This window comes from Homarus americanus, unplaced genomic scaffold (assembly GCF_018991925.1).
Source record: "Homarus americanus isolate GMGI-L3 unplaced genomic scaffold, GMGI_Hamer_2.0 scaffold43070, whole genome shotgun sequence".
Taxonomy (NCBI): domain Eukaryota; kingdom Metazoa; phylum Arthropoda; class Malacostraca; order Decapoda; family Nephropidae; genus Homarus; species Homarus americanus.
The window spans coordinates 23,140-95,228 of record NW_024731472.1 but is presented as its reverse complement, the minus strand read 5'-3'; positions in this window follow the sequence as shown (position 1 = coordinate 95,228).

The following is a 72,089-nucleotide window of genomic DNA, read 5'->3' as shown; positions in this document are numbered from 1 at the left end:
AGTATATAAACACCGTAAACATCACAGACTAATGTTTATCTATCTACATTAGTCACCCTTCAAAATGGTCAACAACCTAAAATATTTTATAACAACATTAATTAACATTAATCTTCCACTTATATATAATAAATATTTAACATAAAATAACATAAAAATTACGTTATACAGTAGTTAGAATAAACATTTAGTAAGCGGTGGAGAAAATTCTTATTTACATATAAACTCATACGTGTTCCTTTATGCGGAGAGACAATAACTCATTACAGTGTTAATATATAAGTAACTTCTAATAATTTCCTGTTTTGTTTGAATTCTGGATGTCCACTTGGGCACTAAACTCTTCCATCTACAGTATAATAGTGTTTATGTTAGCTAGAGCCTGGTGTATGACCAACACTGTGTATACCATTACTGTGTACACCAACACCGTGTTTACCAACACCGTGTATGCCATTACTGTGTACACCAACACTGTGTATACCATTATTGTGTACACCAACACCGTGTATGCCATTACTGTGTACACCAACACTGTGTATACCATTACTGTGTACACCAACACTGTGTTATGGTATACTAGTTGTGTTCTGACCTCACTAGGGGAAAGGTCACGGCAGGGTTAGCTCCGGAGGGATAATTATCAGATATGGCCAGTGCTATGTGCGGTCTTGGGTATGAGAGTTTGTTGACCAAACTGGAGTGGTCCACTGAAGAATTGGCGAGGGCCAAGTTAGAAATTGAGAGGGCCACGTTGGAGAACTTGAAATTAAGGAAAGAGCTGGCGAAGTTAAAAGGAGAGGCTGGACGAGTAAAGCCAGTGTCTGACGAAAAATCAAGAGAGTGGAAAATTGTGAGTAGTGTGAAGACAAAGCTGGTGGTGAAGAAGCACACGATGGATCCGACAACAACAGCTAAGTGTACCAACCCGTTCAGTCCCTTGATAGACGAATTGGACGTTAGGACAGTCAGGGGCGGGGATGACAAGGAAGGTATAAAAACTTTAATTGTTGGTGACTCACAGGTAAGGTACATGGACAGGGCCTTTTGTGGTAAAAACAAAAATAGGATGAGGGTGTGTTTGCCAGGGAGCTGGGGTGGGGGATATAGTTGACAGGATGGACAATATCTTGTCTGGTAATGAGAACAAACCCATTATCTGCCTCAGTGCAGGAGGCAATGACATTGGCCGGTGTAGGAGAGAGGAACTTCTTGATAAGTTCAAGGCAGCCATAGATCGTATTAGGACTAAGGGAGGGATCCCTATCATATGCGGTGTCCTGCCTAGAAGGGGAGTTGGCAGTGAATGGTTGTCAAGGGCAGTTGGTGTTAACGACCGTCTTGACAGATATTGCAAGTCAATATCAGTCCCATTCATTGACAATTGGGACAACTTCTATGGCAGAAGGGACCTTTATGCTAGGGATGGGGTGCACCTGTCTAGGGATGGAGTAGCAACCCTGGCTGGGGCTCTCGAGGGGGCAGTTCAAAAGATATCGAAGTCTTTAAACTGCTATGAGAACATATGGGCACGGGGGTGGAGGAGACTGCAGTGGGAGTGGGTAAACAAGGCGAAAGATTACAGGGAAATAGTGTTAGGAATGATGACAAAACTAAATTAGACAGGGAGTTTAAAACTAAACGCGGTAAGGGAAGGACTCAGAACACGACTAACTTAAATGTATACTACACGAACAGTAGAAGTATGAGAAACAAAATGGATGATATTAAGGCCTTGGTATGTACCGAAGAAATCGATATAATTGCATTCACTGAAACATGGATCAACCTAGACACACGTGAATTACCAGTCGAATACCAAATTGCGGGTTACAAACTGTTCCATACCGATAGGCAGACCAGGAAAGGAGGCTGAGTAGCAATCTATGTTAGGGATAATCTGAAGTGTGAAATAAATAAGGAAATAAAAACTGAGAGGAATACAGAAACAATTTGGATAGAATTAAGCGACGGTCAGGAAAAATTAATCACAGGACGCCACTATTGGTGGAGAAAGACGAGAAATCGATCCCTCGACAACAACTGCCATGGATCGATTCCAAGGAAGCTAGAGATGAGAGAACAAAGTGAGAGAGAAACCAAAGAGGGAAGTTTAGATAGCAAAGACTTGTGCCATACCCTCAAATGCTTGGAGATGTCGAGGGCCACGACGAAAGTTTCCATAATCCCTAAGAGAGGATGACCAAAGATGGGTGCAATAGGAGAGCAGATCACCAGTAGATCTTGCCTGGCGAAAGCCATACTGGTGATCCGACAAAAGTGAAAGGCGTTCAAGGTGACGGAGAAAATGGGAGTTCAAGATAGTTTACATATGAGTTTATATGTAAATAAGAACTTTCCACCACTTAATAATATGTTTATTCAGTAATGTTTAACGTTATTTTTATTTTATTGTATAAAATGTTGGGCCATTTATTATATATAAGTAGAAGATTAATGTTAATTAATGTTATTATATAAAATATTTTAGGTTGTTGACTACTATAAGGGTGACTAATGTAGATAGATAAACATTAGTCTGTGATGTTTACGGTGTTTATATACTCACTGTAGCTATATAAACAATGTATGTACACAAACAATGTATATAGACAGTAGGTATAAGAATATAGGTATACAATGTACATACATAAACAGAGTTGTTATTTATTATTATACATAAATAATTAAGTTTACATGTTTAGTACAACACTGTACACAATTGTATAGTACATCCTATATACACTGGTTATAGTTGACTCACACACTATGTACAGCTGTAGGTATACAAACAGTTTACATAGTGTATATGTACATTGTATTCCTTATATTGTTTATGCAAGTAAATCACTGTAGGTGCGCGTGATCCAGGTATATGCTGATAACCACAAGGAAAAGAAGAAACACCAAGTTCCCAAGCGCTTTGGTGTAATTCACATCTTCAGGGGTGAGTACGACTAGAGAGAGTAATACAAACCAAGGTGTATATATACAGAGGAGGGTGAGACCAGGTTCACAATGGTCAGGTATTAGGTAATAACCCAACTAATCTTTAAATAGCACACAATTGGTGGTCAGTGACCCGGCCTTCTCACCTGGTTACATATATATTGTTTATATTTATTGTTATAGATCCTTCTCTTATCTATATACATTGTTTATATAGTTGTTAGTGAGAAGAGGGAATATCGTAACATCATTAGTATTCATCGTTATTCCAGTCTGTTATTAAAGTCGTTTACAGTGAAGTCAATAACTCAAAATATATGGGTCAACATTCATTAAATATTACCTTCACTTATATATACAAATATTTAACATATATTAATATGTACCATGTTGAGTACAAATGTTGAATAAACATTTATTACGCGGAGGAGAAAAGTCGTATTTACATATAAAGCCTGCAAGTGTCACTTTATGCGGGAGACAATAACAACTCATTACAGTGTTAATATATACAACTTTGAATACGTTCCATGTTTTGTTTGAATTCTGATGTCCACTTGGGCACTAAACTCTTCCATCTACAGTATAATAGTGTTTATGTTAGCTAAGTAGAGCCTGGTGTATGACCAACACTGTGTATACCATTACTGTGTACACCAACACTGTGTATACCAACACCGTATGCCATTACTGTGTACACCAACACCGTGTATACCATTACTGTGTACACCAACACCGGGTATACCAACACCGTGTATGCCATTACTGTGTATACCATTACTGTGTGTACACCAACACCGTGTATGTGCCATTACTGTGTACACCAACACTCGTGTATACCATTACTGTGTACACCAACACCGTGCATGTTATTACTGTGTACACCAACACCGTAAGTTATGGTATACTAGTACAACTCTTATATCTACTTTAATTACATAAAGACAAACAGTTATAGAGAACGAGTGCCCATCTGACATCCAAAATATATAAATTTACCTACAGTACATTATTCTGTTAATGTTAAGTTGTTAACAATTTACCTGAGTTATTGTAACTCGTCATAAAGGGACACATATGAGTTTATATGTAAATAAGAACTTTCTCCACCACTTAATAAATGTTTATTCGTAAGTAATGTTTAACGTTATTTTTATTTTATTGTATGTTAAATATTTATTATATATAAGTAGAAGATTAATGTTAATTAATGTTATTATAAGATATTTTAGGTTGTTGACCATTGTGAAGGGTGACTAATGTAGATAGATAAACATTAGTCTGTGATGTTTACGGTGTTTATATACTCACTGTAGCTATATAAACAGTGTATGTACACAAACAATGTATATAGACAGTAGGTATGTAAGAATATAGGTATACAATGTACATACATAAACAGAGTTGTTATTTATTATTATACATAAATAATTAAGTTTACATGTTTAGTACAACACTGTACATTGTATAAGTACATCCTATATACACTGGTTATATTACCTACACACTATGTACAGCTGTAGGTATACAAACAGTTTACATAGTGTATATGTACATTGTATTCTTATATTGCTTATGCAAGTAAATCACTGCAGGTGCGCGTGATCCAGGTATATGCTGATAACCACAAGGAAAGAAGAAAACACCAAGTTCCCAAGCGCTTTGGTGTAATTCACATCTTCAGGGGTGAGTACAGACTAGAGAGAGAAATACAAACCAAGGTGTATATATACAGAGGAGGGTGAGACCAGGTCCACAATGGTCAGGTATTAGGTAATAACCCAACTAATCTTTAAATAGCACACAACGGTTGGTGGTCAGGTGACCCGGCCTTCTCACCTGGTTACATATATTGTTTATATTTATTGTTATAGAGCTTCTCTATCTATATACATTGTTTATATAGCTACAGTGAGTATATAAACACCGTAAACATCACAGACTAATGTTTATCTATCTACATTAGTCACCCTTACCAGTGGTCAACAACCCAAAATATTTTATAACAACATTAATTAACCTTAATATTCCACTTATATATAATAAATATTTATCATATATTAATATAAAAATAATGTTAAACATTCTTTAAAAATATACATTTATTAAGCGGTGAAAAAAGTTATTTTTTACATATAAACTCATACTTGTTACTTTATGCCGAGTTACAATAACTCATTACATTGTTAATATATACGTTCTTTTTTATTATTTCCTGTTTGGATTTTATTTTGGATGTCCACTTGGGCACTAAACTCTGCCATCTACACTACATTAGTCTTTATGTTAGCTAGATTCTGGTGTGTGACCAAGACTGTGTTCTGACCTCACGGCAGGGTTTAGCTCCTGAGGGATAATTATCAAATATGGCCAGTGCTATGTGTGGTCTGGTGTGGGCGAGTTTGTTGGCCAAGCTGGAGAGGGCCACGTTGGAGAACATGAAATTAAAGGAAGAGATGGCGAGGATGAAGGAAGAGGCAGGACAAGGAAAGCCAGTGCCTGACGAAAACTCAAGTGAGTGGAAGGTTGTGAGAAGAGGGAAGACCAAACTGATGATGAAAAAACACACCAAGGATACGTCAACAACGACAACAACAGCTAAGTGTACCAACTCGTTCAGCCCCTTGATAGACGAATTGGACGTTAGTACACTCAGGGACAAGGCTGACAAGGAAGGTATAAAAACTTTAAATGTTGGTGACTCACAGGTAAGGTACTTGGACAGGGCTTTTCGTAGTAAAAACAAAAATAGGATGAGGGTGTGTTTGCCAGGGGCTGGGGTGGGGGATATAGTTGAGAGGATGGACAATATCTTGTCTGGTAATGAGAACAAACCCATTATCTGCCTCAGTGCAGGAGGCAATGACATTGGCCGGTGTAGGAGAGAGGAACTTCTTGATAAGTTCAAGGCAGCCATAGATCGTATTAGGACTAAGGGAGGGATCCCTATCATATGCCGTGTCCTGCCTAGAAGGAGAGTTGGCAGTGAATGGTCGTCAAGGGCAGTTGGTGTCAACGACCATCTTGACAGATATTGCAAGTCAATATCAGTCCCATTCATTGACAACTGGGACAACTTCTACGGCAGAAGGGATCTTTATGCTAGGGATGGGGTGCACCTGTCTCGGGATGGGGTGGCAACCCTGGCTGGGTCTCTAGAGGGGGGGGGGGCAGTTCAAAAGATATCGAAGGGTTTAAACTACTAGGGGAACATATGGGCACGAGGATGGAGGAGACTGCAGTGGGAGGGGGTAAACAAAGTAAAGGTTTACAGGGAAATAGTGTTAGGAATGATGACAAAGCTAAATTTTACAGTGAGTTAAGACCTAAACGCAGTAAAGGGAGGACTCAGAACACAACTAACCTAAATGTCTACTATGCAAACAGTAGAAGTATGAGAAACAAAATGGATGATATTAGGGCCTTGGTATGTACCGAAAAAATCGATATAATAGCATTCACTGAAACATGGATCAACCTAGACTCACATGAGTTACCTTTCGAATACCAAATTGAGGATTACAAATTGTTCCATACCGATAGGCAAACCAGGAAAGGAGGCGGAGTAGCAATCTATGTCATGGATAATCTGAAGTGTGAAATAAATAAGGAAATATAAACTGAGCGGAATACAGAAACAATTTGAATAGAATTAATCGACGGTAGGGAAAAATTAATCATAGGAGTAATATATAGACCTCCCAATCTTGATAGCGTCAATGAGCGACTTATCTGGGATGAAATGCGCAGGGCTTCCATACACAACAAAGTCTGTATAGTAGGCGACTTTAACCTTGGCCAAATAGATTGGACTGACCTTACGGGTAACTCGGTATCAGAGGATTTCCTCAAAACGATCCAGGACTGTTTCCTAAGTCAACATATAACCGAACCCACCCGGGGTAATAATATAGTCGATTTAGTTCTGCTGAACAGAGAAAACTTCATTAGCAATGTCGAGGTAGGGAACGAACTTGCAAACAGCGATCACAAAGAAATTAGATTCCAGTTAGATTTTCAGGTCAGACGTAAGGAAAATTCCATTAAAGTCCCATTTCAGAAGGGCAAACTTTGATAGTTTAAAGAGGCAGCTGAGAGAGGGGGTGTCACGCTTGGACGTGAACCTGACAGATGACACCGACCTGATAACGAGATCTGAGATTGCTGAGTTCCACGACAATTTAAATAACGAGTTACTTAATGCACAAAGGCAGAACATACCATACAAAAAACTCAGATCAGCCAACAATGACCCTAAATGGATGAATAATTATTTAAAGAACATTATTTGCCAAAGGAAGGCTATAGGTAGAAGGATAAATCATGGCGAAATTTACCTCCTGGAGTATTATAAGGTATTGGTTGGTAGGGTTAAGACCGAGATAAGAAAAGCAAAGAAAAATAATGAACTGAAGATAGCAAGGGAGGCGAAGGCAAACCCCCAAAGGATTCTACCAAATGTATCAAACTAAAACACGAGATAAGATTGGACCAATACGTTTAGATACCGGCGAGCTAACTGATAACGACGGAGAAATGAGCAATAATCTGAATAAATATTTTTCAACAGTTTTCACCACCGAAAATTTAAACATGATACCCGAGGCACCGACTCTTTTCAGGGATAATGAAGAAAACAAATTAAGCGAGATAGTAGTGACTAGTAACGATGTTAATAAGCAAATAGACAAACTGAAGCCTAATAAGTCACCAAGTCCGGATGAGTTATTTGCCAGAGTATTAAAGGAATGTAAGGAAGAGCTTAGTATGCCCTTAGCAAAGTTGTTTAACATGTCATTAAAAACAGGAGTAGTACCAGAATCCTGGAGGATAACGAATGTAATACTGATTTTCAAGAAGGGGGATAGATCACTATCCTCTATCTACCGCCCAATCAGTCTAACATCAATAGTAGGCAAATTACTAGAATCAATCATTTCAAACTTTATTCGAAACCACCTGGAGAAGCACAAATTGATCAATGATTCCCAACATGGCTTCACAAGTGGGCGTTCATGTCTAACTAATCTATTAACATTCTTTTCATCAGTTTTCGAACCGGTGGACGAGGGGCACAATTATGATGTGGTATATCTCGACTTTAGCAAAGCCTTCGACAGAGTCCCCCACGAAAGACTAATTAGAAAGGTAGAAGCGCATGGCATCAAAGGTAATATCCTTAAATGGATTAGGGCGTGGTTACAGGACAGGAAACAGCGTGTGAGCATTAACGGCACTAAGTCCCTTTGGAGCAACGTCACTAGTGGAGTTCCCCAAGGCTTAGTACTAGGACCATTATTATTTATTATATACATAAACGACATAGATATCGGCATAGACAGTAACTTAAGCAAATTTGCTGATGACACTAAAATAGGCCGTGTTATTAAATCTGACGAGGACTCCGCAAAACTACAGGAAGATCTAAACAAATTTTTCGAATGGTCGGAAAAATGACAAATGAAATTCAATGTGGACAAATGTAAAGTACTCAGTATAGGAGATGTAAACAGGGAAACCAGTTACCAGATGAACAACGATGCCTTTGTAGAATCCGACTGCGAGAGAGATTTAGGAGTAATGATAAGTAGGAATCTTAAGCCAAGTAAACATTGTGTTTTTGCTTGTAACAAGGCTAATAAAGTACTTCGGTTCATACAAAGGCGTGTTTGTTACAAGACTAGCGAGGTCATCCTAAAATTATATCTACAGCTTGTGAGACCTCACCTGCATTACGCAGTTCAGTTCTGGTCACCGTATTACAGAATTGATATAGAATCCTTTGAAAGAATCCAGAAGAGAATGACAAGACTAATCCCGGGCATCAGTAACCTTGAGTACAGAGACAGGTTAAAGTATCTTAATTTGCACTCCCTCGAGAGATGTAGAGTGAGGGGCGACATGATAGAGGTGTATAAATGAAAGTCAGGGTTAAACAAAGGGGACATTACAAAGGTACTCAAACTATCCAACCAGGAGCGAACTCGTAACAAGGGTTTTAAATTAGACAAATTTAGATTTAGGCGTGAAATAGGTAAACACTGGTTTGGAAACAGAGTAGTGGATGAATGGAACAAGTTACCAAATATCATCATTAACTCGAATACGCTGAATTGCTTCAAACATAGGTTGGATGCTTATATGAGCAATAAGGGTTGGGTGTAAACGGGCTCTGCCCAGTATGGGTCAATAGGCCCGCTGCAGTTTCCTCCATTCTTATGTTCTTATACCATTACTGTGTACACCAACACCGTGTATACCATTACTGTGTACACCAACACTGTGTATACCATTACTGTGTACACCAACACCGTGTATACCATTACTGTGTTCACCAACACTGTGTACACCAACACTATGTATACCATTACTGTGTACACCAACACTCTGTATACCATTACTGTGCACACCAACACTGTGTACACCAACACTGTGTATACCATTACTGTGTACACCATTACTGTGTACACCAACACCGTGTATACCATTACTGTGTACACCAACACCGTGTATACCATTACTGTGTACACCAACACCGTGTATACCATTACTGTGTACACCAACACCGTGTATACCATTACTGTGTACACCAACACCGTGTTATGGTATACTAGTACAACTCTTTATATCTACTTTAATAACATAAAGACAAACAGTTATAGAGAACGTGTGCCCATCTGGACATCCAAAATTTTTATATTCATGCATACTTTGGTTCACAGTTAGTTTGTTAACAACTTACCTGAGTTATTGTAACTCGTCATAAAGAAACACATGTGAGCTTATATGTAAAATAGAATCTTTTTCACCACTTGATAAATGGTTTTTGTAAGAAATGTTTAATATTATTTTTATTTCATTTTATGGTAAAGACTTTTTATATATAAGTGGAGATAAATGTTAATTAATGTTATTATAAAATATTTTAGGTTGTTGACCATTGTGAACGGTGACTAATGTAGATAGATAAACATTAGTCTGTGATGTTTACGGTGTTTATATACTCACTGTAGCTATATAAACAGTGTATGTACACAAACAATGTATATAGACAGTAGGTATGTAAGAATATAGGTATACAATGTACATACATAAACAGAGTTGTTAATTATTATTATACATAAATAATTAAGTTTACATGTTTAGTACAACACTGTACATTGTACAAGTACATCCTATATACACTGGTTATATTACCTACATACTATGTACAGCTGTAGGTATACAAACAGTTTACATAGTGTATATGCGGGCCACGTATACCTATATTGCTTATATATTTATTGTTTTAGACCTTCTTTATCTATATACATTGTTTATATAGCTACAGTGAGTATATAAACACTGTAAACATCACAGACTAATGTTTATCTATCTACATTAGTCACCCTTACCAGTGGTCAACAACCCAAAAAATATTTTATAACAACATTAATTAACATTAATTTTCCTTAATTTATATATAATAAATATTTAACATAAAAAGAACATAAAAATAAAATTAAACAATTCTTAAGAATAAACATTTATTAACGGTAAAAAGTTCTTATTTACATATATAAACTCATAAGTATACTTTATGATGAGTTACAATAAATCAGGTAAATTAAGCTAACAAAAATAACGTGCTGAACAAATCAATGCATGATTTGAAATTTTGGATGTCCAGATGGACAATAACTCTCATTACATTGTTAATATATAAGCAACTCTCTACTCACCTCCCTGTTTAGCTTGAATTCTGATGTCCACTCTGGGCACTAAACCTTCCCATCTACAGTATAATAGTGTTTATGTTAGCTAGAGCCTGGTGTATGACCAACACCGTGTATACCATTACTGTGTACACCAACACCGTGTATACCAACACCGTGTATGCCATTACTGTGTACACCAACACTGTGTACACCATTACTGTGTACACCATTGCTGTGTACACCAACACCGTGTATACCATTACTGTGTACACCAACACCGTGTATACCATTACTGTGTACACCAACACCGTGTATACCAACACCGTGTATGCCATTACTGTGTACACCAACACTGCGTACACCATTACTGTGTACACCATTGCTGTGTACACCAACACCGTGTATACCATTACTGTGTACACCAACACCGTGTATACCATTACTGTGTACACCAACACCGTGTATACCAACACCGTGTATGCCATTACTGTGTACACCAACACTGCGTACACCATTACTGTGTACACCAACACTGTGTACACCAACACCGTGTATACCATTACTGTGTACACCAACACTGTGTTATGGTATACTAGTACAACTCTTTATATCTACTTTAATAACATAAAGACAAACAGTTATAGAGAACGTGAGTGCCCATCTGGACATCGAAAATTATAGTTGGATACAAGAAGAGCCACCCCAGATATGAGAGCAGTACTCCAAGTTAGGACGAATGAATCCCTTATATACTTGGAGCAACTGCTCAGGAGTGAAGTAGCTACGGCATCTGTACAGCATTCCCAACTTTCGGGAGGCAGCTTTAGTTATACTAAGGATGTGTGATTTCCAGGACATATTGGAGGAAATGGTGAGGCCTAACATATTTATTTCAGAATTTGGGGGGATGATAGCGTCCTGAAATGTAATTGATGGGAGATCGTCTATTTTACAAAGTGTAATTGGTAAATATTGAGTTTTGTTACTATTGAACTTAACCAAGTTTGTATCTCCCCATTCAGAGATGCTGCACAGATCCGCGTTGATAGAAGTAATGATATCAGTTCTAGAAACAGATCTAGTTTGAGAGTTAGGAGGAAGGGGAAAATGTGAGGAAGAGTGAAGAGTAGAATCATCGGCGGAAGAATGGATAGAATTAGTTGTAGTGTGAAGTAAATCATTGATGAAAAGAAGGAAGAGAGTTGGTGAAAGAACAGAACCCTGTGGGACGCCACTACTGGTAGAGAGCGAGAGAGAAATCGATCCCTCGACAACAACTGCCATGGATCGGTTCTCAAGGAAGCTAGAGATGAGAGAACAAAGTGGGGGAGAGAAACCAAAGAGGGAAGTTTAGATAGCAAAGACTTGTGCCTTACCCTCTCAAATGCTTTGGAGATGTCGAGGCCATATTTATTATATATAAGTGGAATATTAATGTTAATTAATGTTATTATAAAATATTTTGGGTTGTTGACCACTGGTAAGGGTGACTAATGTAGATAGATAAACATTAGTCTGTGATGTTTACGGTGTTTATATACTCACTGTAGCTATATAAACAGTGTATGTACACAAACAATGTATATAGACAGTAGGTATGTAAGAATATAGGTATACAATGTACATACATAAACAGAGTTGTTATTTATTATTATACATAAATAATTAAGTTTACATGTTTAGTACAACACTGTACATTGTATAAGTACATCCTATATACACTGGTTATATTACCTACACACTATGTACAGCTGTAGGTATACAAACAGTTTACATAGTGTATATGTACATTGTATTCTTATATTGCTTATGCAAGTAAATCACTGCAGGTGCGCGTGATCCAGGTATATGCTGATAACCACAAGGAAAGAAGAAAACACCAAGTTCCCAAGCGCTTTGGTGTAATTCACATCTTCAGGGGTGAGTACAGACTAGAGAGAGAAATACAAACCAAGGTGTATATATACAGAGGAGGGTGAGACCAGGTCCACAATGGTCAGGTATTAGGTAATAACCCAACTAATCTTTAAATAGCACACAACGGTTGGTGGTCAGGTGACCCGGCCTTCTCACCTGGTTACATATATTGTTTATATTTATTGTTATAGAGCTTCTCTATCTATATACATTGTTTATATAGCTACAGTGAGTATATAAACACCGTAAACATCACAGACTAATGTTTATCTATCTACATTAGTCACCCTTACCAGTGGTCAACAACCCAAAATATTTTATAACAACATTAATTAACCTTAATATTCCACTTATATATAATAAATATTTATCATATATTAATATAAAAATAATGTTAAACATTCTTTAAAAATATACATTTATTAAGCGGTGAAAAAAGTTATTTTTTACATATAAACTCATACTTGTTACTTTATGCCGAGTTACAATAACTCATTACATTGTTAATATATACGTTCTTTTTTATTATTTCCTGTTTGGATTTTATTTTGGATGTCCACTTGGGCACTAAACTCTGCCATCTACACTACATTAGTCTTTATGTTAGCTAGATTCTGGTGTGTGACCAAGACTGTGTTCTGACCTCACGGCAGGGTTTAGCTCCTGAGGGATAATTATCAAATATGGCCAGTGCTATGTGTGGTCTGGTGTGGGCGAGTTTGTTGGCCAAGCTGGAGAGGGCCACGTTGGAGAACATGAAATTAAAGGAAGAGATGGCGAGGATGAAGGAAGAGGCAGGACAAGGAAAGCCAGTGCCTGACGAAAACTCAAGTGAGTGGAAGGTTGTGAGAAGAGGGAAGACCAAACTGATGATGAAAAAACACACCAAGGATACGTCAACAACGACAACAACAGCTAAGTGTACCAACTCGTTCAGCCCCTTGATAGACGAATTGGACGTTAGTACACTCAGGGACAAGGCTGACAAGGAAGGTATAAAAACTTTAAATGTTGGTGACTCACAGGTAAGGTACTTGGACAGGGCTTTTCGTAGTAAAAACAAAAATAGGATGAGGGTGTGTTTGCCAGGGGCTGGGGTGGGGGATATAGTTGAGAGGATGGACAATATCTTGTCTGGTAATGAGAACAAACCCATTATCTGCCTCAGTGCAGGAGGCAATGACATTGGCCGGTGTAGGAGAGAGGAACTTCTTGATAAGTTCAAGGCAGCCATAGATCGTATTAGGACTAAGGGAGGGATCCCTATCATATGCCGTGTCCTGCCTAGAAGGAGAGTTGGCAGTGAATGGTCGTCAAGGGCAGTTGGTGTCAACGACCATCTTGACAGATATTGCAAGTCAATATCAGTCCCATTCATTGACAACTGGGACAACTTCTACGGCAGAAGGGATCTTTATGCTAGGGATGGGGTGCACCTGTCTCGGGATGGGGTGGCAACCCTGGCTGGGTCTCTAGAGGGGGGGGGGGCAGTTCAAAAGATATCGAAGGGTTTAAACTACTAGGGGAACATATGGGCACGAGGATGGAGGAGACTGCAGTGGGAGGGGGTAAACAAAGTAAAGGTTTACAGGGAAATAGTGTTAGGAATGATGACAAAGCTAAATTTTACAGTGAGTTAAGACCTAAACGCAGTAAAGGGAGGACTCAGAACACAACTAACCTAAATGTCTACTATGCAAACAGTAGAAGTATGAGAAACAAAATGGATGATATTAGGGCCTTGGTATGTACCGAAAAAATCGATATAATAGCATTCACTGAAACATGGATCAACCTAGACTCACATGAGTTACCTTTCGAATACCAAATTGAGGATTACAAATTGTTCCATACCGATAGGCAAACCAGGAAAGGAGGCGGAGTAGCAATCTATGTCATGGATAATCTGAAGTGTGAAATAAATAAGGAAATATAAACTGAGCGGAATACAGAAACAATTTGAATAGAATTAATCGACGGTAGGGAAAAATTAATCATAGGAGTAATATATAGACCTCCCAATCTTGATAGCGTCAATGAGCGACTTATCTGGGATGAAATGCGCAGGGCTTCCATACACAACAAAGTCTGTATAGTAGGCGACTTTAACCTTGGCCAAATAGATTGGACTGACCTTACGGGTAACTCGGTATCAGAGGATTTCCTCAAAACGATCCAGGACTGTTTCCTAAGTCAACATATAACCGAACCCACCCGGGGTAATAATATAGTCGATTTAGTTCTGCTGAACAGAGAAAACTTCATTAGCAATGTCGAGGTAGGGAACGAACTTGCAAACAGCGATCACAAAGAAATTAGATTCCAGTTAGATTTTCAGGTCAGACGTAAGGAAAATTCCATTAAAGTCCCATTTCAGAAGGGCAAACTTTGATAGTTTAAAGAGGCAGCTGAGAGAGGGGGTGTCACGCTTGGACGTGAACCTGACAGATGACACCGACCTGATAACGAGATCTGAGATTGCTGAGTTCCACGACAATTTAAATAACGAGTTACTTAATGCACAAAGGCAGAACATACCATACAAAAAACTCAGATCAGCCAACAATGACCCTAAATGGATGAATAATTATTTAAAGAACATTATTTGCCAAAGGAAGGCTATAGGTAGAAGGATAAATCATGGCGAAATTTACCTCCTGGAGTATTATAAGGTATTGGTTGGTAGGGTTAAGACCGAGATAAGAAAAGCAAAGAAAAATAATGAACTGAAGATAGCAAGGGAGGCGAAGGCAAACCCCCAAAGGATTCTACCAAATGTATCAAACTAAAACACGAGATAAGATTGGACCAATACGTTTAGATACCGGCGAGCTAACTGATAACGACGGAGAAATGAGCAATAATCTGAATAAATATTTTTCAACAGTTTTCACCACCGAAAATTTAAACATGATACCCGAGGCACCGACTCTTTTCAGGGATAATGAAGAAAACAAATTAAGCGAGATAGTAGTGACTAGTAACGATGTTAATAAGCAAATAGACAAACTGAAGCCTAATAAGTCACCAAGTCCGGATGAGTTATTTGCCAGAGTATTAAAGGAATGTAAGGAAGAGCTTAGTATGCCCTTAGCAAAGTTGTTTAACATGTCATTAAAAACAGGAGTAGTACCAGAATCCTGGAGGATAACGAATGTAATACTGATTTTCAAGAAGGGGGATAGATCACTATCCTCTATCTACCGCCCAATCAGTCTAACATCAATAGTAGGCAAATTACTAGAATCAATCATTTCAAACTTTATTCGAAACCACCTGGAGAAGCACAAATTGATCAATGATTCCCAACATGGCTTCACAAGTGGGCGTTCATGTCTAACTAATCTATTAACATTCTTTTCATCAGTTTTCGAACCGGTGGACGAGGGGCACAATTATGATGTGGTACCCACCCTGCCTTCACCAGGCGCATCCCCAAAATTTGCCGTTTGCGATAAAGTCGTTGAAGTATTAACGTTAGCCTTTGCCAACGCCTGTGAAGTTCCCGGCCAGCAACAGTACTCATTATTTCACGGCCATAAACGGTATAAAGAGTCTTACATTGCAGCAACCAGTTATTTATTTCAAAATGTTGCCACCCACTATGACCCCAAAACAAACGAATCCAAACTCAAAAACCCTGACGAAACAACACCGTAAGAACCGACCAGCCAGAGATTTGTATAAACACAAGGAAACCCTGACGTGCCTTGCCTTTAAAACAATGCTACCGGTTCAAAAGTTTGTCAACGAAGCAGCCCATCCATACCTGCACAGGAAATCTCACCAAGTCAGTTTTGAAGCGTTCAGTTCTGGTCAACAGATACAGAATTATTATAGAATCCTTTGAAAGAATCCAGAAGAGAATGAGACAAGATTCAATCCCCATCAGTAACCTTGAGTACAGAGGACAGGTTAAAGTATCTTAATTTGCACTCCCTCGAGAGATGTAGAGGAAAAGACATGATAGAGGTGTATAAAATGAAAGTCAGGTTAAAACAAAGGGGACATACAAAAGGTACTCAAACTATCCAACCAGGAGCTAATCCCGTAACAAGGGTTTTGTAAATTAGACAAAATTTTAGATGAAAGTGAAACAGGTAAACACTGGTTTGGAAACAGAGTAGTGTATTGAATGGAAACAAGCCACCAACATCATCATTAACTCGAATACGCTGAATTGCTTCAAACATAGCAAGGTTGATGCTTATATATAATAAGTGTATTGGTAACGTGGGCTCCTGCCCAGTACAAATAATAGGCCCGCTGCAGTTTCCTCCATTCTTATGGGTGTTCTTATACCATTGGCTGTGTATGAATTCAAATACCGTGTATACCATTACCAGTACACCAACACAGTGTATACCATTACTGTGTACACCAACACCTCGTGTATACCATTACTGTGTTCACCAACACTGTGTACACCAACACTATGTATACCATTACTGTGTGTACACCAACACTCTGTATACCATATTACTGTGCACACCAACACTGTGTGTACAATTCAACACTGTGTATACCATTACTGTGTACAATTCAACACTGTGTATACCATTACTGTGTACACCAACACTGTGTATACCATTACAGTGTACACCAACACCGTGTATTCCATTACAGTGTACACCAACACTGTGTATACCATTACAGTGTACACCAACACTGTAAGTTGTAGTATACTAGTACAACTCTTTATATCTACTTTAATAACATAAAGACACAAATAGAGTAGAGAACGTGTGCCCATCTGGACATCCAAAATTTTTATATTCATGCATACTTTGGTTCACAGTTAGTTTGTTAACAACTTACCTGAGTTATTGTAACTCGTCATAAAGAAACACATGTGAGCTTATATGTAAAATTGAATCTTTTTCACCATTTGATAAATGGTTTTTGTAAGAAATGTTTAATATTATTTTTATTTCATTTTATGGTAAAGACTTTTTATATATAAGTGGAAGATAAATGTTAATTAATGTTATTATAAAATATTTTAGGTTGTTGACCATTGTGAACGGTGACTAATGTAGATAGATAAACATTAGTCTGTGATGTTTACGGTGTTTATATACTCACTGTAGCTATATAAACAGTGTATGTACACAAACAATGTATATAGACAGTAGGTATGTAAGAATATAGGTATACAATGTACATACATAAACAGAGTTGTTATTTATTATTATACATAAATAATTAAGTTTACATGTTTAGTACAACACTGTACATTGTATAAGTACATCCTATATACACTGGTTATATTACCTACACACTATGTACAGCTGTAGGTATACAAACAGTTTACATAGTGTATATGTACATTGTATTCTTATATTGCTTATGCAAGTAAATCACTGCAGGTGCGCGTGATCCAGGTATATGCTGATAACCACAAGGAAAGAAGAAAACACCAAGTTCCCAAGCGCTTTGGTGTAATTCACATCTTCAGGGGTGAGTACAGACTAGAGAGAGAAATACAAACCAAGGTGTATATATACAGAGGAGGGTGAGACCAGGTCCACAATGGTCAGGTATTAGGTAATAACCCAACTAATCTTTAAATAGCACACAACGGTTGGTGGTCAGGTGACCCGGCCTTCTCACCTGGTTACATATATTGTTTATATTTATTGTTATAGAGCTTCTCTATCTATATACATTGTTTATATAGCTACAGTGAGTATATAAACACCGTAAACATCACAGACTAATGTTTATCTATCTACATTAGTCACCCTTCACAATGGTCAACAACCTAAAATAATTTATAACAACATTAATTAACATTAATCTTATACTTATATTTAATAAATATTTTAAAGATAATAACATTAAAATAACGTTAAACATTATTTATGAATAAAAATTTATTAAGCGGTAGAAAAGGTTCTTATTTACATATAAACTCATAGGTGTTACTTTATGACGAGTTACAATAACTCAGGTAAATTGTTAACACCTTAACGTTGAACAAATCAATGCATGTAGATATGAAATTTTGGATGTCCAGATGGACAATAACTCATTACAGTGTTAATATATAAGCAACTTCTAATAATTTTCTGTTTAGTTTGAATTCTGGATGTCCACTTGGGCACTAAACTCTTCCATCTACAGTATAATAGTGTTTATGTTAGCTAGAGCCTGGTGTATGACCAACACTGTGTATACCATTACTGTGTACACCAACACCGTGTATACCAACACCGTGTATGCCATTACTGTGTACACCAACACTGTGTATACCATTACTGTGTACACCAACACCGTGTATACCATTACTGTGTACACCAACACCGTGTATACCAACACCGTGTATGCCATTACTGTGTACACCAACACTGTGTATACCATTACTGTGTACACAACACTGTGTATACCATTACTGTGTACACCAACACCGTGTATGCCATTACTGTGTACACCAACACTGTGTATACCATTACTGTGTATACCAACACCGTGTTTACCATTACTGTGACCAACACCGTGTATACCAACACCGTGTATGCCATTACTGTGTACACCAACACCGTGTATACCATTACTGTGTACACCAACACCGTGTATGCCATTACTGTGTACACTAACACCGTGTATACCAACACCGTGTATGCCATTACTGTGTACACCAACACCGTGTATGCCATTACTGTGTACACCAACACTGTGTACACCATTACTGTGTACACCAACACCGTGTATGCCATTACTGTGTACACCAACACTGTGTATACCATTACTGTGTACACCAATACCGTGTATACCAACACCGTGTATGCCATTACTGTGTACACCAACACTGTGTATACCATTACTGTGTACACCAACACCGTGTATGCCATTACTGTGTACACCAACACTGTGTATACCATTACTGTGTACACCAACACCGTGTACACCAACACCGTGTATGCCATTACTGTGTACACCAACACTGAGTATACCATTACTGTGTACACCAACACCGTGTATGCCATTACTGTGTACACCAACACTGTGTATACCATTACTGTGTACACCATTACTGTGTACACCAACACCGTGTTATGGTATACTAGTACAACTCTTTATATCTACTTTAATAACATAAAGACAAACAGTTATAGAGAACGTGAGTGCCCATCTGGACATCGAAAATTCGTATTTGTAATCTTGTATTTTCTGAACGTTAGGGTGTTAATAATTTACCCGAGTTATTGTAACTCGTCATAAAGAGACACATAAGAGTTTATATGTAAATAAGAACCTTTTCCACCTCTTAATAAATTTTTGTTCTTAAGTTATGTTTAACGTTATTTTAATGTTTTTATCTCTCAAATACTTATTATATATAAGTTGAAGATTAATGTTAATTAATGTTGTTATAAAATATTTTAGGTTGTTAACCATTGGTAAGGGTGACTAATGTAGATAGATAAACATTAGTCTGTGATGTTTACAGTGTTTATATACTCACTGTAGCTATATAAACAATGTATATAAGATAGAGAAGGTCTATAACAATGTATATAAACTTTTTTCTGGAGTTTGGCTCACGCCACACTCTGCCAGAGGTGTGGTAGCATAGTGAGCTCCTTCAAGACCAAGCCCGGCCAACACTGGCGCATCCACACCCTACCTCCAGCCACGCCTACCTCTGTCCACACACCCCTACCTCCATCCACACCCTTCCTCCCATCCCCTCTCCCTCCATCCACACCCTACCTCCAGCCACACACCCTTCCTCCCATCCACACCCTACCTCCAACCACACGCCCCTACCTCCCATCCACACACCTTCCCTCCCATCCACAGTCTCCCTCCCATCCACACACCCTACCTCCCAACCACACCTTCTCCCATCCACACACCCCTACCTCAACACCCTTCCTCCCATCCACACACCCTACCTCCAACCACACACCCTTCCTCCCATCCACATACCCTACCTCCAATCCACACACCCTTCCTCCCATCCACACACCCTACCTCCATCCACACACCCTACCTCCATCCACACACCCTTCCTCCCATCTACACACCCTAGAAAGAAAAATAAATTAATATTTGATGATTTTGATATTCTTCATGAGCAAAGAGCGAGTCATCAGTCGAACATTAACTCACGTCTCACGGCCTAAAACTCCAAATCATAATAATAATAATAGTAATAACAATAGTAATAATAATAAAAATAGTATTGGAAGTACAGTATTACGCTTATGCTAACCGTGGAAGCCAACTGCTTCTTTTGGTTGTGGACTAGTTTAGTGAGGTAAGAGCGGATCGTTGACGAAGCTTCGAAACTCGTGACTATGTTTCGTTCAATTCAATTTCAATTCAATTCAATTCAATTTCAATTGTTTATTCCTTGATAGAGGAAGCGGGATCCTAGTGCTGTCACTAGGTACCCCTGTACAATGACACCAGAGTCATCTGGCAAGTGTGAAAAGTATATACAGTATAAATATTATAAAGGGGCTTACTAAAGCCTAAGGAAGGAAGGATGTTCCTTTAACACATAATTAATATTATTTACAAAATATCTGGCCAGTATTGGGAGGATCATCGTGTCTCCGTCAGGGGGTCGTGGAGTGGTGGTCCAGCAGGCATCACGGAAGCGTTGTGTGTGGGGACATCTTAGGAGGTAGTGAATAAGGGTGCGGCTGTCGGGTCTTCTGCATAACGCACAAGAGCGTTGCTCAGGGGATGTGGGGATACCAATCTCCCAAGCAAAGTCATACCCAATGATGATACAGGCAGCAATCACGTCCCCCTTCCGCGACCCTTTCCCGTAGACGTATGAGAAGTCAGGAAGTTTACGGAGGACATCGTACCATGTGGGCGGGGAGTCCAGGGGGATGGCTGCTTCCCGAGCTTCTCTCTGTTTGCGGCGGATTTGGGTCCTAATCTGTAAGAGTGTTCGAGGAACAACGTAGTCAGGTGTGGCCTTGTTGCAGCCAGTCTTGGCAAGGTCATCTGCTGCCTCATTCCCAAAGATACCGACATGACTAGGTATCCATAGGAATGTCACAGGACGGCCTTCATCCTGAAGTGTGGATGTTAACCCTCGTATTCGGAGGATGAGGTCCTTATTTTCCCCAGATCCAAATGCGATCCCGTCGAGAGCAGACCTGGAATCGCAGCAGACAAGCAAGGGGCAGAAACCATCTGCTTCTTCCTCAGCGAGAAGGGCAGCAAGGAGGGCTATTAGTTCAGCCTGAGTGGAGGATGCCCCGTCAGAAACTCTGAGAGACAGTTTGATAGGCTCAGGGGCATCAGGACGGAAGATGTAGACACCAGCCCCGGCCCTATCTGTAGCGGGGTCAACAGAACCATCAGTGTAGAGGACGACCCTACCTGGGGACCAGTGGGCGATCCTGGAGAGGTGGTATTTGCAGAGAATAACAGGGTTCACCTGGGATTTCGGGAGCGGTCCACCGAGGGCAATCACTTCAGGTTGAAATCCAGCCAGGGAGAAGGAGACGAACCAACAGCAGGGGTGACAACAATATCAGGCAGGAGGTCGTGTTCCTGAAGGGCTCGGATGAGTGACCCTCGCCACTGTCTTCTAGATGGAGGTCGGTCTCGGACAGCAGTAGTCAAGTTGGTTTGGACATAGTTGCCCCTAGGATCCCGTAGAATGGAAACGGCAGTTTTTAGGTAAAACTCCTGGACACGATCCTGTAAGGGGGAAAGACCAAGTTCGGTATATAGAGAAGTAGAGCGCGTCCACTGAGGAGCCCCAAGGATGATACGAGCAGCTTTCCTCTGGATAACTTCGAGACGGTTGACAGCAGTCCGACTAATGTTGACGAGGGCAGGGGCGGCGTAGTCGACACAGGAACGAACAAAAGACTTGTACATGGTGAGAAGTACAGGGATGCTGGCACCAAGGGAACCCCTGCACATGGTAGAGAGGGGAGCGAGACGCCGAAAACATATGTTCCCGGAAGATAGCGGACTTCAGGGATCTGACAATGTGTAGTGAGTTAGCATACACACTCCAGGTATTTTTGTCTCATTAACCCAGTCCAAGGGCGTTCCTGGATAAGAAAAGGGGTGGAGGTACACACGACCGTGCCACATGGCTTTGTTTTCGCAGTTGAAAGAAGGAAACCAAGTGAATCACACTCTGGAGACCAGATCAAGGGCTTCCCTGCATGCTGAGGTAGTCAGCTTGGAGGAGGACATCACGGCATATCCTGAGTGGACAACTTCTGTCGGCCACGGGAGTGATGCAATGGAGTGCATGAGAGTGTTAAACAAGGTGGGACTCAGGACTCCACCTTGAGGGTGCCGAGGTTCATTTTGAACAGGAGACATAGAGCCTTCTAACGCGAACCCGGGCCTGACGTCCAGTGAGGTAAGAGGCGATCCATTGTAGAAGTCTCCCTTTAACCCCTAACCGCAAGTTCAGCTAAAATGAGGCAGGCTGGAGCTGTATCAAAGGCTCCCTTTGATATCAAGGAAGACGGAGACGCTGGGCAGTCTGATTGCAATAAAGTGTAAAGGAAGCAATGGAGGCTGTGCTGCGATGTTGAATGAAAACATTGAGGGAGTTGTGAAGCCGCCTATGGTGTGAAGAAGGCGAGATGGAGCACCCTCTCCATCATCTTGCAAACACAGGAGGTAAGACTAATGGGTCGATATTTCCCAGGACTTCCCGGCTTAGGGATGGGGATAATAGTGGCATTTTCCAGTTGGGACGGGAGAACCCCATGTTCATACATTTACATTGTAGAGAGTGTGCTGGCAAATGTTAGGAATATTAGTACAGGCGTTGAGGACGGAGTAGGGCACTGATCATCCCCAGGAGAGGCCAAGTCTTTCAGAGCGACGAGCACTGGGTCAAGCCTCGAACTGTGTGATGGGATGATCAGTGGGGCAGGGAGGTAAGAGCGTTAATGAACAACAGGCTCAGACGCACGATGCGGCCCGCACCGCCTCCTGCATTGGACCTGAAGCCTCAGGGAGGAAGCTCAGCCCAGTCCTCCAATAAAGAGCAGGCAAGGGAGGCAAGGCCAGGGTGGGAGGAGGCCTCCGTCGAGTAACTCAGATAGCATTAATCCGATTCCATACATAAGAGAGGGTGACGACTGAACGATAGAGATCCCAGTGGAAGGATAGCCAGTCCGGCCATCTTATCCGACGGCGCCCTGAGCGTAAAGGAGCACCAATTTTGAAGTCTCCAGTCTGAGACCGAGACTTCCCATGGCAGTAGATGGAGATCACGGTTACCTGCCGGAGATGTCTCATGGCAGGGATAATGATACCAGTAGTTGGTGGCACCCCCAAGACGGGAGGAAGTGGAGGGTAGCGATTGACAGAGTCATACACAGCATCAACAAAATCAGCGCTGTAAGCATTGGCGGGACTGAGGGACAAATATAGAATCCGCCCAGGTAGAAAGGTATTGCAAAAGGGAGAACAGCATCTGTGTGTGAGACGAAGGCGAGGGGATCGTTATGAGTTGATGTCGGGCAGAGAAAGAGAGCCTGAGATGGTAGTAACGGCAAGATGGTCACTATACAGAGCAGGCTCGGTGCAGACGGTAGGATGAAAGGAAGTATGACCGTTCAGTAAGCCAACATCAAGGAACTATGGGGAGGCGAGTAGGATCGTCAGGACAAAGAAAGCGAACATCATCATCCCCATTAAGAAACTGTGAGAGATGTGATCCATTAAGGGTACATGGAGCGGAAGACCGAGTAAGAGAGGATGGCGTGGGCTTAAAGTCGCCAAGAACAATAGTGGAACCCCATCATGGAGGTCGTGAAGAACCTGGGCCCGGTATAGAATCACTTTAAAATGAACATTGACTACACGAAGCGTCCTAGGTCACCAAGAGTAAGGAGACAGCAATCAGACGGGGGGTCCATGTGAGTCAGGTGAAGGGAGACGAACAGATGGAATGGTGTTACGCACAAGGGTGAGGAGGCTACGAGCCCGCCCACGGTACTGAGGCAGGGTGTAAAACAGAATAGCCAGAGAGGCGGAGGGAGTAACATCGTCTGTGATGGTTTCCTGAAGTAGAGCAACATCTACTTGATGGGAGAGCACAAACTGGGCGAGGTCTGTCCGGCGAGTCCCTGGCTGCTCCATTGTGGCAAAGAGGGAGGGAACGGCCTCCGGTGTGAGATGAGTCGGGAGGGGCTAGATTAGCTCCAGAGGAGGCACCAAATTTGCTGGAGAGAAATGGAGAGGAGGAGGGAGAGCGAGGGATGGATCCTCCATCTCGGGAGATGGAAGGAGTAGTGGGTCATCAGGGTTTGCAAAGCGCGCCCTGTTGGGTCAGGGTGTCCAGAATGAGTTGTTGTTGCTTCTGGGTAATGTCGCAATTGTTTCACAAACAAGTCGAGTTGGGCTGGAGAGAAGGTTGATTTGCTTGGCGGCGATCCAGACGGAGAGTGATTGTTTCCAGAACCAACTCTGGTGTACCTGCATGAGCTGAGGTGGCGGCGAGGATTGCCGAGGCCCGACTGGGCATGTGGGGTGGGTGGTGAAGCGACGGAGAGGGACGGGGTGAGGGTTCAGCTGAGTAAGAGGTGGTGGTGCTGGTGAGAGACAGCGGGTCCGGTGTGGGCAGGAGATGGTGGTGACTGTGTGGCAGGGTCGGCAACGACCTTGAAACAAGAACGGTAGGGAGAGGGAGGAGGGGAGAAAGGATGGGTGGTAGGGGTGATGGAGGGGTGGTGGTAGAGGAGAGGAGATCAATGGGAAATCCTTGCAGGATGGAAGAGGCGGTGGTGGATAGGATTGAGGTTTGCTGATAGGGGCTTCGCCAGAGACGCAGGGCGGTGGTACAAGGTAAGTTTTCCTCGGCGAGTGCCAGGACGCTGTGTGGGCAATTGGCATTCCAGGCGTGGTGATCGCCATGGCAATTGACGAATCGTGAATAATCCGGGATTTTGTTCTGAATTTTCGATTTGCATTCCACTGTGTCGAGGACTCACAGAAACCGCAGGCTACCATCTTCGCAGCACTCCCAGGTGCGGTGTTTCCACGCATTGGCAACGCCTACAGATTTCGGGTTCCGGAGCAAATCGGTCGAGAGGACAGTTGTGAATTGGTCCTACATTCACCTTCGGGGAGGAGCCCACCCACCAGCCGATGAGTTCGTTGGATGGACGTTTGGAGACCGGGCTATGGCGTTCTATGTCCAGTGTGCAAAGGGAGAAGAGGGCTAAGATCGTCGATAGGATCTCCCCAGGTACGTGGCCAACCATTACCTTTGTTACGACGAGTTTCTGGGGTGATGATGGTGAACTTCAGCATCACCTCCCCTGGGAGCAGGAAAGCCCACCTGAGTGAGCAGGCGTACTACTGGCCCCATTTGTGTGGTGACCATCACGGCTGTGGACCTCGGCGGAGGCGTAAGTGTTGAGTCCTGAAGTGGAGAGAGCAGTGACGGAAGAACCAGGTCGTCCGCAGTGCTCAGAGGCAAGTCCCGAGGGAAGGCAAGACGACGAAGGCGCGACGGGCAGGGAGACAAAGGGAATCCCCATGTCCATCGGCCGGGCGGAGGGTCGGCCATTGAGCCACATGTAGGCTCACTTGGGGACCCCGGCGACAGGAGTCCACTTCTCTACAGCCCCAGAAGGGGTGCAAGGGGAGCCGTGGGCCCCCGCTGGAGACCCTGACTTCTGAGGTTTCTCAGTTTCTTCGACGGTCTTCAAGAAGAAAGTCGTCAGTATCACTGTCACCTACTGCCGCCGTTTCTAACGAACGGGAGCGTTTAACGGCGTGGGCATAGGGCAAGCACGCTAAGCAACACTGCAGTCAGGTGAGTGGTAATGACGTCACACTATCACACTGGCGCATGCGCAAACTTGAAAACTTTGCTCAGAGGGATCGCGGTAGGACCAGATGCTTTATCCCCAAAAAATGACAAAGTCCAAAAGCAATGTAACAAAAAATATATGCCACTGTGTTGATATTCGTCTTACTATATTGTCTGCACAGGCTGGGATGGTAGATCCTGAACGTCAGAAATACGAATTTTAAGGAGCAGTCTCTTACAGCCTTTGTTGACACACTACGCACGCACGCATGCCGTTTCCTATCTTTCGTTAATAATTATCAGTTTTATTTTAGCTAATGGTGGATAGAAATGATTTAAGAAAATTAATGAGATTATAGATGACAGACCAGTCGTGTATGGTGTTCTTTCCGCCGTCCAGTCGATAATTTTCATATGAATCAGTAAAGCGAACCAATGAATTAAGGAGTCGAAGCACCTCGGGTTCGCCACTCGCCAGTCATCATTAAAGGTATGACAGTGGTGGTGGCAACATGTGTGTGTGTGTGGTCATACAGTATTTGATCGCTATTTCCATGTTTTACGTTTGCTGTTTGTGGATTACCTCGTGTTTGTGGCGTCGTGAGGACTTCCAGGACTCTACGTTGTGGTTATTAGCAGTTGAGTGAAGGTAAGGTGATAACAAGTTGTGTTGTTGTACTGTGGGGTCCAGGGAGGAGGAGGCGGTAGTGTAGCTCTCCGCCGTGTGTACAGGAGTTGTGGATGCCGTGGCTCGGACAGAAAATACTGCTATTAAGATGGCTATTAACCTAAGCTAGTATGTGGTATAGACAGATAATACTGCTATTAAGATGGCTATTAACCAAAGTTAGCATGTGGATAGACATATAATACTGCTATTAAGATGGATATTAACCTAAGATAATATGTGGCTATATGAATAAAATCCTAGAATTAGTATCGGTATATTGTTGTTGCAGTGCGGGGTACTTATCCACCTGTACTGGGACCTTGATTTTGTATGAATTTATTGAGTAAAAATCATACATACTTACATGCATACATACACACATACATACATGAGGGTTAACGGCCTGGTTATTTCATGTTAAACACCTTGTTCAGTTGAAGTTTTTGTTAGGGTAAGAGTGGGAGGTATCGTCATGGGGGCCAATATGCTGCTATTGCTGAAGTAAATGGTCACAACAACATGCAGGGTGAACACTATAATGACTCTTATATTATCTCCCAATAATAACCCTTAGATTAACTCAAAATATAGGTATCATGTTGAAGATGAATCATGAAATGCATAACTTAAAATTATAAAGTTAAGAGACCACAAACAAAGGTCAAGTAAAGGAACAATTTAAGTACAGTACTGGTCTGTTGCCTCGTTAGCTTTGAAGTGCCAGTAAGACTACACAATACAGCTGTCTAGTCTGGCGTGAACTGTGTTGATTTGTGAACCTTTGTGCACATACATACGCCATCAACACGCGTGCACATACACACACCATACCAACACACACGCACACACCCACCACCAACACACCCACACCCAACCACCACAACAACAACCATCCGGCCTTCCACCCCCCTTTCCATCTACATACACCATACTTGTTCTACCTGTCCCAAGCGGGGTACCACAGGGCAGTATATTGGGCCCGCTGTTATTTGTTTAATGATATGCCAGAACCTATACATTCCTCCATACAATTGTTTGAGGATTATGCCAAGTTATGGTCACGAAAATTGTTACCAAGTTCCAGGTTGATAATCTAACTTTCTGCTTCAATTACACACAATTGCAGGGTATTAATTGTTTCTCTTACTATTGACAACACAAAATACATATATATATTGTTTCTCACTATGGATCTTCTTAATTTTTTTGTTTATTATTATTATTATTATCACCCCAGACACGCACTCTATCACCCCAGACACGCACTCTATCACCCCAGACACGCACTCTATCACCCCAGACACGCACTCTATCACCCCAGACACGCACTTTATCACCCCAGACACGCACTCTATCACCCCGGACACGCACTTTATCACCCCGGACACGCACTCTGAGTTGTATGTGTCACGAAGTCTCATTCAACTTTGACCATAAATATGAACGGAAAGTTTTATAATAAATTTGGCAACAACAACCACCACACTGTGACAACCTGCCATCACACTGTGACAACCTGCCACCACACTGTGACAACCTGCCACCACACTGTGACAACCTGCCACCACACTGTGACAACCTGCCACCACACTGTGACAACCTGCCACCACACTGTGACAACCTACCACCACACTGTGACAACCTGCCACCACTGTGACAACCTACCACCACACTGTGACAACCTGCCACCACACTGCGACAACCTGCCAGTCTGGCTCTCCACACCCCTCCTGACGTCCAACCATCCTCCACGCCCCTCCTGACGTTGCAGCCATCCTCCACGCCTCCTGACGTTGCAGCCATCCTCCACGCCCCTCCTGACGTTACAACCATCCTCCACGCCCTCCTGACGTTACAACCATCCTCCACCCCTCCTGACGTTACAACCATCCTCCACCCTCCTGACGTCACAACCATCCTCCACGCCCCTCCTGACGTCACAACCATCCTCCACGCCCCTCCTGACGTCACAACCATCCTCCACCCCTCCCTGACGTTGCAGCCATCCTCCACGCCCTCCTGACGTTACAACCATCCTCCACGCCCCTCCTGACGTACAACCATCCTCCACACCCCTCCTGACGTCACAACCATCCTCCACGCCCCTCCTGACGTTACAACCATCCTCCACCCCTCCTGACGTTAACCATCCTCCACGCCCTCCTGACGTCACAACCATCCTCCGCCCTCCTGCGTCCACAACCATCCTCCACGCCCCTCCTGACGTCACAACCATCCTCTACGCCCCTCTGACGTCACAGCCATCCTCCACGCTGCTGCTGACGTCACAACCATCCTCCACGCTGCTGCTGACGTCACAACCATCCTCCACGCCCCTCTGACGTCACAACCATCCTCCACGCCCCTCCTGACGTCACAACCATCTCCACGCCCCTCCTGACGTCACAACCATCCTCCACGCCCCTACTGACGTCACAACCATCCTCCACGCTGATGATGACGTCACAACCCTCTGCCTGAGGCAGCCCACGGAGTATAAAGGAAGAATTTATACTCCCGAGGCGACTTAGTGACGTCCTGCTCGGCCATTTGCCAACCAGAGTACGAAGCGATACCCTTAACACGCCTCCCCCCGGTGCTACCACAACTACGAACCACCACAACCACGACCACCACCATCACAACCACGACCATCACAACCACGACCATCACGACCACGACCATCACAACCACGACCATCACAACCAAGACCATCACAACCACGACCACCACAACCACGACCATCACAACCACGAGCACCACAACCGACCATCCAACCAAGACCACCACAACCCGACCACCACAACCACGACCATCACAAACACAACCATCATCAGAGCACGGGTGTGGTAGAGGTGGCTGGCGAGGTGGTGGTTGTGTGGTGTGGTGGTGTGGTGGTATTGTGGTAGAGGTGGCTAGCAAGGCGGTGGTGGGGTGTGGTAGAGGTGGCTGGCAAGGTGGTGGTGGTGTGATTATGGTGTGGTAAGGTGGCTGGCAGGGTGGTGGTGGTGTGTGGTGTGTTAAGTGGCTGGCTGGAGAGGTGGTGGTGGTGGTGTTGGTAGTGTGGTAGAGGTGGCTGGCAAGGTGGTGGTGGTGTGGTGGTGGTGTGTTGAAGGTGGCTGGCAAGGTGGTGGTGTGGTGGTAATTGTGGTAGAGTGGCTGCGAGCTGGAGTAGTTAGTTACGACACACACCACATAAGTAAGTTGTTCTGCACTGGTTCATGTCCTCCAGTGGTGGTAGTAGTGGTGGTAGTAGGGATGGTGGTAGTGGTGGTAGGGATAGTAATGGTGGTGGTGGTGGTGGTATGGTGGTAGGGATAGTAATGGTGGTAGTGGTGGTGGTAGTGGTAGTGGTGAGTGGTGGTAGGGATGGTGGTAGTGGTGGAGGGATGATGGTAGTGGTGGTAGGGATGGTAATGGTGGTAGTGGTGGTGGTAGGTGGTGGATGGGGTAGTGGTGGTAGGGATGATGTAGTGGTGGTAGGGATGGTAATGGTGGTAGTGGTGGTGGTAGTGGTGGTAGGATGGTGGTAGTGGTGGTAGGATGGTGGTAGTGGTGTAGGGATATGGTAATTGGTAGTGGTGGTGGTAGTGGTGGTGGTAGTGGTGGTAGGGATGGTGGTAATGGTGGTGGTAGTGGTAGAGGGGCCCCTGTTGAACCTTGGTGTCACATATCACACACACTGTACAGATTGGAGGGAATAGGGAGAGATGAGAAAGAACAGAGATGGAAAGAAGAGGAGGAGAGAAGGAGGAAGAAGGAAGAGAGGAGGAGGAGAAAGGAAGAGGAGAAGCAGAATTTAATTTGAAAGCCAGAACTTAAACTTTCTCTTAACAATTATATAAATTTTCAGGTCATATATGTTGTGTTAGAGAGAGAGAGATGTCACTGAACCACGCCCATAACTATACCCCACACACACACACACATACACACACACACACACACACACACATACACACATCATCCACTACCAAGAGACATTACAAACAAACAACAACACAGTAACAGACAGAAGGAGAGACAGACAGACAGACAGACAGAGAGACAGAGAGACAGACAGAGAGAGAGACAGACAGAGAGAGAGACAGACAGAGAGAGAGACAGACAACATCCTTCACAAAGACACATTACACACTCAAACTTGTTACCTTCACTGACATGGCTCAGTTCTTATGTCGTAAATCCTCAACAACTTTCTCTGATAAAACTAAACAGATGTGAATATTATGATGGGTGTGTGGACCAGACAACAGTGTGTGTGGACCAGACAACAGTGTGTGTGGACCAGACAACGGTGTGTGGACCAGACAACAGTGTGTGTGGACCAGACAACGGTGTGTGGACCAGACAACGGTGTGTGGACCAGACAACGGTGTGTGGACCAGACAACTGAGTAGTGAACCGAACGGCAGAACTGATGATGGACCAGACGGCAGACAACGGTGTGGACCGAACAGCGGTGTGGACCGAACAACAGTGTGTGGACCAGACAACAGTGTGGACCAGACAGCAGTGTGTGGACAGACAGCAGTGTGTGTGGACCAGACAGCAGTGTGTGTGTGGACCAGACAACGGTGTGGACCAGACAACGTGTGTGTGAAGGCCAGACAACGGTGTGTGTGGACCAGACAACAGTGTGTGTGGACCCGGGCAGCAGTGTGGACCAGACAGCAGTGTGGACCAGACAACGGTGTGGACCGAACAACGGTGTGTGGACCGAACAGCGGTGTGTGGACCGGGCAACAGTGTGTGGACAGACAACGGTGTGTGTGAACAGACAGCAGTGTGTGGACCAGACAACGGTGTGTGGATCAGACAACAGTGTGTGGACCAGACAACGGTGTGTGGACGAACAACGGTGTGTGGACCAAGAGATAACTTATTGAGTCTCACTGTTAATTTTGTCTGACACTCTCCCCACACACTCTCCCCACACTCTCCCCACACTCCCCACACACACTCTCCCCACTCTCCCTCACACACTCTCCCTTACACACTCCCTCACACTCTCTCCCCACTCTCCCTCTCCCCACTCTCCCTCTCTCCCTCTCCCCACACTCTCCCCCACACACTCTCCCCCACACACTCTCCCCCACACACTCTCCCTCAGCCACTATCTTGTACATTGAGTTTCCAATACTAAAAAATTCTGCTTCAATTAAATAAATTTCTTTCCATTAAACTTAACTAAAAATTTGACTCAGGTGATGAAAGAAAAATTACCTTATGTATAATTCTGTATCATACATCATACATAGACACCATACATCATACATAGACACCATACATCATACACAGACACCATACATCATACACAGACACCATACATCGACACCATACACCCTCACACTGAGCTGTACACCCACACCATACACCCTCACACTGAGCTGTACACCCACACACTACACCCACACACTGAGCTATACACCCTCACCATACACCCACACACTGAGCTATACACCCACACCATACACCCACACACTGAGCTATACACCCACACACTGGTAGTCAGCAGGGAGACTCTCAGTATGTAATGAAGTAGTTGGTCTCTCAGTCAAACTTTAATTGGCTCAGATGTGGAGGGCGGGCTGAGCATTGTGTAGCCGTCCTGCTGCTGCCAGAAGTAGTAGTAGTAGATAGTATTAATAGTAGTAACTATCCTAGTGTGTTGAGTTAGTTGTGCCGCAGATCTATGTGGCATTCAGTGACTGTTGCCCCGTAGTTCAATATCTGCAACCGTTGTCAGCTTTGAGGCCGAAGATCTCGTTCCCCTGAGGCAAAACAATACAGACCTAAGGAGAGAGAAGGACAGTCGACATCTCAACCAGACTGCAATGTACAGTAGCTTCTGTGCTGCTGCTTCTGTTCAGATAACTCCTCGGCCAGTCTGACGTAGAAGCATCTTGCACTTGGTCCCATCCCACCAGAGGTTGTGAACACTAGAGGAGTGAAGCTGCCTTGATCAACGTTCACAATCTTGCCATTCTCGTTCCTCCTGTGTGTAGCATCGAGAGTCAGGCTACGGTGACATGTGGTCACGATTTTGATTACTACTGCTACTACTCCCTAGCTCCCTCCCTGGGCAGCTAAGGAGGGAGGCAAGTCGGGAAGAAGGACGGGAGAGAGAGGTAGAGGAAAAGAACGAAGGAGAGGGAGAGGTTAATAAGAAGGATGGAGTTAAAGAGGGTGAGAAGGTGAACGGGGGGATAAGAGGAGAGGAAGGAAAGTGAGAGGTATGAAAGATAAAGGTAGGGAGAAGGAGGGAGGGAGGGAGAAGGAGGGAGGGAGGGAGGGGAGAGGGAGGGAGGGGGGGAGGGGGGTAAAGCGCTTCCTGAGAAAATAAAACTCCGCCTGGTGACATCATTTATCACATCGATATTAACTTACCCAGCAGTACCTCTTCATACTATGAGCACCACTCAAATATTAAAATTACAGGTGGTCCAAAATGAAGCCCTAAGATTCGTCACAGGTGAAAGATACCCCTTCACCAGAACCACAGCCGAGATACACAGAGACCTGAGAATAAAACCCATCAACCAGCAGCTGCACACCCTGGCCAGCAGAGTCTGGCAATAGATAGAACGATCAGAGCAAGAACTCCTTCAAAGACTCCCACCAGATAACGACAACAACCATACATGGTTCCCAAAAAGTTACCAAATCACAAAAGGTCCATTACCACCCCCGATCTACACGGCCAGGCAATAGACAAACTCCCTAGACCAGCATCCGCCAGTAGGGTCGGCGGAATATGAAATACGGCCCTCAAAACACCCATATATGGGACAGGGTGGGACGTCTAGTGCCTGTACCGACAGACAATAACTAACCCATGACACAACCCTAACACACTATTAGCTTAGTCAGCCCGCCCTCTCTTACCTCCTCCTAAATTTCTTCAATTTCCGAACTATAGCTTCCTTCCCCCACCTCTAATCTTCTTTCACCCATCATTTCTCTATATAAAAAAAAAGGAGGGAGGGAGGGAGGGAAGGAGGGAAAGAGTGGAAGGGAGGGAGGGAGGGAAGGAGGGAAAGAGTGGGAGGGACGGAAGGAGGGAGGGAGGGAGGGAGAGAGGAGGCGTTGTCGTAGAAGTTCTTACACAACAACTTCTCTCTCTACTTCCAGTTGGCTAAGTGATAATCGCCTGAGGCTGCCTTCTATCTCGTGTGGGCCCTGTCCCAGTGGGTTTCTCTCGTGTGGATCCCTGTCCTAATTGTTGAGTTAGGTTAGGTTAGGTTAGGCCCGACGAGAGGTCATAGATATAAGACGTCAGGAATATCGGAGATGAAGCCTATCGGAGGTCAAGTGTATTTGACCTTTTACCCCTGGAGGACAGAGTGAGGGGGTGGGAGGTGGGGGGTGCAGACACCCCCCCACCCGTTGTTGTAATGAACCCTTTATTATCCTCTCTCTCATTATCTTTCTTTATCACTCTTTGTCTCTGTATCTGACAGTTTGTTGTATGGGTAATCACATCAAGTACACAGTGCAGGTTTACAAATAATGTTACCGTACAGTCAGCCAGAGAAGAGTGCTAACCTTCCCTCGCCTTCATAAACGGAAGCTGTTTGTACTATACCGCCCTCTGTGGTTCAGCTCACACACTACAACTCCAGATTACGGTGTTAGTTATGAGTCCTTTATCTTTCCTCTCTGTGTCTGTTACTGAGTTTATGATCGACTCGGTGTGTTGTTGACCAGTGGTAAATCTTCATAGGAACTGTGAGGTGTAACTTATACTGAGTGAGAGTTGTAAACTATTGGACCAATCTGCCAAGAGAGTGTTGTGACGGCACCGAGTGTGAGGAAATACGTAGACAGTGTAGGTATACGAACACTGTACATAGACCGTGTAGGTATACGAACACTGTACATAGACAGTGTAGGTATACAGTGTACCTAGTCAGCACAGCCCGGCACACTGACAAGGTAGGTACTGTATGGTACAAGTGTGGCGGTCATCTCACACCAGCCCCTGGCGTGTGTGAGGTCAAATGACTTGACCTCATTATGTGACACTTGACTGAGGAAGATCTTACCACTTGACTGAGGAAGATTTTACCACTTGACTGAGGAATATCTTACCACTTGACTGAGAAAGATTTTACCACTTGACTGAGGAAGATCTTACCACTTGACTAAGGAAGATTTTACCACTTGACTGAGGAAGATCTTACCACTTGACTGAGGAAGATCTTACCACTTGACTGAGGAAGATTTTACCACTTGACTGAGGAAGATCTTACCACTTGACTGAGGAAGATCTTACCACTTGACTGAGGAAGATCTTACCACTTAACGGTTCTCTCAACACACACTGTTCATATTCTGTTATTATTATTATTATTATTATTATTGTTATTGTTGTTGTTGTTGCTGTTGTTGCTGAGGTTGTTGTTGATGTTGTTGTTGTTATCTACTTAATTCTTCCCCCCTCAAAAATAATAATTACTAAACATCGATGCGAAAAATATTTAATATATACAAGAACGTCATTACACTGCTGATATATTATTCGAGCTGAAATTAACACACACACGGTTAAGTGTTCTCTGTGTGTTAAGTGTTCTCTGTGTGTTAACTGTTCTCTGTGTGTTAAGTGTTCTCTGTGTGTTAAGTGTTCTCTGTGTGTTAACTGTTCTCTGTGTGTTAAGTGTTCTCTGTGTGTTAAGTGTTCTCTGTGTGTTAACTGTTCTCTGTGTGTTAAGTGTTCTCTGTGTGTTAAGTGTTCTCTGTGTGTTAAGTGTTCTCTGTGTGTTAACATTTAAAACTAACATTTATACACACAGGTACAGGTACACACAGGTACAGGCACACACAGGTACACACAGGTACAGGTACACACAGGTACAGGCACACACAGGTACACACAGGTACAGGTACACACAGGTACAGGCACACACAGGTACACACAGGTATGGGTACACACAGGTACAGGTAACACTCATATAACTCGACAAGTAATTAACGTTTGGGTCATTAATTTATTTATATTGGAAATAATGTTATTGTGCCTGCACACACCTGTAATATATGACCCGCCCGCCCACCCAGCCCAGCCAGCCCGGCCCCCTGTACCCAGCCCAGCCCTTGCCCATGCCAGCCAGCCCGCCCAGCCCAGCCCTAGCCCCAGCCCTTGGCCACCCAGCCCATGCCCGCCAACCAGCCTTACCCAGCCCAACTGACAGCCTATTACCCCTGACCATCCATGACATGCCCACCCGATCCAGCCCAGCCATCAGCCCTTAGCCAGCCCAGCCCAGCCTGGCCATGACCAGTATTGGCCAGCAACCCAGCCCCAGCCTGGCATGACCATAATGACCATCCATCTCAATGCCCAGACCAGCCAGCCCAGCCTGACCAAGCCCATGACCAACCCGTCCCCCAGCTGATGACCTGCCCAGCCCAGCCCAGCCTGGACCCAGCCCAGCTAGCCTGGCCCAGCCCCAGCCCCAGCTTTGCTAGCCTACATAGCCCAGCCCCCAGCCTAGGCCAGCCCAGCCTGCCTGGCCCAACCCAGCCCTGCCTAGCCCAACCCAGCCCCTGCCTGCCTGCCCAGCCCCAGCCCCATCCCAGCCCAGCCCAGCCCAGCCCAGCCCAGCCCAGCCCAGCCCAGCCTAGCCCATCCCCAGCCCAGCCCCAACCAATAATTAATTTTTACTGAAGAACTTAATTAGGTCAACAGTTGTCAGGTAGAGACTTAAGTGGACTAATTTACATAACATTTGCATAATCCTTAATGAGCCCGAGATGTGGTGGTCCTTAATTAACAGGTGGAGCGAGGAGGAGGAGGTGGAGGAGGAGGAGGTGAGGAAGAGAAGGTAGTGGAGGAGGAGGAGGTCTCTCTCTCTCTCTCTCTCACCTGCGTAATTCATCCTAATATACGAATGACTAGCCGACGAGCACTACCCCCCCACACACAAATTTAAAGCACTTCCTTCCTTCCTTCCTTCCTTCCTTCCTTCCTTCCTTCCTTCCAGACAGACAGTGATCTCCACCCACCCCCTCTTGTCTCAACACCACAACTGCATAAATTAACACACGGACGTACAGTCAACCAAAGATACACCCACCCCATTCTTGGTCTCGTACTGGCAATTTTACCTGGCAGTACTTGGTGAAGGAAGACTGTATGTAATGTGATTGGTGGATCTGTTTTTGGCTGTATGTAATGGTGATTGTGATTGGTGGATCTGTTTTTAGCTGTATCACTGTCAGGGTAAATATTAAACAATGCAAAAGTAGCAGTTTTACAATAACAAGATATTTATTGTTATTTAAGACAAAGAGAAGTTTCCAAATATTCGTATATTTGGAAACTTCTCTTTAACTTAAATAACAATGAATAGTTTATTATTATGAAACTGCTTTACTTTTCACGACCAATAACCACAATATAGTATGCAGTATAGTGAACGATTAATAGTGTAGTGTACGGTATAGTGAAAATTAGCCAGTGTTGTGTACAGTATAGTGTGCAAGTGTATTGTAGTGTGCAATATAGTGAACAGTGTAGTGTAGTGTACAGTATAGTGAAAGGTGTAGTGTTGTGTACAGTATAGTGTACAGTGTATTGTAGTGTACAGTATAGTGAACAGTGTAGTGTAGTGTACAGTATAGTGAACAGTGTAGTGTAGTGTACAGTATAGTGAACAGTGTAGTGTAGTGTACAGTATAGTGAACAGTGTAATTAGCAATTGTTTTGATATAGTGAACAGTGTAATTAGCCAGTGTACAGTATAGTGAACAGTGTAGTATAGTGTACAGTATAGTGAACAGTGTAGTGTAGTGTACAGTATAGTGAACAGTGTAGTGTAGTGTACAGTATAGTGAACAGTGTAGTGTAGTGTACAGTATAGTGAACAGTGTAGTGTAGTGTACAGTATAGTGAACAGTGTAGTGTAGTGTACAGTATAGTGAACAGTGTAGTGTAGTGTACAGTATAGTGAACAGTGTAGTGTAGTGTACAGTGTAGTGTAAACAAGGCTGGGGGGGACCATTTCATACAACTGGGCATGGTCTCATCAGAGCCTCCTTGTTTATCCCTGCTGTTAACATTGCTGCTCTTATTATTAATACTGCTCTAGTTATTACTGTCTTGTTGTTGTTGTCACTGATAAGTCATCCTTGGTTGGTGTCACTGCTGCTGCTGCTGTGAAAGTGGTAATCGATGTAGGATTTTTAATGCTAGACGCGATTGTATATTTGAAAACTCAATCTCCATCGACTTGTAGGTACAGCCCAGATCAGGAGGCCTGCAACCACAAAATCATCGCCATATGACAAAACTTTATTTTTTTTACTGTGTTTTGGTCACGGCTGTTATTGAACACTCAACGGCCAACCAGGGAGTGTAGTACTGTACGTTTAGTTAAATCAGTTCATAGTGTCATCAGTGACTGCGGAAGAGGTTGTAAATAACTTAAAGTGAATACAAATTGGCAAGCAAGCTGACACGGCATCACTACCAGCAGAAGCCTAGTCGTGTTATAGGTGCCACAGAGACTCTTATGTTTATTTTATTTGTGTGCTTTCTCATGGACTGAAACTGTGCCTACAACACACCATTCACAGGGAGATACAGTGTACACAGTGATAGCACAAAGAGATATAGTCGTTGATGAGAACAGGAAAAGAAAGTATCAGGAAATAATAGTTGAAATAAATAAAAGTCAACAAGCTTGTCTATCCTGAAAGGCATTCTATTACAGCCCAAAAAATTTTTATATGTGTTTCTAAAGGACTGAGTGGGCGTATGATCCGTCGTTCATAGCAAGGTACATAGAGACAGTACATTGATGCCAACAACTCATCCAGGAGAACTGAAAAAAGGGAAATCAGAAGATAACTCGAACTGTCTTGAAGGGTAACACGGGACGAATGAGGGGAGGTCCAGCAGAGGGCAGCTAAGTACTGTTTTGGTTTTCTTTTTAAATAGGTGTAGATCTGTACACAGTCTGCACACCCCCCAACAACAGCAACAACCATAAGGGATATGAAACCTGGGCTAAAGAGGCACCAGGAAATCTGTTGACATGATTACTGCAGGGTGACGACAGATGTAGATGGTACAGACCTGACCAATACAGAGTTTAGGACGATACAAGTTGCCGTAAAGCATGAAGGCTGTTGCTGGTATTGCCCTGACTACATAATCAAGGTGAAAGAGGCGATTGCAAGCCATACGGAAACAAGTTCCCAAGGGATGAAAATAGATGAAGCTGGATCCTTGCTGGTCGCCAAACTTGAACACGTTGGGAAAGAGATCCTTGCTAAGACTGAGGAAGTAGCCGATAGAATGGAGGTGGTAGGGAAGAGGAGTTATGCTCAGGCCTTAACAGGGCCACAGGGGGCGGAGAGTAATGCAGGATCAGAATAGGTTCTACAGCAGCTAGGGACTCTGAAGAAGTGTGTCGAAGAGATGGCAACTAGCAGACCTACTGTAACACAACAGTTGTGTCTCGTGTAACACAACAGCTGTGTCTCGTGTAACACAACAGCTGTGTCTCGTGTAACACAACAGTTGTGTCTCGTGTAACACAACAGTTGTGTCTCGTGTAGTTAGGTTATCATTAAGACTAGAGTCAGTCAGTTGCTTGGGAGAGTCAGAGTGAGTGTACAATATTGCCTCTGTAATCAATACGGCAGTGGTGGCGGTGTTGACGGCGGCGGCGGTGTTGATGGTGTTGGCGGTGGCAGTGGCGGGGGTAGTGGTGGTGGTGGTGGCTGCGGCTGTGGTGAATTTGAATTTGAATTTTGCCGCAGACAGCAGTTAGTTTATTGTGCACCCCACACTCATCCTGTGAGCGGTAGCACAAAAAGGATTACAGAGTATGGGCCACAAAGGGGGTTTATCAGACCCCAGTGATCAGGATATTATGGCAAAGAATATTACAAAGTATTTCCAGTTCATTGTTTGTTTACATCGGTACATAGTAGTTTGTTAGGTACTAGATGTCAATGTGGATACAGCCTTAGTATATCAGCTATTTTGCCATCAGAGATAAATTGTTGTGGTATTGCATAGATAGATAAATAGATATGTTTATTGACCACAGTTAACACTAAAAATATTACACAAGGAGCAAACAACATATTTGAATACAAAACCATCATTGTAAAATATTAAAAGCAATAGATAACTGTACAGTAGTCCAACAAAACTAACACATTTAACAAAGTACAAATGTATAAAGCATCAATTGAACAAGGAACATCAAACATACAACCATAAAATGTCTTGGATAATCTTACCTACAATATCATTTATGAACTTGGTAAACAGATCATATAAAGAATTAATGGCATAAAAGTCTCTAGAATAGTGAGTGCTAGGACAAGCCTTCACAACATGTCTCTTGATGTGCACGAGGCCACACAGGCGCTCTTCCAAGGGCCACGCCCCCGCCTCTCTCCACGCCAGGCTGTGCCCAGACACACTATAACGTGTACAATATATTCTTTGCATATCATTAGTTACATGTTTCTTGGTGAGCTATAAAGCTTGGATTAATGTCCTTATATACATTGCATCTTGATGTGTTAGAGTTGGCAATGGCATTATGTACATCTCCAATTAATACAGACATAGTGGGAACATTATTGTGGATCATATAGCATACAACAGTAGTAGAGGAAATAACGGAATTTATGGCAAATGACAAAGGATCATCATTCATGTTGGTTATCTCAGGCCACATTTATGAGAAAAAAAATTGCGTTGTCTATATTTAAGTAAGTCAGGCAATGAAGGGCAGCCCAGCTCAGCATAACATATTAAAGTGAGTGTTATTCACCTCACTCCCAACACTTCTTTCCTGGCCCAGTTGTAAAGTTTAACATCAGCCCCTACCCACGAGTCACACAGGAGCGATGACACACACACACAGGTAATGAGGCTGACCTGTACCGCCGTCAGACTGTCAGCTAAAGCTTAGGTCACCAGGTGCAATGCTCTTTTGCAACAATATAAATAACTTTAATTACCTGGGCAGCTTGATGCATTTTACCCCCGCTACAGTGAACCTGAGAACAGTGGTATGATAATGGCACCACGAGAAGGTAGTTAGTCTGTACTGGTGTATTGAGTGTGAGGTGAAGGTGTGTGTGTGTCAGGTGAAGGTGTGTGTCAGGTGAAGGTGTGTGTGTGTGTGTCTGGTGAGAGTGTGTGTGTCAGGTGAAGGTGTGTGTGTGTGTGTGTGTGTCAGGTGAAGGTGTGTGTGTGTGTGTCAGGTGAGGTGTGTGTGTGTGTCAGGTGAGGTGTGTGTGTGTCAGGTGAAGGTGTGTGTGTGTGTGTGTGCTCAGTGAAAGGTGTGTGTGTGTCAGGTGAAGTGTGTGTGTGTGTGTCAGGTGTGAAGGTGTTGGTGTGTGTGTCAGGTGAGGGTGTGTGTGTGTCAGGTGAAGGTGTGTGTGTGTGTGTCAGGTGAAGGTGTTGTGTGTGTCAGGTGAAGGTGTTGATCTAATCTTCAGGTAGCCGTAGAGGCCTCAAGGTGTTATAATTCAGTGCGTGACCGTCAATAATATGCGTTAATAATGACGTATTTTCATGAGAGTCGTGCCCGAGAACACTACATTAGAACATAAGACTGGAGGAAACAGTAACTATTGGCCCATACTAGGCAGGGGGCCCCATTTACACCCAACCCCTATCGCTCATATATCCATCCAACCTTTGTTTGAAGCTATCCAGCGTGTTAGAGTTAATGATGATGTTTGGTAACTTGTTCCACTCATCCACTACTCTATTGCCAACCAGTGTTTACCTATCTCACGTCTAAATCTAAATTTGTCTAATTTAAAACAATTGCTACGAGTCCCATTGGAGCAACGTCACAAGTGGAGTTCCCCAAGGCTTAGTACTTGGATCATTATTATTTATTATATACATAAACGACATAGATATCGGCATAGACAGCAACATAAGTAAATTTGCTGATGACACTAAAATAGGACGTGTTATTAAATCTGACGAGGACTCCGCAAAACTACAGGAAGATCTAAAAAAAAATTTCGAATGGTCTGAAAAATGGCAGATGAAATTCAACGTGGACAAATGTAAAGTACTCAGTATAGGAGATGTAAACAGGGAAACCAGATACCAGATGAACAACGATGCCATAGAGAAATCCGAATGCGAGAGAGATTTAGGAGTAATGATAAGTAGGAACCTTAAGCCAAGTAATCAATGTGTTTTTGCTTGTAACAAGGCTAATAAAGTACTTGGGTTCATACAAAGGAGTGTTAGTTACAAGACTAGCGAGGTCATCCTAAAACTGTATCTTGCGCTTGTGAGACCACACCTGGATTACGCAGTTCAGTTTTGGTCACCGTATTACAGAATGGATATAGAATCCTTGGAAAGAATTCAGTGGAGAATGACAAGACTAATCCCGGGCATTAGGAACCTTGAGTATAGAGACAGGTTAAAGCATCTTAATTTGCACTCCCTCGAGAGACGTAGAGCGAGGGGCGATCTGATAGAGGTGTAAAAGTGGAAGTCAGGGCTAAACAAAGGTGACATTACAAAGGTACTCAAACTATCCAACCAGGAGCGAACTGGTAACAATGGTTTTAAATTAGACAAATTTAGATTTAGGCGTGAAATAGGTAAACACTGGTTTGGAAACAGAGTAGTGGATGAATGGAACAAGTTACCAAATATCATCATTAACTCGAATACGCTGAATAGCTTCAAACATAGGTTGGATGCTTATATGAGCAATACGGGTTGGGTGTAAACGGGACTGTCCAGTATGGGCCAATAGGCCCGCTGCAGTTTCCTCCATTCTTATGTTCTTATGTACTCCAGTCGGTAGTGCCGTTAATGCTCACTTGCTGTTTCCTGTCCTGTAACCACGCCCTAATCCATTTTAGAATATCTCCTCCAATGCCATGAGCCTCCAATTTTCTTATTAGTCTTTCGTGGGAGACTGTCGAAGGCTTTGCTAAAGTCAAGATATACCACATCATAGTCGTGCCCATCGTCCACTGATTCTAAAACAGCTGAAAAGAATGTTATAGATTAATTAGACATGAACGCCCGCTTGTGAAGCCATGTTGGGAATCATTGATCAACTTGTGCTTCTCCAGGTGATTTCAAATAGAGTTTGTTGTGATTAACGTATGACCAGGGAGTGTGTTGTCTGCCCGTACGGTATTGCGTGACTGGGGGCTAAACAATACTCTTGTTTCATATATACACGAGAGAGAGATGGGTGGGGGTGGGGGTGATGGGTGGGGGTGATGGGTGGGTGTGGTGGGTGTAGAGGTGCCTAAAGCGGTAATATTATAAACACGACACAAGGTGGAGCTGTACCACTCACTCTCCACACCTCAACCAAGATGGACCTTAGCATCCTCCGTGAGCCACCCACACCCTCCACCATCACCTTCACCACCACCACCCCACCACCACCATCACACCACCACCATCACCTCCACCACCACCACCACCGCCACCATCCACCACCACCATCACCACCATTACCATCCACCACCATCACCTCCACCATCACCTCCACCATCACCACCATCACCACCACCATCACCACCACCTCCACCATCACCACCATCACCTCTACCACTCTGGTTAATAAGCTTAGTTTGTTAACATATGAAAGGTAATTAAACTTTAGCTGAACTAATATCCATCATTAAGTACCGTTATGCTAAAACTGCACCACCATCACCACCACCATCACCTCCACCATCACCACACCACCACCACCATCGCCTCCACCATCACCATCACCTCCACTCCCTCCACCATCACCTCACCATCACCATCACCCACCATCACCTCCCTACCACCTCCACCATCACCTCCACCATCACCACCACCATCACCACCATCACCTCCACTACCAGCTCCACCATCACCACCACCATCACCATCACCACCACCACCACCACCACCACCACCACCACCACCATCCACCACCACCATCACCTCCACTACCACCTCCACCATCACCACCACCTCTACCACTCAGGTTAATAAGCTTAGTTTGTTAACATATGAAAGGTAATTAAACTTTACTGAACTAATATCCATCATTAAGTACCGTTATGTGCTAAAAACTGCACCACCATCACCACCATCACCATCACCTCCACCATCACCACCACCACCACCATCACCATCCACCACCATCCTCACCACCTCCCACCATCACCTCCACCATCACCACCATCACCACCATCACCTCCCTCACCTCCACCATCACCACCACCACCATCACCTCCACTACCACCTCACCATCACCTCCACCATCACCATCACCTCCATCACCACCATCACCTCCGCTACCACCTCCACCATCACCTTCACCACCACCATCACCTCCACCACCATCACCTCCACCATCACCATCACCTCCACCATCACCACCACCATCACCACCACCATCACCATCACCTCCACCTTCATTATCTTTAAAGGTTGTTATGGTTCTGTTACATGTCGGTGGTAGTGGTGGTTGTTATATGAGCATTAATGGCTCCTATTATTTCTCAGGTGTGTTGATTGTAGTGCTGGTAGTCTGCCTGCTGGTCGACTCCGTCCTGCCAGACCCTCAACCAGAAAGATGGCGAGGTATGTATTCCACCTACAGCCTTCCCTAATAGCCATTTTATTACCTTAATATTAAATATCCTAATACATAAGTAGTTATCCTGGCTGTGTTGTGTTAGTTGAGTCGCAGATCTATGCGGCATTCAGTGACTGTAGCCTCATAGTCAATATCTGCAACTGTTGTCGGCTTTGGGGCCGATGCTCTCGTTCCCCTGAGGCAGAGCAAAGCCGACCTAAGGAGAGAGAGGTACAGTCAACATCTCATACAGGCTGTAACATAACTTCTGGGGTGCTGCTTCTGTTCGGATAGCTCCATAGCTCCTCCGCGAGTCTGGTGTAGAAGCCTCTTGCACTTGGTCCCATCCCACCAGAGGTTGTGAACACTAGAGGAGTGAAGCTGCCTTGATCAACCTTCTGAATTCTCTCCCCTATGCCCTTATCTTGTCGTTCTCGTTCCTCCTGTGTGCAGCATCGAGAGCTAGGTTACGGTGACATGCTGCCATGGGTTAAAAAATCCTGATGTCAAGAAGGCTCGCTGTCCCCGCGTCCAGAATCCTAGAGCACTGACGTCAACACGGGCTTCGTTGGATGTGTTTGAAGTCCTATGTTGGAAATTCTCACCGTCCAATGGAAGGAGGGTCGGTTCTACCCTGACATCACGGCAGATTTCCTTCAACTTATTTGCTGTGAGATCCCTTACTTCGTTATGCCTCATGGTGTGATCGACGTCATAGGAAGAGCCACACACGCATTGGGTGGGCAAACCTTCTACTGGCCGACCGTACCTTAGAGCATTGACATGTGTAAATTCTTGTTTATTGAGACTGAAACCATTTGCCCTTATCGGTAACGCAGTCAACCAGTTCGAGGCGCCCACCTACTGCGCTAGAGCTACTTTTTTTTTCAAATTCTCTGGTACTGCAACAACAGTTGCTGCAACTTGTCACTTTGGCTGTGCTGTCGTTCTGTCGTAATGGACCTTCTAATCTTGTTTACTTCACTGGTATCCACCTCCCCTGTTACGCTCTGAGCTATTATGTGGTCCGTGAGGGCTGCCGTGAGCTTAACTGAGTTTTCATGTTCGATGGCAGCAATCTCCTCTGGATTGGTCAATCCCATACCTCCCAGTCTCGGTGGTAGTGTAAGGAGTGATCTTTTGCTGGGGTTAAGTGAGGGTGTTTCACTAATTTTGGAATGAAATTGATACTGATAGCTTCTTCCAGAGGGTGGAGGAGGGGTACAATATCAGGGATAGTGCGTATCAGGTAGTTCCAGCGATGCTTGACTCCATGGGTGAATGCCGCAAAAGCTGCATGTGGCTCTGTGTTAGCAATCTCAAACAGAGCTTGGATTTCCCTAACCCACTCATTCACCTTTCCCATTACGTACTCGGTCTTGAAGTCCGTCGTGCCGATTACTGCGCCTAGGTGTCTTTGGCCATCCTTTGTTATTTTTACCTCACTTCCGCCAAACACCTCCAGTGCCCGTTCATAATGTTCTGGCTTCACGATGAGGAAGGACTTGCTGGCGTTTGGGTGGTACCCTATTAGTGGACCTCGTGATGTTACCAGGTCCCACCACTTTTTGATGTCCTCCACTTTTCCTGCTCCTGTAAGGTCATCAGCGTACGCCACTTGCTTGACCTCAGTTGTTTCAAACTTTATTGTGTGTTGGAGCACGGATAGGCCTACTACTTATATTATTATTATTACTACTACTTCTACTACTAAATAATAATAATAATAATAATAATAATAATAATAATAATAATAACAATGATAATAATATTAATAGTAATAATATAGATAATAATAATAATAAGACTAATAATAATAATAGCTCATATGTGTTGCCAAGATGAATTCATTACCCTAGCAATCCAGCCGCTTGATTGAGCTCTTACTGATGCTAAGGGAAAGAAGATAGCGTGTGTCACCTTCTTGGGTTACTGTAGGTTAGGTTAGGATTACTTTAAGTTAGGTTAGGTTATACAACACTCACTTACTAACACAACACTTTACAACGTTGATTAAGAAAATCGTAGGAGGAAAAACCGTAAACGTGGTGGTGGCGGGAAGCGACACAAAGTGGTGGTGAAATTCCTAGGTTACCCAGGGCAGTCTGGCGCCCCAGGAGCCTCACCTCCCGCAGGCACTGAAGCCGGTGCTGGAGGTAACAGTGAAAACGTCGTTCAGAACAAAGTTACTGTCAAGCCTGTCATTATGTGAGTACCTCCCACAGTGTGTACCTGCCATAGTGTGTGTACCTGCCATAGTGTGTGTTCCTGCCATAGTGTGGACCTATTATAGTGTGTGTACCTGCCATAGTGTGTACCTGCCACAGTGTGTGTACCTGCCACAGTGTGTGTACCTGCCATAGTGTGTACCTGCCACAGTGTGTGTACCTGCCACAGTGTGTGTACCTGCCATAGTGTGTGTGGTCTCTTCGGTAACTGGTCGTCTTATGATTACAGTCTACCAGACGCCGAGACCCTGTCACAACTGAGGGAGGACGCCTCTGATGAGTGATACAGGTACTAGCTGCTACCACCACCACTACTACCACTACTACTACTACCACCAGCCACCACTATCAGTACTACCAGCCACCACTACCAGCCACACCACCCTACTACTACTACTACTACTACCAGCCACCACTACCAGCTGCCACAACCACTACTACTACTACCACCTGCCACCACCACATCACTACTACTACCACCACCCAGCCACCACTACTACTAGCTGCCACCATCACCGCCACCACCACCACCACCACTACCAGTACTACCAGCCACCACTACTACTAGCTGCCACCATCACCGCCACCACCACTACTACTACAAAAGTCTCTATCCTAGCTGTGTTGAGTTAGTTGAGTGACTGTTGCCTCATAGTCAATATCTGCAACCGTTGTCAGCTTTGAGGCCGAAGATCTCGTTCCCCTGAGGCAAATCAATGCAGACCTAAGGAGAGAGATGGACAGTCGACATCTCAATCAGGCTGTAACGTAACTTCTGGGCTGCTGCTTCCGTTCAGATAACACCTCCGCGAGTCTGGCGTAGAAACACCTTAAGTTAGTGTCACACCTTAAGTTAGTGTCACACCTTATGTTAGTGTCACACCTTAAGTTAGTGTCACACCTTAAGTTAGTGTCACACCTTAAGTTAGTGTCACACCTTATGTTAGTGTCACACCTTAAGTTAGTGTCACACCTTAAGTTAGTGTCACACCTAAAGTTAGTGTCACACCTTAAGTTAGTGTCACATCTTAAGTTAGTGTCACACCTTAAGTTAGTGTCACACCTTAAGTTAATTTATCACATCCTTATTTTCTAACTTTATTTAACCTTATTTAATTATCATTTATTAAGATTATAAACTAATAAAGAAAAAGTTAATGCTTCTTTTATTCTGGAAGCCCTCGTCTACACAACCCGGTAATAGTGTGTCCGCTCTATGCCGGTCCGTCACTCGACCCGGAAATAAGAAGGAAAATTAAATGACTCGAACCTAGCTGATACACACACACACACACACACACACACACACACACACACACATGATTTTTTTTATTATTATTATTATTATTATTATTATTATTATTATTATTATTATTATTATTATTATTACCTACCCTTCAACAGTAACATACATACATGAACACACTATATTGACGTACACTGTATATGTATGTATGTATGTATGTATGTATGTATGTATGTATAGTATGTATGTATAAGGTAACTTTAAGTTGAAAAATATTTATAATAAAAATCCTTAATTGTTACAGGGAGAGGGAGGGAGAGGAAGAAGGAAGGAAGGGAAGGAAGGAAGGAAGGAAGGAAGGAAGGAAGGAAGGATAGGGGGGTTGTCAGGGTAGGTGGGTCATTAGTAAAGTCGGTGAGAAGTTTGGGACACGAAGCTGTTAACTTCTGCTGAGAGAGAGAGAGAGAGAGAGAGAGTGAGAGAGAGAGAGAGAGAGTGTGACGAGTGGTATACAGGAGTGAAGTTGTTCCACGCCCCACGGCCTGGAGGCGAGCCAACACCTCAATGTTTGTTGAAGATAGTGGTGTGTACTGCTTCCCGAGAGGTGAGGGAAGGATGGTGAAGGGTGAGGGAAGGAAGGTGAGGGGTGAGGGAGGTAAGGTGAGGGGTGAGGGAGGTAAGGTGAGGGGTGAGGGAGGTAAGGTGAGGAGTGAGGGAGGTAAGGTGAGGAGTGAGGGAGGTAAGGTGAGGGGTGAGGGAGGGAATGTATAACAAATACAGTAACTACAATTAATCATCAATAACTTAACTTCTATATCAATAAACCTCAACGAGAGAGAGAGAGAGAGAGAGAGAGAGAGAGAGAAAGAGAGGATGTCTTTGTTTACATTTAGACTCGAGTGATTATTTCAGTTGGATGGAGCACCTTACTTATTTACACAGGTATTGAAGCTCTTTGATGACGCAGGAGTGATTTATTATTATTATTATTATTATCACAAGGATGAAAAGAAGTTAAGATGTTTTTTATAACTTGGAGAAGAATTGTGAAGTAAAGGTGTGAGGGAGAGATGATTGCGACTCCTCCTGGCAGGTAAACACATTACTCTCTGGTTCATTACCTGCAAGTGAGAGACTGTGAGAGAATCCGTTTTGAGAGAAATTCTGTTAAGAGAGAACTAACGGGGTGAAGTGATCGTACTGAAGGGTTGAAGTCATACCCAGCTGAGTGACATCTCCTTCACACAGTTCTATCATAAAATTATTGTATACTGTTCACTCGAGTCGTACTACAGCTCTTTCACCACACCTGTTTCAAGTATTAACAGTACACACACACACACACACACACACATGGTGCTATTGTAGCCAAGCGACATCTGCCTACAGGTGTGTACAGGATCCTCACACCTGGCTGGAGGGAACACCTGTACTGTGAGTGGAGTAAACATGTGACTGATGGTCCATATATCACAGCGAGTCTCACTGTGTCACCCATGGGCTCGGCTCTCCGCATGGTAGACAGAGGGTGGGGAGGGTACCTGGCCTCTCCATGGTAGACGGGGAGATGGTACCTGGCCCTCCATAGTAGACGGAAGAGAGTACCTGGCCCTCCATGGTAGACAGGGGGAGGGGTGCCTGGCCCTCAATGGTAGACAGAGGGTACCTGGCCCTCCATGGTAGACAGGGGATGGTACCCTGGCCCTCCATGTGGTAGACGGGGGGATGGTACCTGGCCCTCCATGGTAGACGGGGGGAGGGTACCTGGCGCTCCATGGTAGACGGGGGATGGTACTTTAGGCCCCAACACACTCCACTAAGCTCCTCGGCGTCACCATAGACAACAAACTAAATTGGAAACCACACGTCAGTGAAGTTGTCAAATCCTCCAGTTTCCGTCTCCACCTCCTCCGCCGACTCAAGTCCCTCGGAGTTCCTGCGCCCGAGTTTCTCAGTGTTTACTTCCCAGGCTCACCTATGCCTCCCGTACCTATTCTTCCTCCCTAGACAACGTAAACACCTAGAAAAAGTGCAAAAGAGGGCATGTAAGATTATTCTCTCCCCTTCCTATTCCACATATCAAGAAGCGTCCAACACACTGACCCTCTCGACTCTCACTGACCATTACCACGACCTCATCTGCAAATTTGGTGAGAAGCTTCTGCACCATCCTCGACACCGGCTCCTACTACCATCCGAGATCCCTAGTCCGAGAATTGCTGTTGACACCCTCACCACATCCAGCCCACACGAGCACGAACTGATCGCTATAAGAACAGCCCAGTCCCAACCATTGTAAAAATTATCAACAACTCGTAATCAACCAGTGTATTCACTCCCAGCCAATCTTACCTTTGTGCACTGTCACTGTTGAAATGCCCTGTAGTATGACCTTCTCTCCACCTAGTTATTATTATAATTATTACACAATAATTATTCCCGGCATCAAGACAGGTGAACTGTCTCCCACACTCAACAAGGGAAATTAATAACACATGTAAACACAAAGTTATCGATGTAGAGAGGCTTTACTGTTGGTCTTGGCGGTACGTACAAGTTAAGTGACTGTCTATATGTTGACTGGGTGGTTATTGACTGTCTATATGTTGACTGGGTGGTTATTGACTGTCTATATGTTGACTGGGTGGTTATTGACTGTCTATAAGGTGACTGGGTGGTTATTGACTGTCTATAAGGTGACTCGGTGGTTATTGACTGTCTATAAGGTGGCTGGGTGGTTATTGACTGTCTATAAGGTGGCTGGGTGGTTATTGACTGTCTATAAGGTGACTGGGTGGTTATTGACTGTCTATAAGGTGGCTGGGTGGTTATTGACTGTCTATAAGGTGACTGGGTGGTTATTGACTGTCCATAAGGTGACTGGGTGGTTATTGACTGTCCATAAGGTGACTGGGTGGTTATTGAGTGTCTATAAGGTGACTGGGTGGTTATTGACTGTCCATAAGGTGACTGGGTGGTTATTGACCTAACCTAACCCCGTCTCTTCTTCATCATTTTCCTTTGAGTTCTCTCAGCTTCCGTTTACTGTCTATGTTATTCTGTCTATCACGTCTCCATCCTGTCCACTGTATTCTGTCTATCCCGTCTCCATCCTGTCCACTGTATTTACCCTCCAGTAAACGTCTGTCTGTACCTGTCTATTTCTGTCAGCTTTATTAGTTATCTTGTTGACATAAATCCCGTTCTCTCTCGTCACCTCCCGTCTCACTCTCGTCACCTCCCGTCTCACTCTCGTCACCTCCCGTCTCACTCTCGTCACCTCCCGTCTCCTCCCGTGGTGCTGACTGATAAACACAACCCCAGACACCTGACCTCACCATCATTACCACGTATAATGTAGAGTTACCTTGACTGAGTATAATGAGGATGGTGCAACGCAGAGTCACCATTAGCCACACGTCACACCTGTTAGGACGTTTCAGGATAGGACTCGGAGCAACGGATTCAAGTTGGATAAGTTTAGGTTTAGGAGGGAGATAGGAAGAAACTGGTTCACAAATAGGGTGGTGGACGAGTGGAACAAGCTTAGCAACTTTGTAGTAAGTGCGGGAGCTCTGGAAAGTTTCAAAAGGAGGCTAGATAGATTCATGGATGATAGAGAGTGGTAGTAACTCTCGACAGGAGCTGCCATGCACAGGCCAACCGGCCTATTGCAGACTCCTTATTTTCTTATGTTCTTATGTTCTTACACCACCATTAGCCACACGTCACACACCTGTTAGGACGTTTACACCACCATTAGCCACACGTCACACCTGTTAGGACGTTTACACCACCATTAGCCACACGTCACACCTGTTAGGACGCTTACACCACCATTAGCCACACGTCACACACCTGTTAGGACGCTTACACCACCAGTAGCCACACGTCACACACCTGTTAGGACGTTTACACCACCATTAGCCACACGTCACACCTGTTAGGACGCTTACACCACCATTAGCCACACGTAATACATAAATAATGAATGAATAGTTTACATACATTAATATACAGTAAAACGTCTATTTAACAGACTATATAGAGAGGAAATTCCGTTATATCAAGGGTCCGTTATATATGAAACTTCCATCTCATTATCTAGAGTATTTTCACGCTAACCTGTGCCCCTAAGCCCCGCCCCTGTTCTATACTAATACCTGATTGCTTCATATAAAATTCAAAGTAAATATGTTGACAGGTGGTAAGCAGACCTGTTATTATGTAAATTAATGTTAATTATATGAACTATCAAACTGTAAATGATTTCAAGTCATTAGCACTTCAGAGAGGATGTAAGAAACTTTTAAATATTTATCATAAAAGGTCGATATAAATATTCCCTTATATACGCTCTTGTCATGGGTGGGGTGACGGGCCAGGTTAGTGTAGTAAAGGGTACAGTATATAGAGAAGGCTGTCCGTTATATCAAGAGTCCGTTAGATGTGAAAACCTTCATTAACGGATTATATATATAGAGAAATCCGATATATAGAGGCTACACTGTATTTATATATGTAAAATGAGTGAAAAACATTATCAAAACTGTACGTCATTCCTGTTCAATAATGTGATGTTAATTAAATTGGAATAAATATAATGAAATGTAAATACGCTGTGTCATAATAACTAATGGCCAGATTTTAATACATAAACATTTATAATTTTTGGGGTTATTTTTGTCAGAAACTAAACCTATGCAACATACGGTGAGTGTAGGGAGTGTTTGTTGAGAGTGTAGGGTGAGTACACTTATGATACACACACACACACACACACACACACACACATACACACATATACGAACCAAGACGAAACACTATTAGCGTCAGGTGAGACAAGGTTACCTGGACTCTCACCAATTACTTTAATCTTTTGTGTCACTGAGCCGAGTTGACCACCTTTCTTTTTTTCCTTTCTTTCTTTCACTTACACAGAGAGAGAGAGAGAGAGAGAGAGAGAGAGAGAGAGAGAGAGAGAGAGAGAGAGAGAGAGAGAGAGAGAGAGAGAACACCGGATCTTTTTAACTAAATCATTGTGAACTGTATGTATAAATGTTTGAGTCGCTCTAACATATTGACTGAAAAGTTGATTGGGTGCAACGGAAAAAAAAAAAAATGTTATATATATATTTCTGACTTCAATAACTATTATGGTCGAGTGATAAAAATATATTCCCTTAGCGATATAAACATTTAAAACAATGATTCACTTTTGTGATAGTGATAAACGTACTCAGTGGGTTAAAGTGTAGTACTCAAGGGGTTAAAGTGTCGTACTCAAGGGTTAAGTCATGGTACTCAAGGGGTTAAGTCATCGTACTCAAGGGGTTAAGTCATCGTACTCAAGGGGTTAATTCATCGTACTCAAAGGGTTAAGTCATCGTACTCAAGGGGTTAAGTCATCGTACTCAAGGGGTTAATTCATCGTACTCATAAGCTAATCCATCGTACCAAAGGGTTGTCATCGTACTCAAGGGGCGCGTCACGTACCTGGCGTTGTCATCGTACCAAGGGGTTAACCAGATCGTACCAAAGCGGGTTGTCATCGCACTCAAGGTTAATTCATCGCAAAATTCAAGGGGTTGTCATCGCACTAAGGCTGTCATCGTACTAAGCGGGTTAATCCATCATAATTCAAAGCGGTTGCTTCATCGTACCGCGTTGTCATCGTACCAAGGGGTTAAGTCATCATCGTACTCAAGGGGTTAAGTCATCATACTCAAGGGGTTAAGTCATTTACTCATGGATTAAGTCATCAAAATATATATCCCAATCCAAGTAGCTTCTCTCTCACCACATAAATGCGTCACATTGAGACCTGAAAACATTTCTGTGTATAATTGTCAGGTCCTCAGTATACTAAACTCTCTCCCTCCTTAATTATGACTTTTGCACACGACACACACACGGACGTACACACGATACACACACATGGACGTACACACGACACACACACGGACGTATACACGACACACACACGGACGTACACACGACACACACACGGACGTATACACGACAGACACACGGACGTACATACGACACACACACACGAAATTACATTCTAACGTACACACTACAAACACTAACGCACACACTACAGACACACTAACACACACACTACTACTACTACTTTACTGTCACTCGGAATCTAGTATGACGATCATCCAGCTATGATACAATGATATGAGTTATTAAGGATGTCACCTTCATTGGTGAGTTCTAAGGTGACTAAAGAGGCCGATACGGGACCGGCAGGGCCGTCCACAGATGTTGCACATGTGGAGGGCTACATCTAGTGCGGGAGGGGCGGCGGCAGCGTCTTCCTACGTTGGCGCTTGTCTGCCTCGGTTTTCATTCGGGCTAACTCGAAAGTATTGACACCTTCTTGTGTGGTGCTCCTCCAAGCGTTACGGTGTGGAGTAATCGTCTCCCAGGTGAGGGGGTCGATTTGGCACTTTTTCAGGTTTGTCTTAAGACTTTCCTTATACCTTTTCAGTTGCCCGCCAACGTTACGTTTACTATTCGTTAGGTGACTGTAAAGTAGCTGCTTTGACAGTCTACTGTTGTCCATGCGGGTAACATGGCCAGTCCAGCGTAGTTGTTCATGGATAATGGTAGCCTCGATGCTCCTACAGTTGGTGTCAGCAAGAATACTGGTATTTGTTCTCTTGTCTTCCCAGCGAACTCGGAGGATGGATCGTAGACTACGTTGGTGAAAGTTTTCAAGTGACTTGAGGTGCCTCCTGTATGTGACCCATGTCTCACTGCCATATAGCAGGGTGGGGAGGACCACTGCTCGATATACATGCAGCTTTGTAGATAATTTCAGCTCCCTACAGCTGTAGACACGGGTACATAGTCTGCCAAAGGCTTGAGATGCACATTTGATCCGATGTTGAATCTTTTCTTCGATGTTCACGGTGGTGGAAAGGTGGGAGCCGAGATACAGAAAGTGGGTAACATTAGAGAGGGCACTACCGTTAAGCTGGATGGATGGTGGAGGTGTGGTTGAACCAGGGGCAGGCTGAAAGAGAATCTGAATCTTACGGACCTTCACCTCAAAGCCGAAGTGTGCATACGCATCTGCGTATGTGTCCACCCTGTCAGCTAAATTGGCACTGTCATGAGTAAGGAAGGCAGCCAAGAAAAAGGAAAAGAGAGTTGGTGCCAGTACACACCCTTGTTTTACCCCATTTGGATGGGGAAGAACTCAGTCTGGGTGCCATTGTGCAGGACACTGCCGTTCATGCCATCCTGGAGTTGCCTCACAATGGCGATGAATTTTGGTGGGCAACCAAAACGGCTGAGGGTCCGCCATGGGGCTTCCCTGTTGACCGAGTCGTAGGCCATGGTTTGGACAATGAAGTTCATGTACTGGCTACGACGCTGTTCTCTGCATTTTTTCTGTATCTGGCGGGTAGCAAAGACTGTGTCCGTGGTGCCAGTGTGATGGTCTAAAGCCACATTGAGATTCTGGGAGGAAGTTTTTCGCCCCAGGAAGAAGTCTGTTTAGGAGGACTCGGGCGATAATCTTGCCAGCTACGGACAGCAGCGAGATCCCACGGTAGTTGCCACGGTCTGACCGGTCTCCCTTGTTCATATAGATATTAACAATGGAGGCGTCTTTAAGAGCTTGTGGTATTTCCTCCTTTTCCCATATATTCTCCAGGAGAGAGTGGAAACGGCTGGTAAGCAGAGGTCCTCCTGCTTTATACACCTCGGCTGGGATTCCATCAGGCCCTGAGGCCTTGTTATTTTTCATCTGTTTGACGGCAGTAACTACCTCATCCAGGGATGGAGGATCACTGGGTCAGCTCTGGATGCTGAGGGACCTACTGGGTAGTCAGCACATCCACATCAGTGTTTCAGTTGAGCAGTGAATGGTAGTGCTGTTTCCAACACTGAAGGATGCCTTCTTCGTCCTTAATTAGGGAGTTATCATCGGATGAATGGGGTGGGTGGGGGGGGGGGTTGTTGCGCATCTTGTGTTGATCTACAATTTTTGGTGTTTCACATGCTTTATTTTGAAACCAGTCGTTCTTTAGATTATAATCAGTGAGGGGTTCAGGAGACGGGTTACTGCAAATTAAATAGGTATTGTAACACGAGGAACAGTACAGTACAGTAGCTAGATGGGCTGTCAAAATTATGGGTAAAACTTCTGTTAACGAGGTGGGGAGGTTCAAACACCGCGTATAACGAGTAAAACTTGTGTTAACGAGGTGGGGAGGATCAAACACCGTGTATAACGAGTAAAACTTGTGTTAACGAGGTGGGGAGGTTCAAACACCGTGTATAACGAGTAAAACTTGTGTTAACGAGGTGGGGAGGATCAAACACCGTGTATAACGAGTAAAACTTGTGTTAACGAGGTGGGGAGGTTCAAACACCGCGTATAACGAGTAAAACTTGTGTTAACGAGTTGGGGAGGTTCAAACACCGTGTATAACGAGTAAAACTTCTGTTAACGAGGTGGGGAGGTTCAAACACCGTGTATAACGAGTAAAACTTCTGTTAACGAGGTGGGGAGGATCAAACACCGCGTATAACGAGTAAAACTTCTGTTAACGAGGTGGGGAGGAAAACCGCATGTAGGGTGCCTTCTGGCTGATGGTCCTGTGTGTGTGTTAACTCTTCGTACTCAGTGAGGTGATGCGTAGAAGACTGTTGGTGCCTTCCCCGACCTGTCTGTCACACTGCACCTGATCTCCGTGCCCTGATCTCCGTCCCTAACGAAATCTGATCTGCCATCCCGGAACCAGTCAACAGTGAGCGCATCTTGAGGTCTGTTGGGGAAATGTAATCTGCTCGACACATTATTGTAGTGAGTGTTGCAACCCCCAGCCACCATCACCACCCACTACCTGCCCACACCACTCATGAGCCACCCACACCACTCATCAACCCCCAGCCACCATCACCACCCACCCATACCACTCATCAGCCACCCACACCACCCACAACCACACCCCCCACGCCACATAACACGGAACCAAGAACAGTTTTAGTGTTGGTTGAGAAAATGTGTGGCGGCTGTGACATAACTACCAGGAATGTTGTTGTTGTTGTTATTATTGTTGTTGTTGTTTGTTATAGTTGTTGTTATTGTTTTGTTGTGGATGATGATGATGATGATGATGATGTTGTTGTTGTTTTTGTTATTAGTGGTGATGGTGATGGTGGTGGTGGTGGTGATGGTGGTGGTGATGGTGGTGGTGGTGATGGTGGTGGTGGTGGTGGTGGTGGTGTTTGCGTCCGACACACAAATTGAAGTCAATTGATGTGTGTGTTGGGTCCTCTCACACATATAAATAGAAATATTTTTGTGATAGTCAACCAACCTGGAAAAAATACTGAAGGCATATTGGAAAAAGAAGAACAATTCTTTTCTTTTTTTAATTTGAACGACGCGGCAATGATGGATGGAGGGTGTGTGTGTGTGTGTGTGTGTGTGTGTGTGTGTGTGTGTGTGTGTGTGTGTGTGTGTGTGTGTGTGTGTGTGTGTGTGTGTGTGTGTGTGTGTGTGTGTGTGTGTGTGTGTGTGTGTGTGTGTGTGTGTGTGTGTGTGTGTGTGTGTGAGAGGGCCCTCCACCGGGACCATTTAGACACACCATCAAGGGGGAAGAATTTTCTGTACAGACTCTCAGCTAGATGACAGTATTCCCCCTCAGAAATATTCCCTTAAAAACATCACAGCAATATGTACGTTATTACCATATTATTGGCGTTTATTTTTTATTATTATGGTACTAAATTGTATATATTTTTTGGTATTACGTTTAATATTGTAAAGTGTGACCGTTCATGTCTCACGAGTTGTGTTAGTGTGACCGTTCATGGCTCACTGGTTGTATTTACCTTGAGAGGAGCCGTCCTGGGTCACCTGAACAATAGACACCCTAGCTTATTTTATCTAAATATTAACCGCGTGAAGGCTAACCTAACTTAGCTTAATGTAACCTAACCTAACGTAACCTAACCCAATCTACCTTCGCTTAAACTAACCTAATATGCCCTAACCTTAGCGGCAACCTAATCTATCCTAAACTAACCTTCTCAACCCTAACGGAACCTACCCTACCCTACCCTACCCTATCCTACCCTACCCTGCCCTGCGCTGCCCTACCCTACCCTGCCCTGCCCTGCCCTGCCCTGCCCTACCCTACCCTACCCTACTCTACTCTACCCTAACGCTGCCCAGACCTGTGTTAGGTTTAAGAAAAGTTGATGGCCGTGGTTTAACTTTTGTGGAAGCGGAGTTAAGAGGAAATAATGGCTCATCACGACAGACATTCTCTTCTGTCCTGGACAATACCTCGGCGCGTGGGGGACCTGTCTGGGGTAATTGTCTTTCTCTATAACGGTAAATCTCTCTCTCTCCCTCTCTCTCCTCCTTATGTCTGCTAGTCTGTCTGTCAGTCTGTCAGTCTGTCTGTCTTTCACCAGGATCCACCTGTAACAAGTCAAAACTTGCATAGAAGATATTACATATAGGTAGAATATTTATAGTAGAAGGAATGTAAAGAGAGGAACAGCTTGGTAGCGTGGCCTGTTAGTTAGTTACACTGTCAATACACTTATCTTGTCTCATATGTCAATACACATATATTAGGTATCATGTAGTACGTTCTTAAGGGACAACTTCTCAAACACCACTTCGATACAACTATTTATTACTTCACTCAATGACATGGACACATTAATATCATTATTATATCGGGGTACTAACACATTATGCTTTACGTTACTTGACACTGACTCCGACACAAACATGAAAGGAATAAACTTCCCAAAGTAGGTAACTCGCCCTAGGAATCGTTCTGACAAAGACTCACGTGTAACCTGATGTAGGCCCAGTGGGTGCTGGCTGGGCTGCCTCCTGCGGGAGACTCTGCTTAGCTGGTGAGGCTGGGGTCTGGTCGGGAAGTCTCCCTCCCGACCTGGGGGGGAGGATGAGCGTGACTCTGTGCGAGTGAACAGAATGACGACCGAACGGGAGAGAGATGACAGCAACCAGACTGACAGAATGACAAAGATCTGCCGAATGACCTCGTGGGCAGGACTGTAGGGCCTTTATATGGGGGAGGAACAGCCGGCGTTTGACCTTCTCCAATAACACTAAACTGGTTAGATCTGGACAGCTGTGTCCAGGTGTGGTCATGCCCAGGTGTGTCTTGGTCTGGTGTGGTTGTAGGTCAAGTCCCCCGCTAATTCAAGTAATTAGCGTACGAGGTCACGTCCCTTGGGTCCCGACCCAAGGTGTGTCTACCTGGTGCCACGAGGTCTGTACCCACTCGCTGTTATATGTGCTGTAACTCTGGGCTGTAAACTTTGGTCTGATAATCATTCATTACACACCACAGCTTACAAAACATATGAATAACGATCATAAACAAATGAATAACGATAAATATGCCTTTACGTCTTGAGATAATATTAAGTTAATGAGGTAAATATAAGATGAAAGTGAGTTAGTTATTTTATCAAGGTGAAGACGGCAGCAAAAAGTTTCATTTTCTTAATGCAGTTTAGAAATTCTCACCCGGGTAATGAAGGGAGGGATGGCGAGAGGGTGAAAATATTTCTTTCTTTCTTTCTTTCTTTCTTTCTTCTTCAAAGGTCAAAATCACAGATATTATTTTCTTTCAAGCAAAATTCACTGAGAGCGGCTGTGAAAGGCTGTGTGGTCGGTCATGTTAGCGGCTGTGAGATGCTGTGAAGTCATGTTAGCGACTGTGAGATGCTGTGAAGTCATGTTAGCGACTGTGAGATGCTGTGAAGTCATGTTAGCGACTGTGAGATGCTGTGTAGTCATGTTAGCGGCTGTGAGATGCTGTGAAGTCATGTTAGCGACTGTGAGATGCTGTGAGGTCATGTTAGCGACTGTGAGATGCTGTGAAGTCATGTTAGCGACTGTGAGATGCTGTGGGAGGTCATGTTAGGCTGAGATGCTGTGAGGTCATCTTAGCGACTGTGAGATGCCAGAGGTCATGTTAGCGACTGTGAGATGCTGTGAAGTCATGTTAGCGACTGTGAGATGCCAGGAGGTCATGTTAGCGGCTGTGAGATGCTGTGAGGTCATCTTAGCGACTGTGAGATGCTGTGAGGTCATGTTAGCGACTGTGAGATGCTGTGAAGTCATGTTAGCGGCTGTGAGATGCTGTGAGGTGCTGTGAAGGTCTCAGCACTCTCAGCTGCTACAGTCAAGCCATCAGTACAAGCTTATGAGGTTACACTTTAGACTTAACTCTATAGGTCGACCTTCAGCTGAAAAACTTGTTCCTTGGCTAAAGCTTTGAAAGTTTTCTTTTTCTTCTTTGTTGTTTATTTCTTCTCCTCTTCCTCCTCCTCCTCCTCTTCTTCTTCCTCTTCCTCCCTCCTGCCCCCGCTCTCTTCCCTCCTCCTCTCCTCTCTCCTCCTCCCCTGCCTCTGCCTCTCCCCTCTCCTCCTCTTTCTCTTCCTCCTCCTCTGCCTCTGCCTCTTCCTCCTCCTCTTCCTCCTCTTCTTCTTCTTCCTCTTCCCCTTCCTCCTCCTCTTCCTCGTGTGTGTGTGTGTGACTTTACCCCTCTCACACATCATTTTAATCCTCACTCTCCCACACTCTCCCTCACTCTCCCTCATTCTCCCACACTCCCCCTCACTCTCCCTCACTCTCCCTCACTCTCCCACACTCCCCCTCACTCTCCCTCACTCTCCTTCACTCTCTCACACTCTCCCACACTCTCCCTCACTCTCCCTCATTCTCCCACACTCCCCCTCACTCTCCCTCCCTCTCCCTCACTCTCCCTCACTCTCCCACGGAGGCTGAACAAACTTGGTGTTCCAGTTAGGAATGAATGAGGTAACTTCTACAATGGCTCACTTAAGAAGTTGGTAGATAAATAGGTAAGGTCAGGTCAGGTCAGGTCAGGTTAGGTCAGGTCAGGTCAGGTCAGGTCAGGTAGGGTAAGGTAAGGTAAGGTAATATAACACGACAAAACTCGTATAGAAGATATACGCATAGGTAGAATATTTAAAGTAGGAGGAATGTAAAGAGAAGAAGTGTGGTAGCGTGGCCGGTTAGTTATTTACACTTATATTACGTTCTTAAGGGACATCTTGTAAACACCGCTTCAATATTGCTATTTATTGTTCACTCAATGACACAGACACATTACTCGAACATTATATTTACGTTACTAGACACTGACTCTCGGACACAAACATGAAATGAATACACTTCCAACGTAAGTAACTCACCCTATGGATAGCTCTGACAAAGACTCACGTGTGTTACGTTTTAAATGCAGGAAAGTGGTTTTCTTACCGTAGAACTCGGATACCTTCACACTGGTTACTCACCCAGGAGATTATGGTGTATCACTATGAAGAATTTTACTCTGCTTCCGGCATTCAATGCGTTGTGTACTTGATAAATGATGATTTAATGAATTCTATCAATTTCCAACATCCATCTAAGTTATTGGTTATACTTTGTCATAACCAATCAGTCATTACCCTTGGTAATAATAATAATAGAGGGGTCACAGATACGGGCAGATGATTGCACTTACGTTTATTTGGCACAATTCCATACACTGGACTTATAATTTGCATGGATAGGTCAGTCACTCACATTCACGCCACAGTACCGTAAGTTATAAGGGAGAGTTTGTCAACCTGGAGAATTAATCGTTTTAGATCTATTAGGCCGGCCTGGAGTGCTCTTGTAGCAAACAGGCCCTCACCATTGATCACTTCCTTTACAGACCCGTAGCACTGGTAGGACTGTATGGCCCCTGTTCTTAAGTCCGCGGAGCAGGAGGTTCTTCTCTAACCCAAGGTCTAAAGCCCACTGGCTAAATGTGGTTTTTGAGGCATGAAATGATGAACAGTACAACACTGTCTCACTGACCTGCCCCTCCTATCGGCTGGCTAACATACCACTAATGGAAAACATATGTCCCAGTCATGGCTGGCCGGTTACCTTATCTCTACCGAAAACAAACATTTGGGATGGGTTGTGCGGGAGGCCCAACGCAACCCATGACAACGTGTGACCTGTGGGAGGCCCAGCAGGTGCTTCTGAACTGTCTCCTTTGGGAAACTCTGCTTAGCTGGCGATGCGAGGCTGGGAAGCGTGACTCCCTCTTCCGTCGATAGTGTTGTGAAAGTTGTCTGAATATGAATTCGGAATGACTGACGCAGCTAGAATCCAAGTGACGAACGATTCCCATGGACGGGACTGCAGGCCCTTTATATGGAGGAGAACCAGCCGTCTGTATTCCATCTCTATCACGTCTCTATCATGTCTGTATCACATCTGTATCACGTCTCTAATATGTCACGTCTGTATCACGTCTCTCATATCTCTATCACGTCTCTATCACGTCTGTATCATGTCTGTATCACATCTGTATCACGTCTCTAATATGTCACGTCTGTATCACGTCTCTCATATCTCTATCACGTCTCTATCACGTCTGTATCACGTCAGGACCTCGTAATTAACTATGATCCAACATTAATTAATTCTGGACAGTTTTACAGGTGTGTGAACCAGGTACAGGTAAGGCTGCCCCCCTCCCCCCCACTACTAATGTTTCACCGCTCTATTGTTTCTCTGAATTACTGAGAGTTTTGCTTTGTTTAATGTTAGGCTGTGGCATTAACGACTATACATACATACATACATACATACATACATACATACTTTATTCAACGTATATCATTATGTCTAAATCAAATGTAAGTTTGTATATTTTCAGCCACGTACATCTAACTCACACATCGTTATCATAATCTTCATCACCATCATCATCATCAACACCATCATCAACACCATCATCACCATCATCAACACCATCATCACTATCATCAACACAATCACGTGCCACAAGCAGTTTATCACCTGCCGGGTCGTATCACTATCACGGGGTCATTAGCCTGGATACCTTGATAATTTTTGGCATTAATTATCAGTTTCTATTTTCTATCATCAAAGTTAACTATAATTACGTTTTAAGATTGAGGAATATAATTATAAAGAATAGATTATACAGACCAACACAGGATCATAGAAGACTTGTACAGTATATAGGAGGAAGAATTACATGAGTTATATTAGTCTAATGTTGTGTAGCTAAAAGAGTTGTGTTATTTCAGTAGATGCTATTCACACACACACACACACACACACACACACACACACACACACACACTACTACTTTGCTGTCACTCGGAATCTAGTATGACGATCATCCAGCTATGATACAATGATATGAGTTATTAAGGATGTCACCTTCGTTGGTGAGCTCTGAGGTGACTAGAGAGGCCGATACGGGACCGGTAGTCCGTCCACAGAAGTTACACATGTGGAGGGCTACAGCTAGTGCGGGAGGGGCGGCGGCAGCGTCGTTCCGGCGTTGACGCTTGTCTGCCTCGGTATGCAGTCGGGTTAACTTGAAAGTATTGACACCTTCTCGTGTGGTGCTCCTCCAAGCGTTACGGTGTGGAGTAACCGTCTCCCAGGTGAGGGGGTCCATTTGGCACTTTTTCAGGTTTGTCTTAAGACTATCCTTGTACCTTTTCAGTTGCCCGCCAGCGTTACGTTTACTATTCGTTAGGTGACTGTAAAGTAGCTGCCTTGGCAGTCAACTGTTGTCCATGCGGGTAACATGGCCAGTCCAGCGTAGTTGTTCGTGTATAATGGTCGCCTCGATGCTCCTACAGTTGGTGTCAGCAAGAATACTGGCGTTTGGTCTCTTGTCTTCCAAGCGAACTCGGAGGAAGGTTTTCAAGTGCCTTGAGGTTCCTCCTGTATGTGACCCATGTTTCACTGCCATATAGCAGGGTGAGGAGGGTCATAGCTCGATATACGTGTAACTTTGAAGTTAATTTCAGCTCCCTACAGCTGAAGACATGGGTACGGAGTCTGCCAAAGGCTTGAGATGCACATCTGATCCGATGTTGAATCTCTTCATCGATATCTGCGGTGGTGGACAGGTGGGAGCTGAGGTACTGAAAGGGGTTAACATTAGAGAGGGTAGTACCGTTAAGCTGGATGGATGGTGGAGGTGTGGCTGAACCAGGAGAGAGTGGAGACTGCTGGTAAGCAGAGGTCCTCCTGCTTTATGCACCTCGGCTGGGATTCCATCAGGCCTTGACGCCTTGTTATTTTTCATCTGTTTGACGGCAGTAGCTACCTTATCCAGGGATGGAGGATAGCTGAGGCGGGTCAACTCTGGATGCTGAGGGACCTGCTGGATAATCAGGACATCCACATTGCTGTTTCAGTTGAGCAGCGAATGACAGTGATCTTTCCAGCGCTGAAGGATACCTTTTTTTAATTTGGGAGTTACCGTCGGATAAGAGGTGGGGGCTGCGCCATGATTGATTGGCCCATAAAATGTTTTAGTGGAATTGAAAAATTCGCGCAACTTGTGCCGATCTTCAAATTTTTAGGCTTCACATGCTTTATTTTTCAACCATTCGTTCTTTAGATTGCGAATTCGCGCTGGGCTGCCGCTTTCTTCTTGCGGAAAGTACCATTTTTGGTCCGAAACTGAGGGTTGTTTTGCCAGTCAGTTAAAGCAGCATGTTTATCATCGACGAGTGCATTGATTACCGGGTCATTTTCATCAAACCAATCCTGTTATATTCTATAAATTTTGCCCATGGTCTCTTTGCAGGTTTTTCTCATGACAGTGTCGAGAAAACCCCAATCGGCACTGGGATTTGGGTTGTTTGTTGTCAGGTTATTTATCAGCCCACGTTCGAGCTGCTCCCTGAGAGTATGTGCTACAACCTCTTCTGGAGGCTTGTTGCCTCCTCTGTTTGGGGCGACATGAAGTGAGAGTTTGGCTTTGAATGATCCCATGATCAGTGTCACAGTGATCCGAGCCAAGTATGGCTCAGGTGATGAGGACATCTCGGTGATCTCTTTCTCTGACAAAGATGTAGGCAATGAGATCCCAGTGTTTGGATTGTGGGTGTTGCCACGAACCCTTGAACTTGTCGGCCTGCCTAAACAAGGTGTTGGTGATAGTGAGGTTGTGTGTAGCACACTTGCTGAGGAGTAGACCATTGGGATTACACTTGCCTATTCCATTTCTCCCTATGATTCTTTGCCGTATGATAACATCTCTGCCAACTCGGGCATTGAAGTCACATAGGAGCACAACCTTATCTTTTCCTTATCATCCTCTGCATCCAGTGTTGGCGCACATGCACTGATGAAGAAGGCATGACGTGGGTGATTCAGTGGAACTCTGAGCGTTTTGAGGCGCTCGTTGACCCCAACAGGCATTTCAGCTAGCCTATGTAGGATGCGTTGGCGGATGGCAAAGCCAACTCCATAAATGCGGTTTTACTCCACAGCAGGCTTACCCTTCCAGAAGAAGGTATAGTCAGACACCTTTTCTCTGAGTTGATCCTCGTCTGGGAGCCGGGACTCACTAATGGCTGCTATGTCGATGTAATTCCTAGCCAGCTCTTTTGCCACAAGGGCAGTTCTTCTTTCAAGATGCTCATTGAAGCCAGTATCCAGAAGGGTCCTGACATTCCATGATGCACCCATAAGAGGTTGGAAAGGGTGTTTTTGCTTTGATTTCTGATTATGATTGTGTTTTCAACCGCATACAGATGACCTTACTGGGGTGCGTTGCCCAGTCAGGTTGTTCTTTAGGCAGACTATGTTTAGGTCACCTTTTCTAACCCCCTCCCCATGTGGGGTGAGCAGAATGGCTCCTCGAAAGAGCTGCTCAGTCGCACAGATAGAACCGGATTGTACTGCTGCCTAGATCCCAGCGCATAAACGACCATCTTGTCTATGTCGCCCATGTCCGTCGCCATAGACCTTATGGGGGTATAGGGGTTTTGATGATGATGAGAAGTGTGATGAGCTGGATGATGGCTGCACGTGAGTTGATATATGTGGTGAGGCAGGAGTGCACTTGGCAACGGCACATCTTGGCTCTCCCTTTTCCTGATCCTGTGGGGGAGAATTGTAATGGACTACCGATAGCCTAGTTTTGGGCTTCGCCTTAGTAGTCTTTCCACCTTGCAATGCCTTCATCCGCCGGTGTAGTCGTTGGGTTCCCATGTTGGTCACCTCTTCTGTCTCTACTGCCGTTGGGGTCTTACTGGAGCTCTGTAAGCATGTCTGCTTGATGTAGGGCTCCGCTGCAGATTTTTCGTTTGGGGTTTGCTCCCATAGCCTTGTACCTACCAAGGTTAGTCTGCAAGGCAGCGGGGTAGTGGTTGGTAGGCGCCAGGGCGTATCCACATGCCAGTGGGCCATGTGCCGTCCCTCTGGGATCCACTGGTGCTCCGAGATCCCCTACTGGTCTAGCCTGGGCTACGAGACACCCAGTTACCGTGTGTCGCCACGAGGAGGCACAGCAGGAGTTTTGATGGTGAAGAGGCTGTGTACTGGCAGGGGAAGAGTTATGCAAGTTGCTTCCCTGTTCGCTACGAGGGCTAGCCAGTGGCGGTAGATGAAAGCGAGAGTGTGCAAACAGTGCTTGCACCTTAACACTAACTTAATGCTGCCACACTAGACGCATTACACCACCCTGTGCACACACGCACACGCACACACACACACACACACACACTGATCATCTCGGCTCTCTCTCACCATCACCACGAACTCAGTTCCCTCGTCCGCGAACTGCTGTTCGACACCACCACCACATCCAGCCCATACGAGCACGAACTGATCGCTATAAGAACAGCCCAGTCCCAACCATTGTAAAAATTATCAACAACTCGTAATCAACCAGTGTATTCACTCCCAGTCAATCTCACCTTTGTGCACTGTCACTGTTGAAATGCCCTGTAGTATGACCTTCTCCCCACCTAGTTATTATATATCATATTTGTATCACTTATGTTACTTGTATATTATTGGTCAATCAAGAGAACCATTCACCAATTATGTAACTGTATATTTTCAACCTTCCGGCTGCCATGATCTTTCAGTTAACCGTTTATTATTATTATTATTATTATGACACACACACACACACATTATTACATTACATATTATTATTAATATACATATTATCAATACATATCTCCTCACACACACACTCACACAGATACAATAGAGTGTGTTTTTTAATAAAGTACAAAATGAAGGTTAGTAATCAGTGAGCCACCAGTGATATATTGACCTGATTTCTATTGACCATCAAACTCTGTGTGTGTGTGTGTGTGTGTGTGTGTGTGTGTGTGTGTGTGTGTGTGTGTATGTGTGTGTGTGTGTGTGTGTCATTTTTTTACAACATGGGTTATAATTGGTTTATTTACAAAGTGTTCAACGTAAATTTATCCTTGAAACAAAAAGGTTTAATTTACGATCGTGTGCAGCATTTATACAGCGGCTGTAAATGGCTGAAAAAAAAGCTGTGTAGTAATATGTCCTAATGAGTGTTTATTTTACTGTGACTGGCTGTGTGTAGGTACGTGAGGAAGACACACACACACACACACACACACACACACAGAGTTAAGTTTCTCTATGATTTAAGAAGTTTTAGTTGTGGAAAATTTTCTTGAGATAAAGCACAGAATTTATAGTGACGAAGAGAGAGAGAGAGAGAGAGAGTAAATATACTATACTTGCAGTTTATTATAGAATGTCCCGTAATGCTCAAGGCTGTACGTAATACCGTCCGTGGTGCCGTCTATAGGCAGTGACAGTAAAGTAACAGAATATAACAGTAAGGTGATATTTTAATGACAGTAAATTGACAGTAATGTAACAGTAAAGTAACAGTAAAGTATCAGTAAAGTAACAATAAAGTAACAGCAAAGCAATAAAAGTAGTCAAGTAAGTAACAGCAAAGTAACAGTAAAGTAACAATAAAGTAACAGTAAAGTAACAGTAAAGTAACAATAAAGTAACAGTAAAGTAACAGCGACAAGAAGACACAGTGAACATCATAGCTCCACCAATGCACAATAATAATCCAGTGTTTAGAACTCAACTATAAAACACTGCAGCGGAGAGAGTACAGTACAGTGTTACTTATTATTGTAGAATAACTGGTTGTGTGTGTGTGAGCAATGATACCACGAATGTTGTGTGAACCATTGGTGTCCTCTCTCTCTGTGTCTGTCTGTCTCTCTGTCTGTCTGTCTGCCTCTCTCTCTCTCTCTCTCGTCTCTCTCTCTCTCTCTCTCTCTCTGTGTCGTCTGTCTCTCTTCTCTGTCTCTGTCTGTCTCCTCTCTCTCTCTTTCTGCTCGCCTGTCTAACATCAGTGAGACAGTAATATACTCTGTTGGTCAAGGTCTTCTACAACCCGAACACAGTCGCAGTGCGGCATGATAACTTGGGTCGACTGTCAGTGTCGTCGACGCCCAGCCTGGCCCCAGCGCCCTTCAATAATGCCAGACGTACGAGGACTCTCTCTTCTCTTACCTAACCTGACCTGACTAACCTGACCTGACCTGACCTGACCTAACCTGACCTAACCTGACCTGACCTGACCTGACCTGACCCTGACCTGACCTGACCTGACCTGACCTGACCTGACCAAACATACCCTAACCTAAACTCCTCACGCAGTGTACTGTACACAGTATACTACCACAGTATAAATGTGTCAGGTACTTAATATAATGCCAAAGTATATATTGACACAGTGTAAACAATATACTAGACACAGTGTAGACAGTATACCAGCACAGTGTAGAGCAGACAGTATACCAGAACAGTGTAGTAGACAGTATACCAGTACAGTGTAGACAGTATAACACATGGTGTAGAGCTGCAGACAGTATACCAGCACAGTGTAGAGCTGTAGACAGTATACAGGAACAGTGTAGGACAGTATACCAGTACAGTGTAGACAGTATACCAGCACAGGTACTGTGAGACAGTATACCAGCACAGTGTAGAGCTGTAGACAGTATACCAGCACAGTGTAGTAGTATACCAGCACAGTGTAGTAGACAGTATACCAGCACAGTGTAGAGTGGGTGTAAACACTTTTTGCCTCATAGTCAATTAAGGTATAAAGGCAGAAGGTGGAGGCGTCCAGGACTCTACTGTTAAAAAATATAGATGAATCACTGGTCTTCCCCCCTCTAGTTCTTCATACAGCTAATGGTCCAGCAGGTACACTGTGTTGGGGTCCAGCAGGTACACTGTGTTGGGGTCCAGCAGGTACACTGTGTTGTGTCTAGCAGGCACACTGTGTTGGGGGGTCCAGCAGGTACACTGTGTTGGGGTCCAGCAGGTACACTGTGTTGGGGTCCAGCAGGTACACTGTGTTGGGGTCCAGCAGGTACACTGTGTTGGGGTCCAGCAGGTACACTGTGTTGGGGTCCAGCAGGTACACTGTGTTGGGGTCCAGCAGGTACACTGTCTGGGGTCCAGCAGGTACACTGTGTTGGGGTCCAGTATGTGCAGCAGCTGTTGTAACCCACACATAATTTTTATTGTACCAAACACAACCTTAAGTGAGCAGGAGCACTGTTTGATCTTGTGAGGCTCCGTCAGTGAGTGAGGCTCCGTCTGTGAGTGAGGCTCCGTCAGTGAGTGAGGCTCCGTTAGTGAGTGAGGCTCCGTCAGTGAGTGAGCTCCGTCAGTGAGTGAAGCTCCGTCAGTGAGTGAGTAGCTCCGTCTGTGAGAGTGAGGCTCGTCAGTGAAGTGGCACCGTCAGTGAGTGAAGCTCCGTCAGTGAGTGAGTGGCTCCGTCTGTAGTGAGCTCCGTCTGTGAGTGAGGCTCCGTCAGTGAGTGAGGCTCCGTCAGTGAGTGAGAGCTCCGTTAGTGAGTGAGGCTCCGTCAGTGAGTGAGCTCCGTCAGTAGTGAGGCTCCGCTCTGTGAGTGAGCTCCGTCAGTGAGTGAGGCTCCGTCAGTGAGTGAGCTCCGTCAGTAGTGAGGCTCCGTCAGTGAGTGAGTGAGTCTCGTCAGTGAGTGAGGCTCCGTCAGTGAGTGAGCTCCGTCAGTGAGTGAGCCCCGTCTGTGAGTGAGGCTCCGTCTGTAGTGAGGCTCCGTCAGTGAGTGAGGCTCCGTCTGTGAGTGAGCTCCGTCAGTGAGTGAGGCTCCCGTCAGTGAGTGAGGCTCCGTCAGTGAGTGAGGCTCCGTCAGTGAGTGAGGCTCCGTCAGTGAGTGAGGCTCCGTCTGTGAGTGAGGCTCCGTCAGTGAGTGAGGCTCCGCTGGTGAGGACGGATAAAATATTGTTAACAAGGACAGGACAAGTATTGGCCATCAGTCAGTTGCTCCTCCCTCCTCTGTTGCAATTCATTCCTGCAGCTGTTGCAATCAGTTTGTGATCCAGGAGGTGTGTTAGCCAGCCAGGGGTGCCTTAGACCACTTAAGGGTGATGGTTTACCTCTTAAAGGGTGATGGTTTACCTCTTAAAGGGTGATGGTTTAACTCTTTAAGGGTGGTGGTTTAACTCTTTAAGGGTGATGGCTTAACTCCTTAAGGGTGATGGTTTAACTCTTTAAGGGTTATGGTTTAACTCCTTAAGGGTGATGGTTTAACTCTTTAAGGGTGATGGTTTAACTCTTTAAGGGTAATGGTTTAACTCTTTAAGGGTGATGGTTTAACTCTTTAAGGGTTATGGTTTAACTCTTTAAGGGTTATGGTTTAACTCCTTAAGGGTGATGGTTTAACTCTTTAAGGGTAATGGTTTAACTCTTTAAGGTTGATGGTTTAACTCTTTAAGGGTGATGGTTCAGTTAACCTTAACATAATTAGTTTTGACATCAACGTTATTAAGGGAACATATTTCATGTAATTAACTTCTCAGTGACAATAAACGATAATATAATTATGGTGCAACTAATTATGGTACACACACACACACTACACACACACACACACACACACACACACACTACACACACACACACACAGTTGTCACGTGATCAAATATTCCATTAAATAATCAATGAATTTAATTTTGGCGATGACGTCAAGAAACCACCATTTTTTGTACCTTTTGGTGAGTGTTGGAAGGCGGGGTGTTGGAAGGCGGGGTGTTGGAAGGCGGGGTGTTGGAAGGCGGGGTGTTGGACGGCAGAGGTGTTGGAAGTCCGGGGTGTTGGAAGGCAGAATTAATTTGGAAAGGCGGGGAGTGTTGGACGGCAGGGGTGTTGGAGGCAGGGGTGTTGGAAGGCAGGGTGTTGGAAGTCAGGGGTGTTGGAAGGCAGGGGTGTTGGAAGGCAGGGTGTTGGAAGGCAGGGTGTTGGAAGGCAGGGGTGTTGGACGGCAGGTGTTGGAGGCAGGGTGTTGGAAGGCACAGGGTGTTGGAAAGGCAGGGTGTTGTTGAAGTCAGGGTGTTGGAAGGCGGGGTGTTGGAAGTCGGGGTGTTGGAAGGCGGGGTGTTGGACGGCGGGGTGTTGGACGTTATTGATAACTCTTAATAACGTTATAACTTCTACGTATAACTCTGATAAATAAATAACTGTTCACTGGATTGAAAAAAAACTTGGATAACGTAACACATCTGTGACAATAAAGTTATTTTAAAGGTTTTCACAAGCTGAGACCTGAAGTTATCACACACACATCAGTACAATTCCTGTGTTTATAAGAAGCTCTATGGAACAAAATGGTCCAAACTTCACTATTATAGAACAAGATTGAACTATTGTGCTGTGTCAAGTTCCAAGAAAATCGGATAAGCGCACCAAGGCGGCGTAACCGGCTGCACTCTACCACCTAACTCACTATATTATACCATAAATCGGTAAATCGGTTATATTTTGGTCTTATAGCGAGATAAACTATTTTAATCCATCAGTTATCAATTTAAAAACCAATTCTCTGGCCTGAAAAAAAAATTAAGAGCAAATTTGAATGAGGAAAAAAATATTAGTGAGAGAATGATAGTGTGTGTGTGTGTGTGTGTGTGTGTGTGTGTGCGTGCGTGCGTGCGTGTGTGTGTGTGTGTGTGTGTGTGTGTGTACGTGCGTGTGCGTCAGTCATAACAAAACTTGACAACCACTATACAGTAAAGTTGAGACCCAGAAAGCCTACACAGCTCTCGCTCTCTCTCTCTCT